At 33.2% G+C, this 62,088-nt stretch overlaps 2 protein-coding genes across 2 annotated transcripts; one reads left to right on the top strand and one right to left on the bottom strand.

Annotated features, from left to right (window-relative positions):
* Positions 1-47,407: 47,407 nt before the first annotated feature.
* On the top strand, positions 47,408-48,982 carry LOC110625968 (NAC domain-containing protein 83). Its single transcript, XM_021771680.2, has 3 exons — positions 47,408-47,950; positions 48,161-48,423; positions 48,549-48,982. Exons 1-3 carry the CDS (start codon positions 47,770-47,772, stop codon positions 48,819-48,821), a joined length of 717 nt encoding a protein of 238 aa, XP_021627372.1. The 5' UTR covers positions 47,408-47,769; the 3' UTR covers positions 48,822-48,982.
* A 3,967-nt stretch (positions 48,983-52,949) lies between these two features.
* LOC110626035 lies at positions 52,950-55,772 on the bottom strand. The gene is made up of 2 exons (XM_021771765.2): positions 55,497-55,772; positions 52,950-53,475 (listed from the first exon to the last, which is right to left on the bottom strand). The coding sequence occupies exons 1-2, from the start codon at positions 55,632-55,634 to the stop codon at positions 53,371-53,373; spliced, it is 243 nt and encodes an 80-aa protein (XP_021627457.1). The 5' UTR covers positions 55,635-55,772; the 3' UTR covers positions 52,950-53,370.
* Between the last annotated feature and the right edge of the window lie 6,316 nt (positions 55,773-62,088).

Raw genomic sequence — 62,088 nt, 5'->3', positions numbered from 1 at the left:
TCAATTTTGCTATAGGAGCAGAACATATCCTATAAAATATAAAAATAAAGACAGTGATTGTGCATGAAAACTTTGAGTATAAAAAATAAAAGGAGAACGATATATGGAAAATACCAAATATAATGGACCACACACCTGGACAAATCCTCAGTTATTCAAAAACCATAGCTAATTGGATGAAAATTTCAAATGTGAGCAACAACATGATTTAAAAATTACGACCCTATAAGAAAAAATGAGAGATAAATTTGAATACGAGCCGTCTTATAAAAAAACATAGCAAGCAAAGTAGAAGAAAATTGCAAAGTTTTATGGGGGATGAAATGAATCACATAGTCGGTTCCATAGATTTATGATAGCTCTTCATCATTTCAATTTTAAAACTGTAACGACCCGAAAATCGGACCGCTACCGGCGCTAGGATCCAGATCGGCTTAAGGCCGTCGGGACCCGTAGCAAGCCTGACATATAACCTGTAAACCTGTATAATCCCATACATGATCAACAACATGTATAAAAATTTAAAACTTTTCTTTTTAAACATCCAACTCAACCTGAACATACATGTACATAGTCCTGGTCATAATCATGATCCCTCTGTGGGATCTCATCAATGCCCCAACGGGCGATACAACATGAGATGAGTTGGCTTCCATGAACATTATAAAACATTTCTATAAATCATGTATCAAAAGGGATAACAATACTCATAGGGTCAAGCACATCTATAACCTCAATATTCCTCATTACATAACATACTGAAATCTCTTACATTACATCATAGTACAATTGTCATGTCCACAATCTAACTATTACAAAAAAACATGCTTCAAAACTCTGGCTAACCTCCTGGTCTACCCTGTACCTGCACATCTGGGGTTAGGGGAGAGGGGTGAGCTATAAAGCCCAGTGAGCAGAATAGTAAAACATTTAAAACGTATGATAACATGAAATGCATCACATCACAGCTAATCACATCAAGGATGGATTTGTCACCAATAGTCCCCTACATGGACCAACTGTGCCAGGGGCGTAGAATGGGCCTCACTGGTCTTTCTCTTACATAACATAACATAACATGGTCCAACTGTGCCAGGGGCGTAGAATGGGCCTCACTGGTCTTTCTCTCACATAGTGCCAGGGGCGTAGAATGGGCCTCACTGGTCTTCCGTATCATATCATCATCATCATAGCATAGGGGGACTAATGGATCATTCAACATTCATCCACATCATCTAACATAATATGCAATGCACATATTCGTGAGTCTAATGCAACACCCTATTATCTCATGGCATTTATGATGCGTGAATCATGCTAAACTGATTTATTTATTTAAAAGCATAATAGTTATTCCACTCACCTCTGGCTGAAGCTCTACAGACTCTGAAGCAGCTATCTCACTGCTGAGGTCCTCGGTTCCTCGGGTCCGAACCTACACAGGTGGACTCCAATGAGGGACCAATCATACATAAACATAACTCTAATAAACTCCCCAAAAACCCCCTAAAAACATCAAGAAACAACTTCATAAAAACATGCAAGAAATGGCTGGACAGGGCACTTTTGGCGGCAGCTTCGGCGGCCGAAAGTCCCTCCAGAGCCGAAAGTCAGGCAGGTTCGGCGGCACCTTCGGCGGCCGAAACTCCCAGACAGAGGCAAAACTCATGCATATTCGGCGGCACCTTCGGCGGCCGAAAGTCCCAGACAGAGACGAAAGTCTCTTTTCGGGGGCAACTTCAGCAGCCGAAAGGCCTGCCTCACCAGCCATGTTCGGCGGCCGAAAGTGCCTTCGGCTGCCGAACCTGGTTTCTGCCAAAGGGCAGAAACATGGCTCCTTTGTGCATTTTCGCCTCCAAACTCACCAATCATGCATATACCTCAGTTAAATCATGCATACAAGTTCCTAGGGGCCTCAAACAAACAAATGCCCCAACTACAATACTTCAAGCATACTCAAACATGCCACATTGTTCAAGAATCACATAAAACCTAACATTTGCTTAAAAACTCATACAACCCTATACATGCCATTCTACCCCATAAAAACCCTTAAAACTTACTTAAAACACATGAGGAGCTTAAGATCGGCTCTTACCTCTTGAAGATCGAGAGGGAGACGACCTAAACTTGGAGATCCACGAAAATGAGCTCCTGAGTTCCCAAAGCTCCAAAACTTGTTTCAACAGTTCAAAACCTTCAATGCAAGCTTAAAACTCAAGAAAAATGGTGGGGATTTGGAGGAAAAACACTAGATTTGCAAAGGGAAGGTCGGAAGCTTGCTGTGGCCGAAAATGGGAGAAAGCTCGCCCATTTCGGCTAAGTGCCCCTTTTATAGGCGGCTGGCCAGGCCACGTTCGGGGGCCGAATGTGCCTCTGCATCCATGAAATGTTCGGCGGCCGAACTTGACTTTCGGCGGCCGAACCTGGACTGCCCTCACTCATGCTTTCGGGGGCCTAACGTGCCTCCAAAACGCATGCACGTTCGGCGGCCGAACTTGACTTTCGGCGGCCGAACCTGGGTTTTCCTCCAAAGACTTTTCATGCAAAAACTCATTTAATTTCATACTTAAAACTATTAAAACATGAAAACATTTTTATAAAACATGATTCTACCCTTCTAGAGATCTCCGACATCCGAGATTCCACCGGACGGTAGGAATTCCGATACCGGAGTCTAGCCGGGTATTACAAAAACAGTACACATGATTAAAAATAATTCACATTAGATAAGAAAGATTAAATCCGATATATCATGTATTTGACCGAATACTTTGGGCTTTTAAGCAATCGATTGAAGGATTTAAATATATCGACCTGCAATCTCAATCGATGGGACATTCCTCAACCTATCTCGTGTGAATTTATGTACAATCTACTTATCAGCATCATCTGAAAGTTAACTAAACTCCTCAGCTAGCCACTGCATCTTCAAATAGCATCCCCTAATCACGTTATTAGGTGGAACAACACCCGATAGCATCTCACAATCGACCTATAATGGCTGCATCATCAATCGGCAACTCAGTAACCCTATATCCTGAAGGGTAATAGTAATATCCTCTTTAGAAACATTAATGTATGGCTCTCTAGTCGCCACCGCTTAACAAGGGTAGTAATAGGTGCCAATCTAGAACAAAAAAATCTAGGCATGTAATATTATAAAAATATGTACACCGTAGATGAGGAATAATTAGCTCTAGAATTTCATCCATATACAGAATGGTTCCGTTCATCTACAACCTATTGCTCATGTTTCTATGATTTTTTGTCATATAATCTCAGATTAATGTTCTAATTGCACATATAGAAACGATAGGTCATTAGGACTAGAAAAATATAATCATGTCGATCACCACAATAGCGTCGTCCCACTATAGCTATTTATAAAAAATAATTAACTATACTAAATGACAATAAATAAAATTATTACTAACTGATCACAATAAATAAAAATTATAAGTATACTATATCAAAAAAATTAAATAAATACAGTAAATTACAATAGAAAGCTTACTACAGAACACTATAAGAAAAGTTTAAAATAACTACAAAACTTATTGATGGCGTCTATTATGTTGGTAAGTACTGACGAATTTCTGGTCATAATAGAAATTAAAAATTAAAAAAACTATACCAATGAGGTACCTACCATATAATTCACCAACATTTACATTTTCATCGCTAAATATAGCGCCATTTAATGGCATATTAAAATAAAGACCGAAATTAAGTGTAGATGCGAATTATCGACCACTTCTATAGTGGTAGGTAATTTAAAGTATAGAAAATAATAAGTAAGATACGGAAATATTGAAAGTATTACCTACAATCTAACTGCAAAAAGGTCATATGTAATATTGCTTTATAAAAGAATGTTAAAATAAGTACTTACGTGATTTTGGGGTGTAGCTAATATAATAGATAAAATTAAAAATATTAAAATCGTACTTACAACATAGTATCTGTAACGACCCGGAAACCGGACCGCTACCGGCGCTAGGATCCAGATCAACTTAAGGTCGTCGGAACCCGTAGCAAGCCTACTATACATCCTGTGTACCTGATAAAATCCCATACATGATCAAACATTTTCATAAAAAATTTAAACTTTTCTTTTACCAAGCTTAACCTGTGCGTACATCATATCTGTAAACATAAAAACCCCGTATTAGAGCCCTCATCAAATGCTCTAATAGAGTCAACATTTCATACATCAAGCTTGGTTCACCATATCTCATCATTAAAACATTAACATAAAGATCATGTATAAAAAGGGATTATAATCTATCAATAGGGCCAAGCACAATACTAATCCTCATTACAATATATTACATTACATTACATTTCATTTCATGTCCACTACTAATCTAATACATAAACATAGCCATTACCCTTTCTGACTTCCTGAGTTATCTCTGGCCCTGCAACCTGGGGGTTAGGGGAAAGGGGTGAGCTACAAAAGCCCAGTGAGCAGAATAGTACAAACAGTTTAATTAAACATATGCTTTCATGAAATGCGTCACAACACAAACAATTCACATCACGGATGGACTGACCCAAAAATCCCTCTACTCTGTGCCCGGCCCTCGGTGGAGCTCCTCAGGACTTCTATTACATAACATAAGCTGTGTGCCAGGGGCGTAGTGCAGGCCATACCTGGTCTTTCCTGTACTCTGTGCCCGACCCTCGGTGGAGCTCCTCAGGACTTCTATTACATAACATAACATCTAGAGGGCTAATGGGTCGTCCTGTTGTCCATCCACACCCACAATAAATAATGCAATGCGTCATATTCGTGAGGTCTAGTGCAACCAACCTATTACATATACATGATGCATGAACATGCTTAAAACGTTTGATTTCTCGCAATAAAGATTAGTTTAGTTCTACTCACATCTGACTGACTCTGAACTAACTCTGAAGCAGCTATCTCACTGCTGATCACCTCGGTTCCTCAGGTCCGATCCTACACTGGTGGACTCAAATGAGGGACCAAACATAATCTAACATGACTCTAAACAACTCCCCAAAAACCCCCTAAAACATCATAAAACATGCATAGAAAAAAGGCAAAGGAAGGCTGGGCAGGGGACTTTCGACGATAGGTTCGGCGGCCGAAGGTCCCTCCCAGATTCGAAAGTCAGGCACTTTCGAGGGCAAGGTTCGGCGGCCGAAACTTCCTCCAGATCCGAAAGTCCAAACCTTCGGGGGTAGGTTCTGCGGCTGAAACTCCCCTCTAGAGCCGAAAGTCTAAACTTTCGGGGGCGAGCTTAGGTGGCCAAAACTGCCTCCTCTGGCAGGTTCGGCGGCCGAACCTAGATCCTTCTGGGTAGCAGAACCCGATTCTGCCATCCCACATCCAGCCATCTAAACTTCCAGCACACATTCAACTATTCTAAAACATGCATAAACACATTTTCAAGCACATAGGGGCATAAAACTAGCCTAAACCCCAACAAACATCACATTTAACATACATTTATCATTAAACTAACATAAACCCTAACATTTTAGATCTAACCAAAACATTCGTTATATACCCTTAACCCCTTTTAAAACTTACTTAAAACATGTAAAAGGGTATGGATCTACACTTACCTCTTGAAGATCAAAGGTAGGCGTGACCCAACTTGGAGATGAGGAGAAAACGAGCTCCGAAAGTCTCCAAGCTCCAAAACTTTTATCTAAGCTCAAAAATCTTCAAAACATGGTAAAAACTCATAAAAATCTTGAAGGATTTGAGGAGAAAACACAAGATCATCAAGGGGGTGGCAGAGACTCACCTTGCCCGGAAATGGAGAGAGAAAACTCACACTTTTCGGACAGAGGACCTTTTATAGGTGGTTGGCCAGACCACCTCCGGGGGCCAAAAGTGCCTCCGCAACTCCACCATGTTTGGCGGCCGAACATGAGGTTCGGCAGCCGAACCTGGGTTTCTCCTCCAAAGCATTTTCTTTCAAAACTCAATTTTCTTTCTTCGTTAAAACCATAAAACATATAAAAATATTTTAGAAAACCTTTATTTTACCCTTCTAGAAGGCTCCGATATCCGAGAATTTCGGATTCCAACGGAAATTCCGCCGGAAGGTAGGAATTCCGATGCCGGGGTCTAGCCGGATATTACAGTATCATAGCAACTTACCCACTACCTATGTATTGTAGGTACATTTATTTGGCAAAAAGATATTAAAAATATTACCTATTACATGATTCAATAGCAAATTGTCCATGACAGAGGAGTGCTAGACACGTTTTCTTTGTAAAAGGAAATTGAAATAATTACCTACGCAATTACCGATGGTAGGTATATAATAAGTAAGATATGGAAATATTGAAAATATCATCTACAATATTGTGTGGCAGCAAAGTAGCAACAACAAAGAGGTCGTGGGTAATATTTTTTTATAAAAAATGTTGAAATAGGTACCTATATACGTTTGGGGTGTAGCTAATATAATAGATAAAATTAAAAATATTAAAAATCTTACCTACGATATAGTATCATAGCAACTTGCCCACTACCTATGTGTTGTAGGTACATTTATTTAGTAGAAATATATTTAAAATATTACATGCGATATGATTCGGTAGCAAATTATCAACAACAAAGGGGTAGCAGGCACGTTTTCTTTATAAAAGGAAATTGAAATAATTATCCATGCAATTATCGGTGGTAGGTAATATAATAAATACGATATAAAAATATTAAAAATATCACCTATAATATTGTGTGGTGGCAAAGTACCAACTGCAAAGAGGTCGTAGGTAATATTGCTTTGTAAACATATATTGAAATAAGTACCTACGTATGTACGTTTAGGGTGTAGCTAATATAATAGATGAAATTAAAAATATTAAAAATCTTACCTACGACACAGTATCGTAGCAATTTACCCACTACCTATGTATTGTAGGTACATTTATTTAGCCGAAAGATATTAAAAATATTACATACGATATGGTTCAGTAGCAAATTGTTAACTACAAAGGGGTGATAGACACATTTTCTTTGTAAAAGAAAATTAAAATAATTACTCATGCAATTACTGGTGGAAGGTAATATAATAAGTAAGATATGAAGATATAGAAAATATCACCTACAATATTGTATGGTAGCAAAGTACTAACTGCAAAGAGGTCGTAAGTAATATTGCTTTGTAAAAAATATTAAAATAAGTACCTACGTAAGTTTGGGGTGCAACTAATATAATAGATTAAATTAAAAATATTAAAAATTTTGCCTATGACATAGTATCATAGCAACTTACCCACTATCTATGTATTATAGGTACATTTATTTAGTAAAAAGATATTAAAAATATTACCTACAATATGGTTCGATAGTAAATTACCAACTACAGAGGGGTGGTAGGCACATTTTGTTTGTGAAAGGAAATTGAAATAATTATTCATGCAATTACCGATGATAGGTAATATAATAAGTAAGATATGAAAATATTGAAAATATCACCTATAATATTATGTGGTAGCAAAGTATCAACTGTAAAGAGGTTGCAGGTACTATTGCTTTGTAAAAAATGTTGAAATAAGTACCTACGTACGTTTGGGACGTAACTAATATAATAGATGAAATTAAAAATATTAAAAATTTTGCATACAATATAGTATCATAGCAACTTACCCACTACCTATGTGTTGTAAGTATATTTATTTAGTAAAAAGGTATTAAAAATATTACCTACGACTTGGTTCCGTAGCAAATTGTTGACAAACATGAAATTTGCAATAATTATTTATGCAATTACCGGTGATAGGTAATATAATAAATAAGATTTGTATTTGTTTCGAATTAGTTTGCCCTCATATTAATTAGCGGTACTTTTTTATATTATTTATATGTCTAATTTTGGATTTAATTTAATTTATCTTAAATTCTATTTTTAGAGTTATGAAAATGAAAGCTAGAGTCTTGACTTCTTTAAAATTTCTAAGAATGAGATTAAATTTTCTCCCTAACAATCAAATAAAAAAAAAAAAGACATTATTCTTGATTCTTCCTATTGATTTGGATAAGTGAAAAGTATGGAAGGTAGATGGGTTTATAATCAACCTACTAAATTTTAGTAGGGAAAGGTCTCAATCCAATAATGTTCATGTATATAGTATTGCTAAAAGACTTGTTCGAGAAACACTAAAAACTATAAAATAAACCTCGCCTTATCTTTATTTTTTATAATTACTATATTTATCCCATCAATATTTATTCACTCTTTTATATAAAACTGAAATTTGATATATTGAATAAAAGTTTCAAATTTAAAAAAGAGTTGATTTAAAATTATATTTTTTCAAAATTATATATTTCAGTAGTTTAAATAATGATATTAAATTGATCCGGTCTATTTATTTACTTTTGAGCAAATTTTATTCTGAAGAAAATATTAAATAAATTTATATAAAAATACATTAGATGCTACAAGATTAACAGAGAGAAGATGAAGATAATGGAGAGGAAATGAAAAAAAGTGGGGAAAGGGCTTTTAAAGCCATAGTTGATTAGTAGGTTTTAAGGGAGGGGGATAAGGTGCATGCAGAACTCGTTTTACTGTCAAATACAACACACTCTTGGATCTATTCATCGACACATCAATTAGCGATATAAAGATTCTCTGTACCTCTATCCTGTTGATTGACGAGTATTAACTTGTAATAATGTTTGACACCTAAAATATCAAATAATACCATATCAGCTTTCGTATGCGAATGTAGTATGGAAGCTATTTGTTAGACACTCTGAGTATATAGAACAATTAAAACCGAACCAACCGAATGCGCACCTCTAATTTGTTCAACTTTCAAAGTACCTAAAGTACTTGTTTCACAATCATACCATCAAACAAACTTTAGACCACCTTGAATTTGAAATTTTTTTTCAAAGTTTGTATGATTTTTAATTTTTTTAAATTTTACATGATTTAAAAAAAAAAAAACTCTAAAATTAACCTCTCTCTTCTATAGATATGGTGAAAATTGGAATCTAGGTTTTCTTAGCTATAACTCACATAAGCTTATTTTGAGAGGCAAGTTATTAATTACCTTAAATTCTTTTTTCCATTTGAAATTAAAAATTTTACAAAAATTTAATTTAATTAATTTTTTTAATTTTTCATATTTAAAACAAAATAATTTATTTTTTTTAATTTAAAAAAATAATTTAAATTATATATGATTTTATAAAAATATAGCTAAATTCTTTATTTTTTTTCAACACCTTACCGACAAACGGTTTATATTTAATAAGCAGAGACATTGACAATAGCATCTCCTACTCCTCCATCAACTTCGTGGCATTACAATGCTATACAACCAAGCAAAGAAGATGGATAAATTCCAAGAGGACCACCATTTTTATTTTGTTTTTGAAAAGTAAAAGAAAATATTATTGCATGAGAATTACCTATTTTTTAGTAGTGGCTACTCCCTCATTTTCTTAATATGTGTCCTTTTTGATAATTTCACTAGAATTAAGGTAATAATTAGAATAAACTAATAGGCATCAATTTACTAAAATACCCTTTTATATACGTGTGTGTTGTCTAATGTCTATTATATTCAATTTTAAAAATTAAAATTTGTTTGATAATACTCTTACTATATCTTAAAAATATATTCATTTTTATATTATATGATTTAAAAAATAGCTAATAGGGGTAAAATAATAAATTTTTGTTTACTATACATTACTTTTGCTAATATTATTCAATTAAAAATTAACTAATTTATATTAGTAAAATTATTTTTCAAATTAATGAACTTCTAATTATAGGAAAAGTGATGTAACCAAAAAGCTATTTAAAAAGTTATGTAACCAAAAAATAGAGTTGTGCTGTGATTTGTTGATCTTGCAAGACAGAGAAAGTGAGGTGGTGGGAATTCATGGCAGCCACTCCGACGCTCAAATAAGTAAACTGGAGAATAGGATGAATGAAGAACTTGAGAATATTTTTGCAAGAGGATTGTGTATCTTTACCTTTGTGAACGTACCCCTTTTCTATTGTAAAAGAGTATGGATAAATATGACATTTTCTAATAATCCGATAAGGATGTGGCCGGCTGATTGGTAAGAGATTTTTACCGACTAATTGGTCGAAAATCACGTAATTTCAGGCATAAAAGGGATTTGTATTATAGTTGTTAATGGTAACTTCTTTATGGAGCCTCGACCTGAAGTTGAGAGAGCGAGTTTGTCCAACCTGAGGTCGACTTGAAGCGTTCGAATATTTTTTTCTCTTGGTTCCGGATACCATGGTCGTCCGGACTTTCTTTCTATGGGTGGAACCCCGTATTAGTTTATTAGATCCTTACCACGTGATCCTATCTTTTAGAAATAACTCATTGCCTATTTTGGGCAATTGTTGTGTAATATCAGAGGTCCTTCCATTGGTCTTCGATTCTTTAGATTTGAAAGTGACAGTTGTCTTCATGACCTGGGGCATGTTTCTTGTTTGTCCTGGTTAAGCGCACGATGTCCTTGCTTTCTTCTTACTTGCCCTACTGACCCATCAGGTCTAAGGTATGGTAAAAATTGATTCGAGTGATATAGTAATGCCTTGATGAGTTTTTGGGCTTTTTCTAGCACCAACTAGCCTTGGAGATCATTCGAGCATCTTTTATCCTTGCGAGCTCCTTAGCCTTTTTCAGCCTTACCGAGCTTTCAGACATTTTTCAGCCCTAGCGTACTTCCATGCATTTTCTTGCTCCGACCAACCTTGACAAGCTTTGGTCATTTTCCTCCTTGTGGACTTTACTCGAGCTTTTGAGCATTTTCTAGCCCTATTGACCTTTCAGGCATGCTTTGGCTTTAATGAGCTTTCGAGTATTTTTCAGCCCTATCGAGCTTTCGAGCATTCTCTAACCCTGATGAGCTTACGATCATTCTCTAGCCCTGACGAGCTTTCAGGAATTCTCTAGCCCGTGCGAACTCCTTGGCATTTTCCAACCCTGATAAGCTTTCAGGCATTCTCTATCCCGTGTTAACTCTTTAACCTTTTCTAGCCCTCATGAGTTTCTCGGTATTTTCTACCTTGCGGACTTCACTCGCTCGTTTAGTAGTCCGTCTCGTCGATTGTCAAAAAGTCTTGCCCGAGTACAATGGGCCTTCTTCTTCCAAAAAAATTTTGCTTTCCGAAAGTGATTGTAAGAGCAGTGTTAAATGCCTTGGAGACTTTTTAGGACTAACATCTGGTTGGTCAACATGGTGTATTCCCGTGCCTTGTGACCGGCATAAAATGCTTTGTTGTGTAGGACCCATGCCCGAATGACCTTGTAGCCTTGTTATGCGGGACCTGTGCCCGAATGACCTTGTAGCCTTTTTATGCGAGACTGACGCCTAGATGCCCTTGTGGCCTTGTTATGCGGGACCCATGCTTGGATGGCATGTTGTCCTTGTAGTGAATGCTCCTTAATCTTTTCTGAAGAAGGTAATCTCAGCATTCCTTGTCACTAAAGAGCACAAACATATGAAAAAAAAAAATATCGTTAACTGTTATTAATAGAATTTTTTTTAGATTGGAAATATTCCATGAGTAGGGAATGACTCGGTCATCTAGCTTAGCTGGTTTATAAGACCATGGACAAATAACTTTCGGTATTTTAAATGATCCTTTTTAGTCTTCGCCCAACTTACCAAACTTGGCATCTGTTATATCTTGTTTTTTTAAGGACTAAGTCTCCATTGCTGGGTCCTTTTGTAGTTACATGAATAACCCCTACAGGTTCTCTGTCAAGGATGGTTTTCTTGGGTTCAGGTCTCCTATTTTTTCTATTCTTTCTGATGAACTTTCATATTATGTCATCTCTTATTAACCTCTCGATCTAGTTTTTCAATTGTCGGCACTCATCCTGTCTCGCCTTCCGGCTTTTTTAGAGCTATGAGAATGAAATCTAGAGTCTTGACTTCTTTAAAATTTCTAAAAATAAAATTAAAATTTCTCTCTAATATTCAAATAAAAAAAAGATATCATTCTTCCTATTTATTTGGATAAGTAAAAAGTATAGGAGGTAGATGAGTTTATAATTAGCCTGCTAAAATTTTAGTAGGAAAAGGCCTTAATTCAATAATGTTCATGTATATAGTGTTGCCGAAAGATCAACACTAAAAACTAAAAAATAAACCTTATCTTTATTTTCCGTAATTACTATATTTGTCCCATCAATATTTATTCACTTTTTTCATATAAAACTGAAATTTGATACTATGTATAAAAGTTTCAAATTTAAAAGAGACTTGATTTAAATTTTTTTTTTTTTTTGAAATTATATGTTTCAGTGGTTTAAATAATGATATCAAATTGATCCATTCTATTTATATACTTTTGAGCAAATTTTATTTTGAAGGAAATATTAAATACGTTTGTATAAAAATATATTAACGGAGAGAGTAGATGAAGATAATGGGGAGGAAACGAAAAGAAGTGAGGAAAGGGCTTGTAAAGCTATAGTTGATCAAGTAGGTTATAAGGGAGGGGTAGTGTGCATGCGGAGCTCTACATGCACCCATTGCATGCAGGTTCTTATGTGGCACCTACCATGCTGTATTTTATAATTTTACTATTGAATTGCGTGTGATAATGTTCGACATTTAAAGTGTCAAATAATACTATATTAGCTTTAGTACACGAATGTATTATGGAATCTGCTTATTAGACACTTCAAATATCGAATAATTAGTTTGTTCAACATTCAAAGTATCTAAAATATTTGTTCGACAATTATACATTAAACAAACTTTAGACCATTTTGAATTTGAAAAATTTTTTCAAGTTTGTATGATTTTTAATTCTTTTTTAATTTTACATAATTTAAAAAAAAAAACTCTAAAATTAACTTTTCTCTTCTATGGATATGGTGAAAATTGGAATCTAAGTTTTCTCAGCTATAAGCCGCATAAACTTATTTTGAGGGGCAAGTTATTAATTACCTTAAATTCTTTTTTTCATTTGAAATTAAAAATTTTATAAAAATTTAATTAAATTAATTTTTTAATTTTTTATATTTAAAATAAGATAATTTATTTTTTAAAATTTTAAAAATAATTTAAATTATATATGATTTTACAAAAATATAGCTAAATTCTTTATTTTTTCAACACCAATCTCCTACTCCTCCATCAACTTCATGGCATTACAATGCAATACAGCCAAGCAAAGAAGATGGATAAATTCCAAGAGGACCACCATTTTTATTTTCTTTTTGAAAAGTAAAAGAAAATATTATTGCATGAGAATTACCTATTTTTTAGCAGTGGCTACTCCCTCAATTTCTTAATATGTGTCCTTTTTGATAATTTCACTAGAATTAAGGCAATAATCAGAATAAACTAATAGGCTGATATTTACTAAAATACCCTTTCATAAAATGTTAAAAAGCATGACTAATATTAATAAGGATATATTTGAAAACTATAGTCATAAATGGACAATTAAATTAGAAAAAATAAGAAGTAATTCAACAAGCAACAAGAAGGCTCATGGATTAAAAAAGCACCAATTACTTAGAAGCCTCATAAGAGCCCAAACCCAAAACTAGCGGCAACCCCAACTAATTAGCGGCGAGCAGTATTCGGTTCAAATCGAAAAAATTGATCGAATTAAATTAATTTGAAAATTCGGTTTGATTTTTTATTTATTTCGATTCGATTTGATTTTTAATTTTAAAAATTTCGGTTATTTCAGTTCGGTTCGATTTTGATTAGAAAAAATAAAAATAAAAATGAATCAAACCGATTAGTGATAATAATATATTATTTTCAATACTATAGAGAGATTAGATCAAATCAAGTTAAAAATATTCTAATTAAATTTTAAAATACTAAAAATAAAATATAAAAAATAAAAAATTATTAAAAATTTAAATCGATTAAATCAAACCGAATCGAATCAGACTGGTTTAATTTGCAAAAACTTGGGAAATGAGATGCACTTTCCAGTACCAATAGTAATGAATATTTTCTTAATTTCCTCCCCAGAAAGGTTTAAGGAAAACATCCTTATGGACTAATAGCAATTAACAACTACTAATATAAAATATTAAAATTGGTATACAAAACTAGTAACTAATGTTGAATACTCCTATGTAATATATATTAAAATTGAAATGGGTAGCTACCCATCTTCTAAATTTATAATTAATAATGGGTGGTCCTTCATTACAACGAATCTCATGGTCTGAATTTGTCCAACTTCAGGGAACACCTACCCTTGCCTAATGAATAATCTCTCTCTCTATATATAAAGTTGATGTTCTTTGAGATATGAACCAAAAATTTAATGTGTTCCAACACACATCTTTTAAAAATCGATGTTGTGTTTTTCAAAAGTTGCACACTTCAAAATGGAGAAAATTTTGATTTTTGTAAAGAAGGGAAATAAATAATTAATGGGTCACAGATTTATTCAGCTTACTTAATTCCAAAATTAAAAATTTCAACCTACATAACAAGTTTTAATTTGTTGCCATTCTAATCAAACCCGAGTTTGATCATTTAAATTTAGAATAGATCTAACTCACATTAAAAATTAATTTAAAATTACTTTTTATTTCAAACTGATGTGAGATTCAACACACATTTTTCACGCTCCGATACCCAAATTGATGTGGAATTCAACACACATTCTTTACGCCCAAAACTATATTAGAGCATAAAACATTTACGGGAGACCCAATATCGATGAAAAGACTCTGATATCATATTAAATTTAAATCAAATCTAAATTAAAGAGGAGTACCTAAAACTCTTATAAGGGACATATTATCCATGTACCAAATGAATGTGAAATTCAACTTCTCCACATTATTAAAGTAAATCGGTATTCATATTTATTTTTTTACCATATCCGATCTAAATTGAATGGCATTCTGTATACGTGTGTGGTCTAATGTCTATTATATTCGATTTTAAAAATTAAAATTTGATTGATAATACTCTTATTGTATCTTAAAAATATATTTATTTTTGTATTTATATGATTTAAAAATTAGCTAATAGGGGTAAAATAATAAATTTTTGTTTACTATACATTACTTTTGCTAATATTATTCAATCAAAAATTAACTAATTTATATTACTAAAATTAGTCTTCAAATTAATGAACTTTTAATTATAAGAAAAGTGATGTAACCAAAAAGCTAATTAAAAAGTTATGTAACTAAAAAACAGAGTTGTGCTGTGATTGGTTGATCCTGCAAGATAGAGAAAGTGAGGTGGTGGGTGCTCACAACAGCCACTCCAATGCTCAATCCAGTAAACTGGAGAATAGAATGAATAAAGAACTGAGAGTATTTGTGCAAGAGAATTGTGTACCTTTACCTTTGTGATCGTGCCCCTTTTATACTGTAAGAGAGTGTATAAATATAGCATTTTCTGATAATTCGACAAGAATGTGGCCGACTCATTGGTAATAAATTTTCACTGGCTAATTGATCGAGAATCCCGTAATTACAAGCATAAAAGAGATCTGTTGGATTGTAGTTGTTAATGATAACTTTCTTATGGAGTCTCATTCTAAAGTTGAGAGACCGGGTCTATCCGGCCTGAGGCCGATCTGAAGTGCTCGAGTCTTTTTTTCTCTTGGTTCCGAACACCATAGTCATTCGGGCCTTTCTTTCTATGGGTGGGACCCCGTATTGCTTTCTTCTTACTTGCCCTACTGACCAGTCAAGTCCAAACGAAATTGATTCGAGTGATATAGTAATGCCTTGATGAGTTTTCACCAACCAGTCTTAGGGATCATTCGAGTATCTTCTACCCTTGTGAGCTCCTTTGCCTTTTTTAGCCTTACTGAGGTTCTGAGTATTTTTCAGCCCTGGCGTACTTCCAAGCATTTTCTTACCCCAACCAGCCTTGATAAGCTTCTGGCCATTTTCCTCCTTGCGGACTTTACTCGAGCTTCTGAGCATTTTCCAGCCCCATTGACCTTTCGGGCATTCTTTGGCTTTAACGAGCTTCCAAGTATTTTTCAGCCCCATCGAGTTTACGGGCATTCTCCAACCCTGTTGAGTTTTTGAGCATTCTCTAACCCTGACGAGTTTATGGTCATTCTCTAGCCCTGATGAGCTTTCGAGAATTCTTTAGCCCGTGCGAACTGCTTGGCCTTTTCCAATCCTGACGAGCTTTCAGGCATTCTCTATCCCATGTTAACTCCTTGACCTTTTCTAGCTCTGATGAGTTTCTGGGTATTTTCTACCTTTCAAACTTCACTTGCTCGTTTAGCAGTCTGCCTCGCTGATTTTCAAAAAGTCTTACCAGTCTACAATGGGTCTTTTTCTTCCAAAAAGTTTTCGCTTTCCGAAAGTGATTGTAAGAGTAGTGTCAAATGCCTTGGAGACTTTTTAGGACTAACATCTGGTTGGTTATCATGGTGTATTCGTGCGCCTTGTGGCCTAGCATCAAATGCCTTGTTGTACAGGACTCATGCCTGGGTGGCCTTGTGGCCTTGTTATGCATATCGATGCCTGGATGGCCTTGTGGCCTTGTTATGCGGGACCTATGCCCGGATGACCTTGTAGCCTTTTTATGCAGGACCGACGTATGGATGTACTTGTGGTCTTGTTATGCGGGACCTATGTTCGGATGGCATTGTGGTCTTATTATAGGGGACCCATGTTCGGATGGTCTTATGGCCTTGTTTTGCGAGAACCATGCTTGGATGGCATGGTGCCCTTTTAGTGAATGCTCCTTAATCTTTTCTGAATAAGGAAATCTCAACTTTCCTTATCACTAAAGAGCACAAACATATGAAAAAATACATCGTTAATTGTTTTTAATAAAATTTTCTTAGATTGCAAATATTCAAGGAGTAGGGAATGACTCGGCCATCTTACTTGGCCAGCTTATAAGACCATGGAAGAATAACCTTCGGTACCTTAAAATGGTCCTTTTCAGTTTTTGCCCAACTTACCAAACTTGACATATGTATATCTTGTTCTTTTAAGGACTAAGTCTCCATTGCTGGGTCCTTTTTAGTTACATAAATAACCTTTACAGGTTCTCTGTCAAGGATGGTTTTCTTAGATTCAAGACTCCTATCTTTTCTATTTTTTCTGATGAATTTTCAAAGTGTGTCATCTCTTATTAACCTCTCAATCTAGTCTTTCAGTTGTCGGTACTCCTCCGTTGTATGTTTGTGGTCTTTATGAAAATGGTAGTACCAGATCCTGTCTTGCCTTCCGGCTTTTTTAGTGTTGAGTTTAGGAGGCCATCTAACTTCCTTATCATTTTTCCTAATCTACACTAAAATATATACCCGTAAGTCATTCAGTAGAGTATAACTCTTATACTTACCTCGGTCATTCCTTCCTCGGGAGACTAGGTAACTTTTGTGTTCTCCCTTATATCTTTGCTTCTTCAGCTTTTGGTCTTGTTTATTACTCATCCTTTTGTCCTCTTTCAGTTTTTTCCGGTATCTTTGAGCAGCCCATACCAGCTTCCAGTTGACGTCCTTTAGAGTGTCGTCTGATGGCTCTCCTTTCTCTTTGGACAGTGACTGTGTGGTTGTCGAGACCGGTCAAAAATAACCTTTTTGGTTATCCACAATTTTACAACTGTAGATAGTGATAAAAGGATCGAATCCACAGTGAATTGATATTTACCTATTTTTCTATCAATAACCAAGTAAAGAAATTGAAAATAAAAATAAAAAGGGGGTTTTGAGGTTTGATGAACTAGACTAGAATTAAAAGCAATAAAATAAAGCAGATAATAAAGTAAAGGAAATTCAATAATGGAGAGATTCTAGTTGAAGTATTGGATTCATTTCAGTTGTTGGGATTGATCATTGACACTTAGGTTCTTTTATTTGACTCAATAAATTAGTTATGGGGTGGAAGACGCTTCTCACTACCATATCCTTCCTTAAGTATAGATTAACTAGAAAACGTTCGCTAATTAATCACTAATCAACAAGTTGCCAAGGAATGCCTTTGGGGCTTTAGATTCATACAACTGTTAATTGCATTAAGAAATATAGAGACCTAATTCTAACTAACCAAACGTATGGTGATCTTGAGCTAGATTATGCAATCTCCTTAGTTTTTACACCAAGAGTTACTTGTGTTTGAATAATTCAAGCAATTACGGACTTAAACCACACAAACTAACAAATTATCATTTTGCAATCAAGAATCAATAGGCCCTATTAATCTAAACAACAAGGTAACAATAGAATTAAGCATGAAATTTCATAAATATTGATAAATAAAAGATGAACATGATAGGTTCAGATCTCCCAATCCATTAACAAACTAAAATTTTACCTAATCTTCAATTAGAAAATAAGGTTTCAGCCACTTATGGCTGAAACTATCATAAAAAATAAAGAAAGAAAGCAAGAAGAAGCAAATCGGCCGACTAGGCGGCTGCTGGTGGTGTGGCGAACTGCTGAGGGTGATGATCTCCCCAAAAGTCAGTCTTCCTTGGCTGCTGGAAGGCTGTCTATTTATAGCTGAATGTGGAGCCCTAGGTTATACCTTGACTAATTGGAATTCTTTTCCAATTTGGATTTAATTCCTTTTGTAATTGAGTTTCCTTGTGATTTGGACTCTTTGGTGGGGCAAAATTCTGTTGCTGAGGTGTCTGGAGTGCTGCTGAGGTGTCTTGAAGTGTTTGGGATAGGATAGACTTTTGAAAATTTGAAATTCTAGATTTCCTGCGTTTTTGCTATTTTCTTGCTGTAAAAATCTATTTGGGCGACTATTTGGGCAAACAGTCGGTCAAACAGTCAGTTCTATACTGTCTATTTTTCTGTCTTTGCTCTGTGGGAATTGTTTGGGCAACTGTTTGGGCAAACAGCTGGCCAAACAACAAGTCTGCACTACTCTTTATCCTTCTCCGTTTTTTGTTATAACTTGGTTTGGGCTGTTATTTAGGTAAATTGATATTGGCACACCAAACTTGATCTCTTGGATTTCTCTTCCATTCTCTTTGGGCAGCTTCCTTTAGCCATTTCTTGAGGGTCGTTTGGTCAAACAATTTTGGCCAAACCATCTTTTTAGTGTTTATAGGCCATTTTTCACCATTTTACCATTTTACACTATTTTCTGCAAAATAAGATCAAAACTATAAAATTAGATAGAAAATGTGTAATTTAACCTCAATAATAACATGAAAAATGGGCCTAATTTTGGTTTGATCATATACATCTACACCCAGCCTTTTGCTTGTCCTCAAGCAAATAAACTTAGTCAAACAAGCTTTCTTCACTACTTGATCCTTATTTCCACTTAAGTTCTTACCCTAGATCTCTAATTTGAAACATTGCAATGAAGTGTGTATGCATCAAGGTTACTTCCTTCTCTCCTCATTTCCTTTTACCTACCATGGTTGAGAGTTGCTTTTTTCAAGAGAGAGATTTACTTATACATGCATATATTCTGTTTATTTAGACTTTTCTAGCCCTTGGAGTGACTTGATCTTTTGATACTTTTTCTTTTCTTTTCAGCTTTTTGCACTTTTATCCTTGTCTGAAAAAGTCACCAACCTTTTGACGCGAAGGTGCATATTTGTGATACCCACCCCGGGTTACTCAGTTAGTCACCTATTCAAGTGGCTACTAGCTCTGTTCATAGTCTTTGACCATTGGAACAGGTTTTTAATTTGTATTTTTGTGCTCTTTGCTAAATTTTTTCTTGCTCTTTGCTGAATTTTTTCTTTTTCTTTTTCATAATGATTTGGGCAAATCAAATACCAATTGCTAAAATAAGTCATATTTCCTTTATTCACACATTTTTCATTTTTCATTGTTCTCTCTAATGAGTAATGACATACATCTTTCACCATAACAAGCTCAAAGATTCAATTCAAAAAGAAATTTCTAAAAATGAATACAACTTACTGCAATTGATTCAACTTAGGTTTAAAGAGTTATCACATCAATGGGATCATGGAAAGAAAGCTCATTCAACACAGCCTATAGTGTTTAAGTAAAGCATACAAAAAAGTAAAAACTGTGGCTTTATGAACATGTGTGTGTGTGTGTGAATTGAAAGAAAAAATGAAAAAATTTTGACCTATGTATGCTAATTTAAAAATTAAAGTTAAATGGAAATAAAAGAAATAAAAAAGAACACATGAAGCATTAAAATTTAGAGATATGCATCTCACACCTAATTCATGCATTGTCCTCAATGCAATGTAATTATAAAAGCAAAAGAGAAAAGTGAATCCCTTGGTGTGGCTGTTTGACCAGCTGTTTGGGCAAACAGTTGGCCAAACTAAGTGCCTCTGTGTTTAGCTGGCAGCAGGTGCTGCACCTACAACTGCAGCATGCCTTCCATTGGGAAGATTGCCTCCGCTGGGTTGCCTCCCAGTAGCGCCCTAGTTTTAAGTCGCAGGCTAGACCTTCTCGACTCGATCAAGGCTCAAGTAATTGGGAGAGGGAAAAAGGTCCCAACTAAATTAAGTAAGAAGTGCAGCACGCCTTTTATTTTTGTCATAACCCATCCTATTTTTTTCATGTACTCATGAAGTAACATGATTAGTTTCTCCTCTTTCAAGTGAGGTGTGCCTCTAACTCTTATGTTTGCATTTTTGAGGTGATTGGGCAGCACTTCGAACTCCAATTTATATTTCTCCATAGGTGGCTGCAATCTGGTATTGATTTTGGGCAAATCAAATTCTGCCTTGTTCTGCAGTTTGGGCAAACTACATTCTGTATGGACTGCCTGCTGAACTAGTTTGGGCAGACTACTATCTGGCTGTTTTTTCTCTGCTGTCTTTTTGGGCAAACACTTTTCTGCTTGTGTTACCTGCATAACCTATTTGGGCAAACAACATTCTGTCTTCTGAACTAAATCTGTCTGTCCAGTCTGTTTGGGCAAACCGACTTCTACCTTATTTGTCTATTTGGGCAAACAGTTTCTGCCCTGCTATGCAGTCTACCTGTCTATTTGGCCTGTTGTTTGGGCAAATAGATTTTCTGGATCACTTTCTGGCAGATTTTCTTCAGCAACCTGTTTTTGCAATTGTGCAGCCCTATCATCAGCCTATCATTCTGAAGCTCTCTCCCACTTCTCAACGTGATGGCACTAACATTTTGCTTTAGATTAACCTCTGTTTGGGAAGGTGATTTCCCTTGAGATTCTAGCTTACTCATGGAAGTAGCCATTTGACTCATTTGCTCTTGAAGGTTTTGTACCGTATTTGCTAAAGATTTTACGATCTCTTCAAGGGGCACACTAGATTCCTGAGGTGCTGCTTGGGCTAGATTTTGATATTGATTTGCCCTAGCATAACTGAAGTTCGGGTGCTCCCTCTAACCTAGATTGTAGGTGCTAGAGTAGGGATCGTATCTCTGCTGTCCATTAAATCCTCCATTACCATTGACTTGCTGTTCTTGATGAATTTATTGAACCTGACCTGCAACCAAACTACGAACAATAGAAGTTAAATTAGAAATTTGTGAGGCTAAGGAAGATGTACTTACCTCATTAAATCTCCTTGGCAATTCTCTTTGATCTCCATATTGTTTTGAGGTTGCTGCCATGGTGGAGATTATGTCTCTTATGGCCGCCTGAGGTGTCTTGTTCTCAATTGATCCTCCACACGCTACATCAATCAATCTCCTTTCTAAAGGTAACAAGCCTTCATAGAAATATTCAACAAGGGATTTATCATAGATGTTATGTTGATGGCAGCTTGTGCACAATCGATTGAATATTTTCTAATATTCATATAGCTCTTATAATCTTATTGCTTGATGCAACTGATCTCTCTTCTGATGCCTATAACTTTTGAGGTTGGGAAGTATTTGCTCAAGAAGGCTCTCACCATACCAGCCCATGAAGTGATGGATCCGGGTGGTAAATAGAACAACCAACCTTTGGTATGCACTTAATTCTCTTCATCTTATTTCTATTTTTTGTCAATTTCTGATTTCGAGGAACACCACCTCTATTGTTGTTTTCTTGAAAATTTAAAAGGTCTATTGAATCTCTTGGGAAAATAATTTATCGCTAACTAATTTGATTAAATCCGTAATTGTTTAATTGGGTTAATAACAAATAGTAATTAACATATTAGTTTATGTTAAGAAATTGACAGATTTGATTTAAATAAAACGCGTGTTTTTATTTATCAAGTTTGGGTTCTTCTCTCTTAATGCAGCTGACTAATTAAATCTACACGCGTGTTGGGATTGTTAGTTAACTAGGAATTAATTTAAGCGCAAAGTGGATTAATTTATTCATAAGGAAGAATTGGTGGGATTCACGTGTTTGACCACTATAACCAAACAATATATAATAATATGAAAATATTTTTTCTAACCAATGATCAACTGCAAAATATCTCAATTTGATTACTTTCAGCTGAAAGTTTTAATTAATTATTTATTTCTCAATTTTCAATTACATTTTTTTTCTTTTAAGTTTATTTTTATTGGCTTGCCCAAGGCAAAACCCCTCTCATCAAAAAATTCTCTTCTTCTCACTTTTTGTATTAAACTACTCTTCTATTTCAAATTGGTCATTTAAATTAAAATGGATTAAGGTCTCTGTGGGATCGATACTCAGTTACCCTAACTACAAGTTCTTATCAATTAAGAAAAGGGAAGTAAATTTTAAATTGACGGATTCGACACTCGTCAAATTTTTTATATTTTTTTTTTAAGTAGAAAATAAGATGAAGTAGAATAGAATCTACCTTCCTTTGGAAGCAATTTTAAAAATAATAACTTACCTCCACAAAGGTTCCCTAAAGTCCTGAATTGCCTAGAAGATCCAATATGCTCCAAAAATAACAAATAAATTAATTTAAAATTAAAAATTAAAAGAAAACTTACTTGTGACTCTACAGGCTTGGGTAAGCCTGTAATCTTGGGTTGCCTCCCAAGCAGCGCCCTTGTTTATTGTCCTAGGCTGGACTTTCCTTCCTTCAAGTTGCAATCTGTGGTACTCCCAGAACCATAATTTCTTCATATTTGGGCTTGAATCCCTCATAAAAGGGTTTGAGTCTATGGCCATTCACTTTAAAAATTTTACTAGTTTCAAGACTTTGAATTTGCACGACTCCATGGTTAAAAGTCTTAATTACAACAAACGGACCAATCCATCGTGTCCTCAATTTTCCTGAAAAAAATTTTAACCGAGAATGAAAAAGTAAAACTTTTTGGCCCACCTGAAAATTTTTCCGAGAAATTGATTCATCATGAAAAGTTTTGGTTTTCTCTTTGTAAATTCTAGCACTCTTGTAGGCTTCATTCCTTATTTCCTCCAGTTCCTGCAATTGCAACTTTTGGTTAGAACTTGCCTCTATTAAGTTGTTGTTCCATTGCTTTATTGCCTAAAAGGCTTTATGCTCGAGCTCAACTGGCAAATGGCAAGACTTGCCATAAACTAGCCGGAATGGTGACATGCCTATTGGGGTCTTATAGGCTGTCCTATAACCCCATAGCGCATCATCAAGGCAATTGCTCCAGTCTTTCCTATTAATATTGACAGTTTTCTCTAGGATAAATTTAATTTCCCTGTTAGAAACCTCTGCTTGACTGTTTGTCTGTGGATGGTATGCTGTAGAAGTACGATGAGTTATTCCATATTTTCTCAACAATGATTCGATCACCTTATTGCAAAAGTGGGTTCCTCGATCACTCACTAGTAGTCGTGGAACTCCAAACCTGATAAATATATGAGTTTTCAAAAAAATAGAAATAACTTTTGAATCATTAGTCCTGGTGGCCTTAGCCTCCACCCACTTTGAGACATAATCAACAGCAAGCAAAATGTATTGATTTCAAAATGAAGAGGGAAATGGACCCATGAAATCTATGCCCATACATCGAAAATTTCAATTACCAGTATAGGTGCAAGAGGCATCTAGTCTCGATATCCTAGGTTACCTGTTCTTTGACAATTGGAGTATGCCTTACAAAACATATAAGAGTCTTTGAATATATTGGGCCAGTAGAGTCCACATTCTAACACTTTCCTTGCTGTCCTCTTTGGTCCAAAGTGCCCTCCACAGGCTCCTGAGTGGCAGAAATGAAGAATAGACTCTATTTCATTTTCTGGGATACATCTCCTTACTATTTGGTCAGCACAAAATTTCCATAAGTACGGCTCATCCCAAACGTACTGTCGCGCATCATGTTTTATTTTCTCTTTCCGGCTTCTTGAAATTCCTGCAAGAAAACTTTTGGTCACCATATAGTTTACCAAATCAGCGTACCAAGGGCTTGTCACCTGCGCAAAAAATAATTGTTCGTCAGGAAATTCATCTTTTAAAGGGAATTCATCTTGGGATTGAAATAAACGACTGAGGTGATCGGCAACCAAGTTTTCTGATCCCTTTTTATCCTTAATTTCAAGGTCAAATTCTTGCAATAATAAAATCCAATGAATTAGTCGTGGTTTCGCTTCTTTCTTCTTTAAAAGGTATCTCAAAGCTGCATGGTCAGAAAACACAATTACTTTAATATCCAACAAATATAATCTAAATCTTTCTAAGGCAAAGACAATTGCTAAAAGTTCTTTTTCAGTATTAGTATAATTGCTTTGGGCCTTATCTAAAGTTCTGGATGCATAACATATTACATGGGGTTTTTTATCAATTCGTTGACCAAGAACATCTCCTAAAGCATAATTACTTGCGTCACACATTATTTCAAATGGATATTGCCAATTTGGTGCTTGCATAATGGGGGCAGCAACTAGCTTTTGTTTAAGAGTATCGAAAGCTTCTCTACACTCATTATCAAAATTAAATGGTACATTCTTTTGCAAAAGTTTGCACTGACAATTGCTAAAAGTTCTTTTTCAGTATTAGTATAATTGCTTTGGGCCTTATCTAAAGTTCTGGATGCATAACATATTACATGGGGTTTTTTATCAATTTGTTGACCAAGAACATCTCCTAAAGCATAATTACTTGCGTCACACATTATTTCAAATGGATATTGCCAATTTGGTGCTTGCATAATGGGGGCAGCAACTAGCTTTTGTTTAAGAGTATCGAAAGCTTCTCTACACTCATTATCAAAATTAAATGGTACATTCTTTTGCAAAAGTTTGCACAATAGTTGAGCAATCCTTGAGAAGTCTTTGATAAATCTCCTGTAAAATCCTACATGACCAAGAAAAGATCTAATATCTCGTATATACGTAGGATATGGTAAATCCTTAATTACATCAACCTTGGCCTTATCAACCTCAATTCCTCGTTTAAAGACTATATGTCCTAAAATTAAGCCTTGATCCACCATGAATTGGCATTTTTCATAATTTAAGACTAAAAGACTCTAAACATCGTTTTAAGATGTGTGTGAAGTTAATTAAACATTCATCAAATGAATTACCATAAACTGTAAAGTCGTCCATGAATACCTCGATTATCTTCTCAACAAATTCCAAAAATATACTGATCATACATCTTTGGAAATTTGTTGGTGCGATGCAAAGCCCAAAAGGCATCCTTCTGTAGGCAAGAGTGCCAAACGGACATGTGAAAGTCGTTTTCTCTTGGTCTTCTGGGGCCACTGGTATCTGGTAAAAACCTGAAAAGCCATCCAAACAACAAAAATGAGATTTTCCTGCCAATCTTTCTAACATTTGATCGATAAAAGGTAAAGGAAAATGATCCTTCCTAATTACTGAATTCAACTTGTGATAGTCTATACAAACCCTCCACCCGTTTTGAACACGAGTGGGAACTGATTCTCCTTCTGAGTTGGTTTTTACTGTTATTCTTGTTTTCTTTGGCACGACTTGGATTGGACTTACCCATCTACTCTCTGAAATTGGATATATTATTCCAGCATCGAGCAATTTTAGTATATCCTTTTTTACAACTTTCATCATAAGTGGGTTCAATCTTCTTTGTGCTTCCCTTTTTGGCTTACTATTTTCTTCAAGTAGGATCTTGTGCATGCACGTAGAAGGGCTTAACCCCTTAAGATCTGCGATTGTCCACCCAACTGCTTCCTTATACTTCTTCAGTACCTGAACAAGCTTATCTTCCTCACCTTTACTCAGTTTATTAGAGACTATGACCGAAAGGGTGTTTTCTTTCCCTAGGAAGACATAATTCAAGTGCGTGAGAAGAGCCTTTAGCTCAATCTCCGATGCCTGAAGAATTGAAGGGAGAAGTTTGTGGTGAGACTTGGGTATTGAAAGTAAATTAGAGGTACTTATCTTCTGCTCTGGTGTATCCAATGAGTGGATGGTCTCTATGATCTTTTCATCGAACTAGGTTGTGCACTCGTCAAGGTAATCTAATGTCAAGTTTGCTGTTAGAACTACCTCCAACTTGTCTTCCTTGCTTAGTTCAAATGCTTCTTGAGCGAGAGGTTCAATTACATCTATGCTGCAAACAGAAAAGTTTTCATTAGGATACTTCATTGCATCATAGACATTAAACTTTACCTCTTCTCCATCAAACTCCATTGTGAGCGTGTCTTCATGCACATCAATCTTCGTTCTAGATGTGCTAAGGAATGGTCTTCCTAGCAACAAATTTGTAGAGTTGGATGAATTATTGTCCTCCATGTCTAGGACTAAGAAGTTGGCTGGGAAGATTAATTTTCCCACTTGGACCAAAACATCTTCCAATACGCCCTTAGGATAGACTATTGATCTATCGGCGAGTTGGAGTGTGATTCCTGTTTGTTTCAACTGGCCTGCATCCAAAGACAAATAAACTGATAGAGGCATAACATTTATGGAAGCTCCTAAGTCACACATTGCCTTTTTGACTTCAAGGTTTCCTACTTTACATGATATAGCAAACATACCTTTGTCTTTACATTTTTGTGCAATTTTTCTTTGGGGTACAGCTGACACATTCTCCCCTACTTTAATCTTTTCGTGACCATACAATTTTCTTTTATTAGTGCAAAGGTCTTTTATAAATTTCGCGTACCTGGGTATTTGCTTTATGGTCTCAATAAGGGGTATGTTTACCTGGACTTTATGAAAGATCTCTAAGATATCTTTCTCTTCCTTTTCCCTCTTTGTTTGTTCAAGTCTTTCGAGAAAAGGTGGACGAATTACCTGCATTGAGGTTTGTTCTTCCTCAGATTCCTGGGGTTGTTTCTCTTCTGGAATCTTTATTTCTGCTTCTACCTTCTGGTCTACCGTACTACCTTGGGCAGGCCTTTTCGAGCTGGCAGACTCTAACTCCTTCCCACTTCGCAACATAATTGCACTTGCATTCTATTTTGGATTTAGCACGGTTTGGGAGGGCAGTTTTCTTTGTGATTCTAGCTTGCTTACTGATGTAGCAAGTTGGCTCATTTGATTCTCCAAATTCTAGATGCTTGACTTTATTTCCTGTTGAAAAGCAAGAGTGCTATTAGCAAGGGATTGAACAATGTCTTCTAGAGACATACCTGATTTTGCAGCTTGATAGTTGGTTCTTGGTTGGTAGTTTTGTTGTCTATTCCCATAGCTAAGGTTTGGATGATCTCTCCACCCTGGATTGTAAGTGCTTGAAAATGGGTCATACTTCCTTTGTTGTCCATTGAATTGTTATCCATTGAACCCTCCAATGGCGTTTACCTGTTGCTCTCCTTCTTGAAGGATATGACACAAATATGTGGGATGGTCAGATTGTTTGCAAATACCACAAGTTCATGCATTATTCTCTGCAGCCAATTGTTGAATTGTAGCTGTTAGTTGTGAGATTTTAGAATCTAAAGATGCAACACTTACTTCATTGGCATTTCTTGGAATGTCCTCTTCTTGGCCATATTGTCTAGAATTGGCGGCCATTTTAGAGATTAAGGTTTTATCTTCTTCAGGTTCCATTTCTGAAATGGCACCTCCACTAGCAGCATCAATCATCCTTCGTTCTAATGGCAAAAGTCCTTTGTAGAAGTGAAGGTTAAGCTGTTTTGGAGTGATTTCATGTTTTGGACAACTTGCAATTAATTTCTTATACCTTTCCCAATATTCATGTAAAGTTTCATTTTTTCTTTGTTTAATTCCACTTATTTCCTTTCTTATTGATGATGCTTTAGTCGCTGAAAAAAAAATTTCTAAGAATAAGTCTCTAATTTGCACCCAAGTGGTGATTGAACCTGGGGGCAAATAGTAGAGCCAATCCTTAGCGGATTCAATTAAAGTGAAAGGGAAAGCTACCAACCTTATTTGTTCGTCAGTTATACCTTGTGTTTTCATACTTGAACAAACCACATAAAACCCCTTTAGATGACGATGAGGGTCTTCATTCTCCAAGCCTTGGAATTTTGGTAACATATGAATCATACCTGTTCGTAATTCCAAGGGTGCATTCAGTATTGGGTATGTGATGCAAAGGGGTTGTTCTTCAGCGACAGCAGCTGCGGCCATATTGTCTCTTTGATTTGTGTCAATTGAAGACTCAGTTGGTGTTGAAGATGAGGTCTCTTCGGTGCGCAAAGGGGATCAGGCAGATGGTTGAGAGGCTCCCGAATTGGCCTGTTTTTGCAACTTGGTTGCTTTTTTCAACCTTTTTGCAGTCTTCTCGATTTCTAGATCAAACTGAATTCTATTATTCTCAGATCTGGTCATAAAAACAAAAATAAATTGTTAGAGGTCCCCGGTAACGGCGCCAAAATTTGACGGGTGTCGAATCCGTCAATTTAAAATTTACTTCCATTTTCTTGATTGATAAAAACTTGTAGATAGGGTAAGTGAGTATTGATCCCACAGGGACCTTAATCCTGTTTAATTTAAATGACCAATTTGAAATAGAAGAGTAGTTTAATACAAAAAGTGAGAAGAAGAGAATTGTTTGATGAGAGGGGTTTTGTCTTGGGCAAGCCAATAAAAATAAACTTAAAAGAAAAAAAATAATGTAATTGAAAATTGAGAAACAAATAATTAATTAAAACTTTCAGCTGAAGGTAATCAAATTGAGATATTTTGCGATTGATAGGTTAGAAAAAAATATTTCATATTATTATATATTGTTTGGTTATAGTGGTCAAACACGCGAATCCCACCAATTCTTCCTTATGAATAAATTAATCCGTTTCGCGCTTAAATTAATTCCTAGTTAACTAATAATCCCAACACGCGTCTAAATTTCATTAGTCAACTGCATTAAGAGAGAAGAATCCAAACTTGATCAATAAAAAGATGCGTTTTATTTAAATCAAATCTGTCAATTTCTTAACATAAACTAATATGTTAATTACTACTTGTTATTAATCCAATTAAAAAATTATGAATTTAATCAGATTAATTAGCGATAAGTTATTTTTCCAATAGATTCAATAGGCCTCTTGAATTCTCAAGAAAACAACAATGGAGGTGGTGTTCTTCGAAATCAAAAATTGACAAAAAATAGAAATAAGATGAAGAGAATTAAGTGCATAACCTCACAACTTAAACAAACCTCAATTTAAATTCACCTTCAACTGAAAATAGATTGTTTAGCCACTCATGGCCATAATAAAATTATAAAAATTAAGCAAAAGGAGAAAAAGAAGAAAAGAAGATGGAGAAGAAGGTGGAGGCAGTAAGAGAGGAAATGAGAGTGAGAGATAGAATATGATTCTCCATGTTGAATGCTAGGAGTCTTTATATAGGCACAAAAAGATAAAATTGAAAATAAAATCTATTATTCCTATCTTATCTCTATCCTAATATGATCTTCATCCTCATCTGATTGAGTTTGATTCAATTTGACTCCACTTGAAACTGATCTTATCCTTGCTTAGGTGGCAAAATCTATCTTATGTCCCCATCACCTCGGATTACAGGTTTGGTCAAGGTTGTAGCCTCCTGGTATAAAAAATCCTTTAATTCAGCCTTTTTTTTCTTCCTTTTCTCAACCTCTGCTCACAAACCTGTCCAAAATTAAATTCAAATTAAAATTAAATATTTATATCAAAATTACAGTAAAATCAAGGAATTAAATGAGAAATAAATTGTGAGTTTTGCAACTCATCATAGGTGCAGCAAGTCTTCGGATAGGTGCAGCAGGTTGCAAGTTTAATTCTATTGCGGCAGCAATTTCAGCAGCTGTTGCAATTGGTTCAGCAACTGTTTTGATAGTTTCAGCAATGTTGGTCTCTATTTCAGCAGTGTGCTGTTCAGTTAATGTAGAAGGTGTTGCTGGTTCAGCTGATTCAGCAAATTCTGGTTCAGCAGTAGGGTATGCAGGCTGCTCTATTTCTACAGTGGCTGTTTTGACAGCCGGTGCTGTTTTCTTGGACAAGAGCTGTTTCAGTAGTCTTGACAGTAGGTGCAGAAGGTGATTCCGCAGTAAAATTTATCTGAATGTGTTGTGCAGCAGATTGAATTGCAGCTTCCAGGTTGGTGGCTGCTGTTAATGAAGACTGTTTTGAGGCTTGGTTCCTCGGATTGGCTTGTCTTAATGTGCGCTTAATTTCTAGATGGTAGAGTAGATTTTCTTTACATCCAACCCTAGTCATGAAAGAAAAATAAGTTAGTTAAATCAATTTCTCGGCAACGACGCCAATTTTTGACTGTGCGGTTGTCTAAGCCGGTCAAAAATAACCTTTTTAGTTATCCACAATTTTATAACTGTAGATAGTGGTAAAATGATCGAATCCACATACTTACCTATTTTTCTATCAATGACCAAGTAAAGAAATTGAAAATAAAAATAAAAAGGGGGTTTTTGAGGTTTGATGAACTAGACTAGAATTAAAAGCAATAAAATAAAGCAGATAATAAAGTAAATGAAATTTAATAATGGAGAGATTCTAGTTGAAGTATTGGATCCATTTTAGTTGTTGGGATTGATCATTGACACTTAGGTTCTTTTATTTGACTCAATAAATCAGTTATGGGAGTGGAAGACGCTTCTCACCATCATATCTCTCCTTAAGCATAGATTAACTAGAAAACGTTCGCTAATTAATCACTAGTCAATAAGTTGCCAAGGAATGCCTTTGGGGCTTTAGATTCATACAACTGTTAATTGCATTAAGAAATAGAGAGACCTAATTCTAGTTAACCAATCGTATGGTGATCTTGAGCAAGATTATGCAATCTCCTTAGTTTTTACACCAAGAGTTACTTGTGTTTGAATAATTCAAGCAATTACGGACTTAGACTACCCAAACTAACAAATTATCACTTTGCAATCAAGAATCAATGGGCCCTATTGATCTAAACAGCAAGGTAACAATAGAATTAAGCATGAAATTGCATAAATATTGATAAATAAAAGATGAACATGATAGGTTCAGATCTCCCAATCCATTAACAAACTGAAATTTCACCTAATCTTCAACTAGAAAATAAAGTTTCAGCCACTCATGGTTGAAACTATCATCAAAAATAAAGAAAAAAGCAAGAAGAAGCAAATCGGCCAACTAGGCGGCTGCTGGTGGTGTGGCGAACTGCTAAGGGTGATGATATCCCCAAAAGTCAGTCTTCCATGGTTGCTGGAAGGCTGTCTATTTGTAGCTGAATGTGGAGCCCTAGGTTATCCCTTGATTAATTGGAATTCTTTTCCAATTCGGATTTTAATTCCTTTTACAATTTAGTTTCCTTATGATTTGGACTCCTTGGTGGGGTGAAATTCTGTTTCTGAGGTGCCTGGAGTGCTGTTGAGGTGTGCTGAAGTGTTTGGGATAGGATAGACTTCTGAAAATTTGAAATTCTGGGTTTTCAACGTTTCTGCTGTTTTCTTGCTGCAAAAATCTGTTTGGACGACTGTTTGGGCAAATAGCCGGTCAAACAGTCAATTCTGTGCTGTCTGTTTTTCTGTCTCTGCTCTATAGAAATTGTTTGGGCAACTGTTTGGGCAAACAACTAGCCAAACAACAAGTCTGCACTACTCTTTATCCTTCTCTGATTTCTGCTGTAACTTGGTTTGGACTGTTGTTTGGGCAAACTGATCTTGGGACACCAAACTTGATCTTTTGGATTTCTCTTCCATTCTCTTTGGGCAGCTTCCTTTAGCCATTTCTTGAGGGTCATTTGGCCAAACAACTTCAGCCAAACCATCTTTTGAGTGTTTTTAGGCCATTTTTCACCATTTTACCATTTTATACCATTTTCTGCAAAATAAGATCAAAACCACAAAATTAGATAGAAAATGTGTAATTTAACCTCAATAATAACATGAAAAATGGGCCTAATTTTGGTTTGATTAGACCACGTCTGGATTGCCCTTGTCAAAGTCCTTGAGGTATCATAAATGACACAGCCTCTGAGTTTTGCATTGCTCGAAAGTAACCTGCAACCTTCTGATGTTTTGGAGTATTTTCTCAATGCTAATATTATTAAGATCTGCTGCATTGACTATAGAGGAGGTATTTTGTCCACTGTCAGGAGTAGAAGAAATGATAGCATCCTCATTGGTAGCAACCTTAGCAGTAGCTCGTGAATTATTGGCCATTTCGCGAAAAAGAAGAGAGCTTTTTTTTCTAAGAGAAAAGGAGTAAGAGACCGGTTTTAAATTTAAATGAATAGAAAGGATTCAATGGATAGCTCTTGATAGCGAAACAAAATGATGTAACTGGAAAATAGAGCTGTGATATGATATGTTGATCCTGCAAGATAGAGAACGTGAGATGGGCACCCATTCTGATGCTCAAGTCAATAAACTAGAGAATAGGATGAATGAAGAAATTGAGAGTATTTGTGTAAGAGAATTGCATACCTTTGCTACTGTGATTGTTCCCCTTTTATACTGTAAGAGGGTGATAATAAATATAACATTTTCTGATAATCCAACAATGATGTGTCCGGCTCGTTGGTAAGGGATTTTCACCAGCTAATTGGTCGGGAATTCCGTAATTGCAGACATAAAGGGGACTTGCTGGATTGTAGCTGTTAATAGTAACTTCCTTATAGAGTTTCACTCTGAAGTTTAGAGAGCGAGTCTGTCCAACCTGTCCTGAGATCGACCTGAAGCGTACGGTTCTTTTTTTCTCTTAGTTCCCAACACCATAATTGTCCGGCTTACCTTTCTATTGGTGACACCACATATTAGTTTATCAAATCATTGTCATGTAATCATGTGTTATAGTAACAATTTACTGCCTACTTTGGACTATTGTCGTATAACATCAAAAAGTTCTTATTTTAAAAATTAGATTTGTAGTTATTTTTATATGAATTAATAAGATATAATTAATATAGTTAAAACAATGAATTTTTCATATTGTTTTTAATATATTTTATACTTAGATTGATCTACTACTAAATTATTTTTAAACAAATAAATTTTATTTTCTAATACATATTAAATAGTAACATATTATGTCCAAAAAAAGTATATTATGAAATTAATAAATAAATTATTATCTCAAAAAATAAAATGGTCTACGATTTGAGAAAAACAAAAAGGAAATAATAAATTAATTTTTTATTTTAAGTTATACCAAACTCCTTTTTTTCAAAAAAATCAATATCTTAATTAACTCTGTTAAATTAATTGTTCATCCATTTGATTTTCTTTCAATTTTTAGTTGTTAATTATATGAGAAAAATTATCAAAACACTTACTATTTTTTTGTAGTTTCATTATGTGAAATTTAAAGCTTATTTTCTTTAATATTTTGAAAATAAATAGTTCATTCTTTCTATTTTAATTTTATAAAACTAAAAAAATATATAATTTTAAATATGTACAAGAGACGTTTAGTTCAACGGAATTAAAATATATAGACACAATTAAGGAATTATTTTTTAAAAAATAGACATGTAAATTTATTTTTAATAGATTAAAAATGAAAAAAAAATTATTTAAAAGGGAAAAAAAACTTATTTATTTTTTATAGCAAACGGATAAACTTGATTTTGTATGCGGAGACTACTATAAAAATTTTATTATGAATTAATTAAATTAAAACTAAACACAATTCATGTGGTATGTGATAAAGGGTAATGTGAGAAGAGAAGACAGAAGAGAAGAGAGAAGGGAGAAGAGGAGGAAATAGAGTGTGCATGGGTCATCGAGGGCTTTCAATATTCGGTGTTGGTATCGATTTGAGGAGTTTTTGGCGATCGTGTTTTGATTTTTTCTTTGTTTTATTTTTTAAAAATTTGGCCTGATTTTGTTTTTTTTTTTATGACTTTCTGGAGATGTCTCCCTCACCATGGCTAGTTTTGCCTTTTTTCTCGGATTGGTTTTGTTTGCTTTTACTTTTTTTTTTTATTTTCTTTCAGATTGGACTTGCATGTGTGAGGGCTCCTATCAATATGTTGTTTGTGTGGTTCTGATAAAGACGATAGTTGGTGGAGATGTAGTTATCATTCGGTGATGGTTTGCTTCAAGAATATCAACACCATGCTTTTAGGTGATTTAACTGCCCTCAAGCTATAGGATATTGAGATACCGATAAGGTCTCCAGTGCTGTTGATCTTCTTCTTCATCTGAGTATGACTGCATGCATGAAAGTTTTAGCTCTACTTACGTTTTTTATTTATCTCTTTCGTTGAAGGCTTTGAACATTTTGCTTTTAATTTTTTAATCTAGAATCGTGGTGGTGGAAGCGGTGGTGCATCATCAATGGAGTGATAATATTTGGGCTACTGTTTCTAGAAGTTTCTAGAAGATTTTAAAAGATTGTAGAAGTGTCTGGTCTTTCAGTTGATTTCTGGATTTTGGTTAGTTTGATTTCATTTGATTTGATTAAGTGGTTTTGAATTAGAATCTTCTTGTATATGGTTGGACCGCACCGTAAATTAATCTTCACGTTGCGGAGTTAAATATTTTTCTAATGAAAAAAAAAATAATTTTAAAAAATTACCTGTATATTTTTAAAAGAGAATTTCATTTTTTATGGTTTAGTATCATATCTATGAATTTATTAATTATTATATTTTTTAAATTAAAATTAAATAATGAAAAATAAGTTATATTGTTGAAGAGTATTTTCTAAAAAACAAATTATAAAAAATATTTTAAAAAACAAGTTATTTTTATAAATAGACAGAGATTATATATATATATATATATATATATATATATATATAATATTTATTTAATTAATTAATTATTTTTAAAAATCAATCAAATAAATTTTAATGTTTTCTTTAAAATATTTAAATATTAACTTATATTAAAGATGAGTATATATATATATATATAGTTAGTTAGTTCTCATTTTCCAGAGACAGAGTGTAACAGGAACATTCATCGACAGAAGGACTTCTCTGAGATGATTATTTCATTGCTATTAAGAACGAATTAAATCAAATGATTTTATTTCTCAATTTATTTTATTTCTCCTATAAAATTAAAAGGTCAAAAAAATTAAAAAAAATTGTATTGGTAAAATAATCAGTAAATCTTTTATTATAGATAAAATATAATTTTATATTATTTTAATAAAAATTAAAAAAAAATTATATTATAAAATAAAATTTATATATTTTACCGTTATAATCTTTAAATCAATGTACGATTATGTAAATTATCCTAACTATCAAGAATACTTATTTGATGTTGACTAAGGGGGTAGTGGTGATTTTAAGAAAGAAACCTGTGTTTGAAATGTAAGCATCAATGAGTCACGCAGCCAGCAATTACACAGTAAATCACATTGAAAAAATGTGCCAAATTGGTTAGTGCCTAGCAATTTCCAGCCATACTGAGATGACTAAATTCTTGTTCGTCAAGATTGATGATTGATTAAGTGATGATAATTACATTTAATTTAAGGATTTGAAAAGTCGTTAGAAATGCAATTTTATTTCAAAATGAAAAGCGTAAACCACAAGACAAGACACGACAGACACGACACGACACGACACGACGTACGTTTGATAATTCAAACATTGACGGTAGATTGTTCTTAAATCTTGTTGTATTGACTAAAACACCCCCCGAAGCATCATTACTCTACAAATGGCACACTCTTAACTCATTTCTTAAGACTCATAATTAATAATTAATTGATACAAGAAAATTACTTTAATTTCCCCAATAAAATATTATTAATTTAAATTTAGATATGAAAAATAAGTGAGATTTCAAATTTAAATATCTCTATTTATTTGAGATATTCATTTTTATAGCTATTTAATTTAAATTTAAATATGCAAAATAGGTGAGATTTTGAATTTAAATATCTCTATTTCTGAGATATTCATTTTTCTAGTTATTTAGCCTATTAATTCTATCCAATTTTACACCTCTTAATATTAAAAAAATTAAATATAAATACTATTATAATTTTGGCTAATGGTCATTCATTCCGCTAATAAAATATTATTAATTTAAATTTAAATATAAAACTATCTATATATATATATATATATAATTTAAATTTAAATATTTAAAATATAGAGAATGAATAAAATCTTTGAGTATGAGTTTTATCATTTATCTAAAATATTTAATGGTGAAAAAGGAAAAGGCTGTCTCTTATTATATAATCTTGGTCTTTATACTTTTTTAATATAAAAAAATTGAATATAAATATTATTATGATGTTGGCTATTATTCATTTATTTATTATACGGTGTATACACCTAAGTGTATATATAAATTTTTTTAATTTTTAAAAAATAATTTATTAATTTAAATTAATAAATTTTTTAATAAAAAATATATTAAAATTTATTACTTTTAATCATTTTAAATATATTTTTTTATTTATGTAAAAATAGAAGTAACAATTTTTTATGTAAAAATATTGCAGATTTTTTTATATAAGTAACATCATAAATATTATTTAGACATTTTTTCCTCAAACCCATAAATTTTCAATTTTCATGAATTGGTCGAACCCTTCCAACACTCAATTGCCCACTAACTAATTAATTATAAACTTTCTAAAGTTATATATGATAAACACGTGGGCAAGTATCATATAAATTAATATGCAATTCCAATTGTAAAAAAGAAAGGTTTAGAGGATCGTGGTACCTAACTCTTTATCACGTTTCGCCCATTTCTAACCAGGTCAAGTCTTCAATTTAAATTACCGTTAGCAGAGGTAATATAGGAGTTCCTCGTTACACGAATAATCATGTGATCTCCACCGGTGGGATCCCTCGTTAAATAATCAGTCACATTATTATCGAATTTTCAGAAAATACCATAATCAACTCTATTTTTTTATAATATAAAAATTAACGATTACAAAGATAAAAAATATGCAATTCTTACACAACTACACTTGAATTTTAAGCAATTCCTTACTTTCACCCTATTCTCTAGTTTACTGATTTAAGCGTCGGAATGGCTGCCGTAGGTACTCACTACTTCACGTTCTCTTTTTTACAGGATTGACCAATCACAGTACAGCTCTACTTTTGGCCGCATCATTTGGTTCCGTTGCTGAGAAGATCCATTGAATTTTATCTGTTCATAGGGATTAAAACCGGTCTCTTATTCTCTTTTCTCTTAAAAAGAAATCTTTCTTTTCTTTTTTGAAATGACCGACAATTCACGAGCTGCTGCTAAAGCTGCTGTCAATGGGGATGCTATTATTTCTTTCACTCTTGGCAATAGACAAAATACACCCTCTATGGTCAACAAAGCATATCCCAACAATATGAGCATTGAGCAAATACTCCACTACGTCAGAAGGTTGCAGGTTATTTTCGATCAATATAATGCTTAGGATGAGGCGTCACTCATAACTCGCAGGAGAAGGGAGGAAGCCTCCGTTGATACCTCTAAGACTCAAAAGTACCAGAAAGGACAGGAAGATACGAGGCAAAAGCAAGACTGATAGAGCATATTTTAGTCCACTTTATCATTATGTTCTTGATGTTTATTTGCATCCTTTCTGCCTAATTTTGTGGTTTTAATCATGTTTTGCATATAATAGGTGTAAAGAGACAATCTGGTGAAAATGCTCTTAAAACTGCCAAAAAGTGCTAAATATGGAAAGTTTTCAAATAAGGAAAGTTTTCAAATAAGGAAAGTTTTCAGAAAATGAAAGTTTTCAAATAAGGGAAGTGCAGAAGCAAAAGCAAATAAGGAAAGCTCAGTCAGAAGATTATTTGAAATTCAAATTGCAGATCTTTCTTTTCTTGTTCAAAGATGTGCACACACTGCAGCAGTCATATCTTCCTATTTAGGCAGCAAGATCTCAAAAAGTCGCACTTGCCTCTTCAGCATTCAGCATTCAAAATTCAAATGAAGGCTCCACCTAAAAAGGAAAGACTAGACAGATTCACTTTCCCTTCTGCATTCAATGACCACGCGCCCACTTGCCTTCTGAAAGCCAATCCGCACGCCACTTTCCCTCTGAAGAAGATGTGCACGCTTCTTTCCTTCCAAATAATTTTGCAATGCGAATCTTTCCTTTTCAGACACAACTTGGGCAGCAAGTACCTCTTGGGCAGCAAGGTCAGCATCTAAACTTAATTAGGAAGCACAATCTGCGCCTCCTTCCCTTTCTGAGATCAAGTCGCGCGCCTCTCCTTCTCTTGTGCAAGCTTCCGCACCCTTTCCTCTTCTGACACCACTTGGGCAGCACTTTGCGCAGCCTCTTCACTAATTAGGAAGCAAGGGAGACCTAGGGCAGTACTTTCAACTATAAAAGGACACATAAGGAGCCTCCACACAACTTTTACACTCTCACTTGGACACACCTACGGGATTGCAATTGATACCATCTCTTCTTCTTCCTTTCTTTATTTTTTGGTTTTTGATTCAGCCATGAGTGGCTGAAACCTTTTATTCTAGTTGAAGATTGGTTGAAACTAAGGTTGTTTAAAGGATTGTGAGATCTGAACACATATTGTTTGTCTTTTGGTTATTCAATATTCATACAGTAGTAATATTGTTGATAACCGGAAAAGTTATTTTTGACCGGCTTCGACAACCGCGAGTCAAAGACCAAAAGCCGAAGAAGTAAGGATATGAGAAAAACCACAAAATTTACCCATTCTCCCGAGGAAGGAATGACCAAGGTAAGTATGTGAATTATATCCCATTGAATAACTCACGAACACATATTCTAATTTGGATTAGGAAAAATAACAAAAAGATCAAGTGGCCTCCCAAGCTCAACCATAAGAAAGCCAAAAGAGACAAGACCAGGTACTGTCATTTCCATGAAGACCACAGACATATAATGGAGGAGTCGGTAATTGAAAGACGAGATCAAGAGGTTAATAGAGGATGATACGCTTCAAAAGTTTGCTAGAAAGAGTAGGAAAGAGAGGAGGGCTGAACTTGAGGTAACAACCCCTGAAACCACCCATGATAGAGAACATGTAGGATTATTCATGTAACTACAGAAGGATCCAACTATTATAAGGAAAAAATTAAAGGAGTCGTAGAAGATGTCCTAAATGTTTAACGGTAGAGACAAGTCACATGTCTTTAATATAGGAGACTCAGTCCTTAAAAGAGCAGAGGTAACAAATGCCAAGTCTGGTAAGTTGGGCGAAAATTGAAAAATACTATTCAAGGTCCCGAAGGTTATTCATTTAGGATCTTATAAGCTGGCCAAGTTAGATGGTCAAGTCATTCCCTACTCCTGGAATCTTTGCAATCTAAGAAAATTTTAATAATAATAGTTAATAATGTATTTTTCATGTATTGTGCTATTTAGTGACAAGGAATAATGGGGTTGACCTCCTCAAAAGGATGAAAGAGCATTTATTAAAGGCTATAAGGCAGGAATCCACCAAGCCATTTGAGTGTTAGTCCCACTAAAAAGTCACAAGGCAACTTCTGCCAGGCAATTCGGGCATTAGACCCACTAAACAAAGCCATAAGATAACTTATGCCAGGCCATCCAAGTGTCAGCCCCGCATCATAAGGCATCTCATGCCAGGCCATAAGGCAGGAATTCGTTAAGCCATCCGGACATCAGTCCCGCATAACAAGGCATCTTATGCTAGGCCACAAGATGAGAATCCGTTAGGCTAGCCGGGTATTAGTCCCACTAAAAGGCTACAAGGCCATCCGGATATCGATCCTGCATAACAAGGCATTTCATGTCAGGCCACAAGGCGGGAATTCGCTAGACCATGTGGGTGTTAATCTCACTAAAAGGCTACAACTCCATCCCGATGTCGGTCCTGCATAACAATGTATCTTATGCCAGACTACAAGGTGGGAACCCGCCAGGCTATCCTAGTGTTAGTCCCACTAAAAGGCCACAAGGCCATCCAGACATCATTTATACATAACAAGACATCTCATGCTAGGCCACAAGGCAGGAATTCGCTAGGTCATCCGGGTGTTAGTCCCACTAAAAGGCTGTAATACCCGGCTAGACTCCGGTATCGGAATTCCTACCGTCCGGTGGAATCTCGGATGTCGGAGACCTCTAGAAGGGTAGAATCATGTTTTATAAAATGTTTTCATGAATTTTAATGTTTTAAAGTATGAAACTAAATGAGTTTTTGCATGAAAATAGCATTGGAGGAAAACCCAGGTTCGGCCGCCGAAAGTCAAGTTCGGCCGCCGAACATGCATGCGTTTTGGAGGCACGTTAGGCCCCCGAAAGCATGAGTTAAGGAAGTTCAGGTTCGGCCGCCGAAAGTCAAGTTCGGCCGCCGAACATTTGCATGGATGCGGAGGCACATTCGGCCCCCGAACGTGGCCTGGCCAGCCACTATATAAGGGGCACTTAGCCGAAATGGGCGAGCTTTCTCCCATTTTCGGCCACAGCAAGCTTCCGACTTTCCCTTTGCAAACCTAGTGTTCTTCCTCCAAATCCCCACCATTTTTCTTGAGTTTTAAGCTCGCATTGAAGGTTTTGAACTTTTGAAACAAGTTTTGGAGCTTTGGGAACTCAAGAGCTCATTTTCGTGGATCTCCAAGTTTAGGTCGTCTCTCTCTCGATCTTCAAGAGGTAAGAGCCGATCTTAAGCTCAATGCATGTTTTAAGTAAGTTTTAAGTGATTTTATGGGGTAGAATGGCATGTATAGGGTTGTATGAGTTTTTAAGCAAATGTTAGGTTTTATGTGATTTTTGAACAATGTGGCATGTTTGAGTATGCTTGAAGTGTTGTAGTTGGGGTATATGCTTGTTGAGACCCCTAGGAACTTGTATGCATGTTTTGGTTGAGATTTATGCATGATTTGAGAGTTGGGAGGCAAATGTGCATTTAGGAGCCAAGTTTCTGCCCTTTGGCAGAAACCAGGTTCGGCAGCCGAAGGAGCTTTCGGCCGCCGAACATGGCTGGGGAGGCAGGCCTTTCGGCTGCCGAAGTTGCCCCCGAAAAGAGACTTTCGTCTCTGTCTGGGACTTTCGGCCGCCGAAGGTGCCGCCGAACATGCATGAGTTTCGCCTCTGTCTGGGAGTTTCGGCCGCCGAAGGTGCCGCCGAACCTGCCTGACTTTCGGCTCTGGAGGGACTTTCGGCCGCCGAACCTGCCGCCGAAAGTGCCCTGTCCAGCCATTTCTTGCATGTTTTTATGTAGTTGTTTCATGATGTTTTAGGGGGTTTTTGGGGAGTATATTAGAGTTATGTTTATGTATGTTTGGTCCCTCATTGGAGTCCACCTGTATAGGTTCGGACCCGAGGAACCGAGGACCCCAGCAGTGAGCCAGCTGCTACAGAGTTTGTCAGAGCTAGCCAGAGGTGAGTGGAATAAACCTTAAGTTTTAAATAAATGAAAGATGAATTTTGAGCATGATCCATGCATCATGAATGCCATGAGATATAATAGGTTGCTTGCATTAGTATTCACGAATATGTTGCATTGCATTTATGATGTCTATGTTGATGTGGATTGGTTATTGGATGATCCTTTAGTCCTCCTATGATATGATTGATGTTATGGCATGTTATGGTATGGAAGTCCAGGTTGTACCCATTCTACGTCCCTGGCACGATGTAAGAGAAAGTCCAGGTTGTACCCATTCTACGTCCCTGGCACAGTTGGTCCATATGATATGTTATGATAAGGGAAAGACCGGTTGACCCATTCTACGTCCCGGCACAGTTGGACCTATGTAGAGGACTATAGGTGACAATACCATCCGAGATGTGATTTGTTGTGATGTGTTGCATTCCATGAAAGCATGAAATTTTAATATATTGTTTTATACTATTCTGCTCACTGGGCTTTGTAGCTCACCCCTCTCCCCTAACCCCAGATGTGCAGGTACAGGGTAGATCAGAAGGTTAGCCAGAGTTTTGAAGTATGTCTTATGTATGTAATAGTTAGTATGTGGACATGACAATTGATGAAATGTAAAAATATTCAGAATGTTATGTAATGAGGTTATTGAGGATAGAGTTGTACTTGACCATAATGTATTGTTAATCCCTTTTGTCTATACATGATTTTATGTTATGATGTTTATGTAAACTAACTCAACACAGGCTGTTTGCCTTTAAGGCTTGATGAGATCCCACAGAGGGACTATGTTATGTATATGTTCAGGGTATGCACAGGTTGAGTTAGTTGATGACAGTATGTATGAGGAAAAGTTTTAATTTTTATGTATGATTGTTGACCATGTATGGGATTGAACAGGTTTACAGGTTACATGTCAGGCTTGCTACGGGTCCCGGCGGCCTTAAGTCGACCCGGATCCTAGCGCCGGTAGCGGTCCGATTTTCGGATCGTTACAAAGGCCATAAGGCTATTCGGGCGTTGGTCTCGCATACCAATGCATCTTATGCCAGACTGCAAAGCGGGAACCCACTAGGCCATCCGGGTGTTAGTCTCACTAAAAGGTCACAAAGCCATCTGAGCGTCGGTCCTGCATAACAAGGCATCTCATGCCAGGAAGGCAAGAATCTGTCAGGTCATTTGGGTGTTAGTCCCACTAGAAGGCCACAAGGCCATCCGAGTGTCGTCTCGCATAATAATGCATCTCATGCTAGGCCATAAGGCAGGAACTTGCTAGGCCATCCGGGTGTTATTCCCACTAAAAGGCCATAAGGCCATCCAGGCATCGGTCCTGCATAACAAAACATCTCATGCCAGGCCGTAAGGCAAAAATCTGTCAGGTCAACCGAGTGTTAGTTCCAAGAAGTTTTTAAGGCATTTGATGTCAGGCTACAATGCGAGTATACATCGGATTGACCAATCGGGTGTTAGTCTCAATAAGTTTTTAAGGCATTTGATGCCAAGCCACAAGGCAGGTATACGCCAGGCCGACTAATCGAGTGTTAGTCTCAATAAGCTTCTAAGGCGTTTGATGCGACCAACTGGGTGTTAGTCCCAAGAAGTTTCTAAGACATTTGATGTCAGGCCACAAGGAAGCTATACGCTAGGCCGACCAACTGGGTGTTAGTCCCAAGAAGTTTCTAAGGCATATACGCCAAGCCACAAGGCAAGTATATGCAAGGCCACAAGGCAAGTATACACCAAGCTGACCAATAGGGTGTTAGCCCCGTTTCACAAGAAGTCTCCTAGGCATTTGACACTACTCTTACAATTACTCCTGAAAATCCAAAACTTTTTGCGAAGAAATAAGGTCCATTATAGGCTGGCGAGACTTTTTGACAATTGACGAAGGCATGATAAGGTGCTAAGCGAGCGAGTGAAGGCTGCAAGGAGGAAAATGACCAAAAGCTCAATAGGGATGGAAAACAATCGGAAGCTCGTCAAGGCTAGTTGGGACATGAAAATACTCGGAAGCTCGTAAGGCCTGGAGAATTTCCGGAAACATGCCAGGGCTAGAGAATGCCCAGAAGCTCACCAGCGCTGAAAAATGCCCGGAAGCTCATCATGGCTGGTTGGGGCAAAAAAGTGCTCGGGAACTCATTAGGGTAGGTCGGGGCAAAAAAATGTCCGAAAACTCGCCAAAGCTGGAAAATGCCTAGAAGATCGTCAAGGCTGGTTGGGGTAAGAGAAAACCCAGAAATTCGTCAAGATATTACTGTATCACTCGGATCAATTTTTGGCCAAACAAGATCTTGGACTGGACTAGTCAGTAGAGCAAGTAAGAAGAAAGTAAGGACATTATGCGCTCAGCCCAGATAGAGACTAACTTAGTTCGACAGATTGAACTAAGACCGCAAGGTTCCACTCGAGACAGTTGGTATGATTTACACTCTAGGACTGTGACACATTTCATGATTAGGCTACTAGAAAGGGTATCTGTCAGGCTAATGACTGGATGTTAGTCTCGATTAATAAAATTTTCAAGTCGTTATCATGACTAAATATTAAATTTGGCTTATTATTTTTAATTTAGCCACAAGGTAATTGTCATTTATGAGCAGGAGCAGGTAAAGTGATGAACGCATGGAATGCCAGCCTAAACAAGCCACGTGCCTTATATCATGATAACAACTATTACCTACGAATCTAAAGAAATCAAAGACTACCAGGGGAACCTCTGATGTTACATACCAATCGCTGAAAGTATGTCATGAGTTATCACCATAAGATAGAGGCACGTGACAAGGATTTGATAACGCAGTCACACTCGTGGAAAGGAAGGCACAGACGACCGTGGAGCCTGACTCTTCATCAAGACTCGTTCACTCCTGAGCAAGTCGAGTCTTCACTTTAAATTACCATAAGTGGAGGTAATATAGTAGATCCCATTATACCTATAATCATGGGATCTCCGATCAATTAGCTGGTGAGATCTCTCATCAAATAGTCGGCCACATCATTGCTGGATCTTTAGGAAATATCATATTCATGCTATATCTTCTAATAATATAAAAGTTAATGATCATAAAGATAAAGGTACGCAATTTTTACACAACTACACTTAAATTTTAAACAATTTCTTACTTTGACTCTATTTTCCAGTTTACTGATTTGAGTGTCGGAGTAACTGCTGTGGACACCCACTACCTCACATTCTTTTTCTTGCAGGATTGACCAATTATAGCACAGTTCTACTTTCGGCTCCATCAATTTCTATCACGCTAGTTGACTTTCCTTTACTCTTTTGATTAAGGACTAATTTTCCTATATCTTAGTTGTGAGTTTTCTCTCCACTGCGAATCGATTATAGTGGGAAGTTACGGTGGCCAAGTCCCATGTAAATGCTGATGGTCCTTTACTTCTAACTTTTATAATTTTTACTGTGTCATATTTTAAATAGGAAAAATAGTTGTGCTTTGGACTATGTAGTTCTGATCCTATGCTACTATAGCATCGTATGAGTTTTGATTTTTGACAATTTCAGTAGAGTGATATTTTTATTAGTTCTTCTCTTTCTCAATTTCATTCATCCACTGTGTGTGCTTTGTGTCCCTCTTCTTCGAGATTTCATAAGCTTAATTGTATTTTGTTCGGCTATTGTGTAGTTGAGAATGAAATTTTAATGTTTAAATTTTTAATCACCAATTTAGAATATTTGGTAATTTTATTTTAAATATATATTTTTAATTTTTAACAATTTTAATTTAAAACTATAATATTAAAAAGGTTTTTACCATTTCTCTCAACTCATCGCAAATAACCAACTCATAATCAAATAATCTTCAAGTCCTCATTTGTAAAGCACAAAGCAATTTCTGGATTTGTTAGGAATTAGAGTGCAAACCCTTTTTATTTCTCTCATAATTTATTTTAGAATAATTTTAATCTTAAGTTTATTTTAAATTACAGCTATAAATTAACAATAACCTTTATTTTTGTATATTAAAAAAATACACGAATCTTATTTTATAATTTAATAAAATTAGGTATAATTTTAACTTATTTTAAGATATTTTTAATTTAATTTTTCATTTAAATAAAAAAATTGATAGAATTAGATCAAATTTTTATGAAATTTTTAATTTTAAACGGAGATTTAATATATTTATTATGAATAATAGTGTATAGATGTTATATGGCTATTTTGTTATATGTATTATGAATAATATTTTAAGTTATTTAATTATATTATATATGTAAAGTTATATTTATAATTTTTTATATTAAGATTATTAATTATAGATGTTATATGGCTATTTTGCTATTTTAAAAAATTAAAAGAAATCGTTAACATTTTATTATTTTTTTATTTAATATATATTACAAAATTAAATTTATTAGGTTGCAAGAATAAATAAATAACTGAATTATTTAATTTTTAATGTAACATATGAATGAAAGATATATTAAAGAAGATTAAATAAGATTTACTATTTTAATAATATTACGTAGATTTAGTAATATAATTGGCTTAGATTATAATTTAATTTTGTTTCTAGTATCATTACATTAAAACTTATTTATATATTTAATTATATATTTTGAATATTTGAAATAATCCTTAAATATTATTTGATGTATGTAATTTAATTTATATTAAAATAATATATATGATATCATATTATTAATAAATATTAATAATTTTTAATATTATAAAAATATTGATGGAAAAATATATTAAAAATTATTAATTTAATATAAAATAAATTATAAATTTTAAAGTGACTTCAAAAAAAAATTTTAAAGTAAAAATAAATAAAATTATATGGTATTTTTTATTAATAATTATATTTTATTTATTATATTAATATTTTTTAATAATATTTAAAAATTATTATTTTTAATAATATAATATTATAAAATATTATTTTTACATATTTTAAAATAAAAATATATATTACTTTTTATAATTCTCTTAAAAATATAATTTTAGTAACATAACATATGAAACGTAGGGGTGAGCAGTATTCGGTTTAAATTGAAAAAATCGATCGAACTGAATCAATTTAAAAATTTAGTTCGGTTTTTTATATATTTCGGTTCGATTCGATTTTTAATTTTAAAAATTTCATTTATTTCGGTTCGGTTTGATTTTGATCAGAAAAAACTGAAAAAATCGAATCGAACCGATTAGTGATAATAATATATTTTTTTAATAATATAGAGAAATTAAATTATATTAAAATTAAAATATTTTAATTAAATTTTAAAATATTAAAAATAAAGTGTAAAAAATAAAAAAAATTATTAAAAATTAAAATTGATCAAATCGAACCGAACCGAATCAGACCGGTTCGATTCAATTTGATTTCTAATTAAAATCGATTTGATTCGATTTTTATAAATACTAAAATTTTGATTTTCGATTTATTCAGTTCGATTCGATTTTAAACCGAACCGACCGAATGCTCACCCCTTTATTAAGACGTAGAAGAACAAGCAATTAATGGATCCAACGGCTGACACAGACCGTTGATTCTCCATTAGCGACGACAGCACAAACTCGTGGCACACGTGGGTCTCCAAGAGAGTAAAGAAGCGCCTGTTCTTTGACGGAAAGGACAAGCATTTTCCTCTCTCCTCTCACTTTCTTTTTTTTTTTTTAAAAAATTTAATTCATTTTACTACGTTAAAAATAAATTTAATAATAGTAAATCATTTTTATTATAATTAGCGTAAATTAATTTAAAATTAAAATTTTAGTGAGTATATCTTATTTAAATAATATAAAATCATTATCAAAATAATAAAATCTCAAACCCCATTAAAAAAAAAAAAAACTCATTGGTGTCGTTTCCTTTCTTGTCCTCTGTGTCTTAAAGAAAACTTAAATCCTTGTTCCTTCTCGGGTTTTTCACGATGTCTGAGTCTGAGCCTGAGCCTAATAATATTTACACGTTTGTAAATTCCGAGAGAAGAAATGACTCGTCAAATTAAAGGAATAGGGCTTTCCAAGTCAAGGAAGGCCCTCTCTCTCTCTCTCTCTCTCTCTGCTCTTCTCTACATTTTCTTTAATCCAGAAGTGGGAAATGGAATCAACTTTTGGAATTTCTTTCCTTCTCTACCTATATAAACATGTAAACAAACTTTGAGTTTCCTTGGCTTATCACCCTCTACCAAAGACAAAGTCTTCTCTTTTCCTTTGCTTTCTTTCTGGGTTCTCTTCATTTTCTTTCTTTCCATCATGGCTTGTTAGCTTTCTTCTCAATTCATTAATAGAGATCCCCTATATATTTGCTTCTCTATCTCAACTGGGTTGATTACTTCAGAGCTGATATATTATTACTATTATTAATAAGGTATATGGAGAAATCAAATTTTGTTGCTCATGGTGGGATCAAATTGCCTGTTGGGTACAGGTTTCATCCAACAGATGAGGAGCTTCTTCTTCATTACTTGAGACGGAAGGTCTTTGGAGTTCCATTGCCTGCTTCTGTTATTCCTGAGCTTGATGTATTTCAAGCTGATCCATGGAGTTTGCCAGGTTAGTGAAAATTATTTCTTTTCTTTTCTTTCTTTCTTTCTTGGTAAACTTGTAATTAATGCCAGGAGATTTAGTTCTTAAAATTGTGAAAAACTCGGATATTATGACTATAAATATAGATTGTACGTGAAACCCTGGCCACATTGTACCAGCTTCAGTGTTTCGAAGCTTTTGTTTACAGTCTTTGTATCCATTTTCTTCTGGTTCTAGGTGATTTGAAGGAAAAGAGGTATTTCTTTAGCAGAAAATGGGGAAATGACAGTGAAAATAGATGCAAGAGAGCTGCTGGTTCTGGTTACTGGAAGCCTATTGGCAAAGGCAGGCAAATTGTAGCTTCTATTAGCAACCATTTAATTGGGATTAAGAAATCTCTCATTTTCTGCGAGGGGAAGAATTCTAATGACTCTACAACTCAGTGGATCATGCATGAATATCACCTTGTAGGTTCAGGAACAATCCCCAACATAACCCAGGTATAATATAAGATTAAACAGTTCAGACAAACAACAATCCTTAAAGTTCCTCTCATGTTCTGAATAATACCCATTTTATTTTTAGGTCTAATGAATGGATTTGCCCTTGAAAATTTTATGTTCAGGTAGCTAAGATGAAATTAGGAGATTGGGTTGTCTACCGAGTATTTCAGAGGAAAAGGAGACCGAGAAAACAAGGGAACCTTTCCAAGTCCCCAAACACCAAGAACATTCAAAATACTCATGAGATGATCAGATCAAGTTTCATGGGAATTAGAACGGAACCTTCTTCACCATGTTGCAGTGGAGTCACTGAGGTCTCTTCTAATGGGGTGTATGAGGAAGAAATCAGCTCTTCCATTAGCTTTTCTTGTCATTCATGTATGAAGAAGACTTGAAACATGAGTCTCTTAAGGAAATTTAATTGTATCTGAGAATTATGCAACAAGTTAAATTTAGAACGGGAAAAAAAAAAAGAAAAAAATTTAATTCTCTTTCAAGGGCAATTAAGCAAATTCATGGCAATTAAAGAATTAATAATATAGTGCCGTCTCCTCTATATACTTGCTTTTTGAAAATAATGTAATATATTCTGAATCAATCATGCAGATAGTGGGAGAGAAATAGTTGGCACCCATCTTTGCCTACTAGTAATTTAATCTTTTTTCAATTATTATTATTATTATTCCTTATTATGATCAAAAGGCAAGTGATTTTTGGGGCAACCTGCAGATTGTGAAAGTAGAATATATCAAAGAGAGAGGCATCCAAGGAAAGCAGAAAAGATGTTCGAAATTATCTAACCACTACTTTGCAGGAAAAGCAGATCCCTTGGGCGGGCACAATCATATAAACATGAAAAGAATAAATAAATAAATAAATAAAATTTATGGTGGGGAAATTAAGGGCATCTGCATATGGGGTTTGTGACCTTCTTACAAGAACTTAATACTATACCCTAATTTTTAAAAACAGAATTCTGTTAGTGGAATCTTTATGACTTTAGTTTCTCTTTAACACCGCTAGTTAGCTAGACTTCAATAATTTATTTAAAAAAATAAGGAAATAAAAAAAAAACAAAAAGATTCTCTCACTGTTTCATGTCTTCAAATTGCGTTGAAAATGATTCCAAATATATTAATATTAATCGTTAAAAAATGGCATTTGTTTTTGTTTGAGAAAGAGAACAACTGAACAAGACACAAAGGAGTTTTCTATATGCTTCCAAGCTTTGATATCTCAACCTCTCATGGGGTTGATCAGAATAAGATTCCTTCTGTCAACCAATGAGCCACAGGAAAGAGACCCATAGAGAGAAAGAAGCTGTGAAATTCCATGCCTCTTCTTTAGGTCACGCCCGTGTAGCAAAGCTAAGGTAGATAGAGAGAAAAAATAATAATAATAATAACTCACTAGAGGAGCACAACCCGTGTAAGAGTAGAGAGAATAAGGATCAACAAAGTTATAACAAGCGTGTGATCTACAAAAGGAGGAATCAATTTTTCTTTCTGTTACAAAAAGAGAGGAAAATCTATACCAGCTCTCAAATATCCTGCAAGAGCCAACTCAATCAAGGGTATCTTGAAAAACATAGTTGGCTAAAGAAAGAGCAACTCAGAGATTATGCATTCAATCCAGGGTGAAAAAAAAAAAAAAGAAAAACTCATCTAAACTCGATTTTTCAAAAGCTTGCAAATCTGGGATTATGTCACCTTTGTTATTAATTAACATCAAGTTAAAGTTAGGTCAAAGACACTTCACATGCAATGTATACTCACAAGATTGCATTCAAGATTATTTTTAAAATTATATGACTAATTATAAGAGTTTTCAATTATTGGAGTAATGAAAATTATTGAGAAAGAATCCATCTTTTTCAAAACCATCAAGAAGATATGGCTAATTTTTTTAGAAGAATAGAAGTGAATTAAAAAAAATAAATATATATTGAAGCTGAAATTGAGAAAATTAGATGAGAAAAAAAAATATCAAACAATATCAACTTTGGTGGAAATGAAAATGAAGTGAAGATATGATTCTGCCTCAAAAGTTGGTCTCATTTTGTAAAGTAGAATTAATTGTGTTCTTATGATTTTGTCCTGAGTGTTTTTATATGTGAAAGGCAAAAGTCAATTTGGTGTGTGGTGGAATGAGAATTGGCGGAAGAAGGTAAGTAGGAAACTGCCGACCAAAGGTTACTTGCAGCACAGGTTTTAGAATCATCAACCCATTAAACCAATTTATATTCTGCACGTCACCCTTCAGTTTTACAACCAGACAAGTTTTTGAACTTGTTCTGGAGTGTAGATTTCTGACTTTTAGTGGCAAGTGTTTTGTTTATGCAAAAAGTCAATTTTACCCTTAAATTATAAAATATTAAATTTCATTTTCAATTTAAATTATTATTAAAAAATCATATAAAACTATTCGTGGGTGTGAGTTATATTTTTATGTTTATTTAAAATTATTATAATTTTTTTATATTTTTTAAATTTATTTAAATACACTTACCAGATCATTAAAAAAGTGTATCGGTAGCTATCTCTAATAAGATATAATTAATTCATAAAATTATTTATTTTTAGGCTTTCCTCATCAGCTCAATCATATCAATAGTTTCTAATATAGGTTCTGAGGATAAAGTGCTTCTTTAAATTTTTATAAAGAAAAAAAAAACTAATATCTTTTGCACTCCAAGCAATTTGCTGTTGGCGGAGAAAATTGTTGGTTTCACATCTGAAATCCATAGATGAGAGACTTATTTTATTTTGTCTTTGTCCATAATAGAGTGTAGATAATAATATTTTGTTTATCTAATTAATTATAATAATAATAATAATATTTTAGTATATCCCTTAAATGATAACATAATTAATTTAATATTTTACATGAAAAAACAATTGATAAAAATAAAATTGCACTCCTACAGATAATTGCAGGAAAGAATAATGAGCTTAAGTCTTAGCCAAAGAGGATAAATAAGAGAAATAAAAATTACAATTTAACTTTTATGATTTGAAAATTTATTATTTAATTTTGAAAATATATTAAAATATTTTCAAAATTTTAAAAAATTTACTAATTAATTTTTCATTAATTTTAAAAGTTAAATAATTTATTATTTATTCTTTATAATTTTAAAAAATTTATTAATGAATCCTTTAATTTTTAAAAAAAATATTATTTAGTCTCTCCATATTATAGATATTTTAAATATTTTTATAATATTTAACTATTAAAATTAATAAAAAAATTAATTAATAGACTTTTTAAAATATTAAAAATATTTTAATATATTTTTTAAAAATAAAAAATCAATTAATGCGTTGTCTAATATCTGAAAAATTTTGAGGTCATTGGTTTGAGAGTCCGTAGTTCTCCAAACTTAAAAATGGTTTAAGGACAAAGGCCAACATTTTCTGGTTAGGCCTAAAGGATTCTTACGGTCAGTGGTTTTGAGTGGGAAAATTTACTATTTCGCCTCGAAGCATTTTTTAATATACATTAAAAAAATTAAAAAAAAATACATTAAAACGTTATTAAAATTTTAAAAATCTATTAATTAGTCTATTAATTAATATTAATATTAAATATTATAAAAAAATCTAAAATATCCTTAATATATTAGAACTGATTAATACACGTTTTACAAAATTTAAAAATCAATTAATATTTTTTTTCAAGTTATATAGATTAAATAATAAAATATTTAATAATTAAAAATAATAAAATAATTAATTAATAAATTTTTTTTAAAATATTAAAAACATTTTAATATATTTTTTAAAATTAAAAAAATTAATTATCTAATAAATTTTAGTCCACCCGTACATTTTCTTTTCTTTTTCGTCTTGAAACAATAGCTTTCATCCCTCCTCTCCCTCTTCGTTCTCTTGACCTGTTGCCTTTGTATCCATGATGAAGTTAACGCAATGGAGAAATGGAGAGATGTAAATGGGTAAATAATGGAAAGAATTAACAATTAAGACATCATTTGTTTCATAGAAGAAAATATTTTTCATATTTTTGACATTGAAAATATTTATAAAATTTAGTTAATAAAAAATATTTTTTATCAAATAAAAAAATTATTTTCTATTTTAATGATTTTATTAAAATTTTTATAATAAATTTGTTAATATATTTTATTTTTAAAATTAAAATTAAATAATAAAAAATAAATTATTTTATTAAAAAATATTTTTCGCATAAAATATTTTATATGAAAAATTTTTCTAAACATAATTTAATTTTCACAAACAAACAAAACCTAAATAATTGTATTATAAAATTCCGGAAAATACAAACCAATAGTTCGAGCACAATGCTCGAACAATTGTTTAGATCTGGGAACTACATAAGAATATCCATTCTCTTAGAAAACTAACAATCTCAAGATTACACATATTGATCACTAGCAAATAATGCAACTGAACCATTAGTTAGTTAAACTGTAATACAAGTTATGACCATATTGATCATTACAACTTCATCTGTAAATCAAAGGGTAAAAGTGAATACAAGAATGCCACAAGGATGGTCTTGAGAAATGTCATCCAAGAGATAATCATCTCTCAAACATTTTTTACTAATGAGCCATTCAATGTTCCCAAAAAGTTTTTCATCAAGCTACATTCAGCAAATTTGAAAATTCAGTTCTCAAAAAAAGAAAAAGAAAAAATCTTTCAAATACACTAATTTTCATTTTCTCCACTAAAACCAATACCTACACAAGATGAGATCATAGTATGCCATGCTCCTGAAGAAAACATCTTTTGCTTGTATAGATAATTGAGAAGTAACCAAACCCAAGTTCTATCTACGTGAATAAAATCACAGACAAACACGCTAATAATCCCAGACAAACAGGCAACAAAAACTGTCTTCAACAAATTGGCAACTGCATGACATCCTTGCCAGTGACATGTATTCTTACTCATTCGCAAGTTAAGATACGCTGTTGGTGCTATCTTTCTCTGCAGCACCAACGGTATCAGCCATAGAAGTTTTTGAAGGTGGTGGCTCAGCACATGCCTTCAACACAGCTTCATTCTGTAAGAATGAAAAGAGGAACAATATATGAATAATACTTACAAAAATCATTAGAATACATTCATATTTAAACTAAACAAATAGTATAAATTTTCGCGGTGCTGTCAATTTTTTCATTTTTTGGGTCCAAAAGAACAAATAAGCATCACCGGTTAAAAGCTAAAGGAAAACAGCTTTGAGGAAAACTAAAAACATATTAACAAAACGTGTCACCCTTAAGCTTAAAACTTGAGACAGAAAATTCAAGAAGAGCTCAGATAAATCACAGATAAATGCAGCAAGTATGCTTTACAACATAGTTTTAACTTTTAGGAACACTAAATCAATAAATGCAATTTCTTTCCCTTTAACCATAAATGACAAATACAATTGTTCAATTTCACTTTGATCCACCACAGTTATAATAAACTCAATGCAGCTTCAAAACAGCTAAGGATGGCCATACGTTACGTGCATGCAATATTTGACTCCTTTAAAAATAAAACAAGATTCAAACAGATGTATAGAAATGATGTGCTTGAATGTGAAAGTATAACATCTGTAAAGACAAGAAACCAGTCCCTTTCAGACTCGAGGTCTTCCATGGATAATCTCTTTATTTCTTTTAAATAAAATTTCATTAAAAGGCACCACATGGGTTATGGGCACAACCAAAATGCAGGAGAACAGCTACAAATGCAAAATAAGGAGTCCAAATGATCCAAAATACCATGAGCTTCATAGTTCATAATCCCTTTTGCAACTCCAGGTCCTCCATACATAACCACTTCTTTTCCTTTTTTTTTTTTCAAATTAAGAAAATTAATTGAATGACACCAAGCAGCTACAACCACAAAACATGGAGTCCGGAAAATCTTAAAAAGAATAGACATTGGAAAAAAAATGTCTTATATAGACTTAGTACAAACGTAGTAATCCACCTACATATAAAAATACAGAGGCATTTTTAACCCCGCCCTTCTGTTTCTCTCCCTTCAAAAGCGAAAATATAGCAACAGATCAAAGCAAAATTTTCCTGTTATCTTTATGAGGATGCAGTCCGAAAACATTTATGAGCCCACAACTTATTCTCAGCTAAACCTGCAAAAGAGTATGCATTGCAGTCCCATAATATTCTAGTTCACTCACAATGCAAAAACACGGATTAGTGTTAATAGAAAACAATCTCTCTCACATGACCTCTCAATTGTTTTTGTTCCCCCTTCTCAAACAACTTTTTCCTTTTTTCTTTTATAAAAGAATAAAAACAAACGAGCCTACTAAGGAAACACAAAAGGTGTCCTCCTAATCCAACATGAAAACTAAACTTAGGAAAATAATTTTTCTTAAGCAAATTCACTACGTATAGCCCTCCAAGGATGAAGGATCACCATATTAGAATTAGATAATTAGATTCAACAAGGTTTATGTCACTTCAAACCAAACCCTTCTACTGGCAGACGGGTAATTCGTAACAACGTGCTCTTGGGAGGGGAACAACAGCTGAAAACAGGCTGCTAATACGCTGAGGAAAAACAGGAGGAATCAGCCTGAGGAGGGCTTCTAGACCAAAAGATTGAAAATACTCTCGACTCCCCATAAAAATGCACATTGCAACACACTAGTCCATCAGGAGAACCCATATAAGAGCTAACAATCTATCCCAGCCTTAAAATAACCATGAAACACATTTCCAAAGGGCTAACAATGAGAAAAATCTTTACCCAAACAAAGAGTCCAGCACTTCCACTTCCAACTTGAATATTACTAACAAAATAACAATATTTGAACAGATGCTTCAACAGGAGAATCTCTCCAGCAAAAAGAAATCACCCTTGATCAGAACTGTTGAAAGATTTGCCAACATATAATTGCATAAACGTTACGGCTACATTAAAAGAGCAATTCAATCAAATTTGTGAAATTTGAACATCAACCAGTTCATATTAAATCCTAGCATTAGACAAATAAAGATTCAAATTTAATGCATAAAATCTTAAAGAACCAAATATAATCTGATTGAGAGGCAGAGTAATAGGCACCTGCCAAACCCTGAGGAGTCGCTTCTTGGCGTTGGCTTTACGGGTAGTGGTGAGTTTTATTCTCTTCCAGACTAGACCTCCTGAATCATGCTTCTTTACTATCTCCATTATTCTTGTCCCCCAAAATGCCCCTACCATGATCCCTTCTGTGTGTGTGCTATGTTCCCTTCAGCTATGGAGTCTGCTGAAGTGATAGCGTCGGCTCTTGCCACAGGAAGAGAACTGAAGGCAGAACTAAGGGGAAGGATCTGCCTCTGCCCTCGTTAAAACGTTGCCGTTCCTTTGGTGAGGCTTAATTCAACTCAAGCTATGTCGTTTCAAGTTTGCTTGTACTTTCAATTTAGTTTTTCTTTCTTTTCAGAAAATTTTTATTATTTAATCCATAAACTCATTAATTAATTGTTTAATTTTAAAAAATATATTATAACATTCTTAAAATTTTAAAATATTTACTAATTAATTTTTTTTATAATTTTATTTATTAAATATTTTATTACTTAATTACTATAATATAAAAAATCATTATATTATGATAATTTTTAATTATTAAATATAAAAAATAGTTGCATGAAGAGCAAATTATATAAACTATGTTAATTTGAAATAAATAGTGTTATTGGAAAGAGAATAAGAAAAATAAAATATCAGTATATTCAAATAATAAATTATTTAAAATTAAATCAAATTAATTGTGTATAAATAAATTTTAAATTGATTTTCAATTTCAGTATATTCAAATTAACACATACATGAGGTGATAAAAAGTGATATAAGCACCTTTTCTTTTTCAAATTATAGTTAAATGTTATTATCAAACATATGTTCATAAAAATCCTAATTTTACCTTTTCTTGTTTAGTTTTTATATTTAATTTGAATATAATACTAATTAGATTTTTTTTCATCTCCATTATTATTAGAAATTTAATATCTCAATTTAATTACTTTAATTTCTTTTAAAAAACTTTTACTTTTAATTTTTTAAAAAATTAAAAAATTAGTCATATTTTTACACTTGCAATATATTTTGCAGATATATTATTTTACTTTCTGCAATTATTTCAGATGAAATAATTTTTTAATTTCTATAAAATTAAAATTAATCATATTTATGAAAAAAATTAAATTAATATGTATAAATTATTTTAATTTTTAATTCGTGTAAAATTTAAAAGTAGTCGGCATTCTAAAAAAGATTTAAAATAATATGCAAGATATATTTTATTTTTTAATTTCTACACATATTTTTGAAAATAATTAAAATAATATGCAAGAATTATTTTAATTTATTATTTATTTTTAAAATTTTTATTTTGAAATTAAGTTTTTTTAATTTATAAAATTTAAAAGTGTATAATTTATAAAATTAGTTAGATATTTTTTACTTTGTTATTATTTTAAATGTAATATTTAAATTTAATTTAATTATTTTCATTTAATTTTTTATTATATTTTCTAATTTATATTTTTCAGTCATGCTTTTATTATATTATTAAATTTGCAGTTAAGACCTGAATATTTTTCATTGTATTTGCTTGAAGTGTTTAACTGTTTTAGTCAGAGTAAAGAGAAATGTTAAATCTAGATCTAGAAATCAAATAAACATTAAAGATTATTAAAATAGTGGAGAAATGAAAAGACAACAGATTTAGCTACTATTGAAATAGAAAAATATAGTGATTTTATTGGGCGGTGAAGAAATGATGGAGTGTAGGGAATTTAGAGAGAGGAATAATGGTGAGAGTGAGGGTGATGGTGGGTTAGAAGAGGCTTCTTACAAGGTTGGAGATTGAATGATAAATAGGGAATATGTAAGAGAAGTGGTAGGTTTGGTTAAAATGATAAAAGGAGGATCAAAGTATCTAAAATTTGTTGAATGTGATTATGTGGATTGTAAATCATATTTTTTTAATATATCAAAATTAAACAACGTTAATAAAAAAAATTTTATTTCATATAATCATAATTTTTTTGAAAAATTGAATAAAAAAACTACTTGTTACATGATATGAATATAGAAGTATTTAAGTATTTAATTTTAAAAATAAAATTATCGATTTTTTAATTATATTATGTACCTCAGAAACTAAAATATAATTTACTCTAAAATTAATCGTCAAACTTGTAATCTAAAATGAGGTGGAATGAAAACTAGTACTATTTTATGTATATAATCTTGATAAATTTTTTTTTTAAATAGAAATTAAGAATTGAAAATTAGAATTTGAAACTTTTTAAATTTATTTAAATGCATTTACCGTCAAACTAATTCTGCTGATTTAATTCCTTCTATGATTGATAGTATCTTTAATCAATTCTCATTTCACTGTTTTAACTAAAATTTATCAAAATTAGTTTTAATCAATAATCATTTCACTATGATTATTAAATTTGTTCATTGAAGCTCATAATAGACTCACTCCATTCGAATAAGGAAATTAATATTCTACAGGCATTTAGTATATATATATCCGATTAATAAAATATTATTAGATGGAAAAGTTACAAGTTTTTCTCATTTATCATTTATGTATAAAATGGATATAGGTAGAGGCGAGCAGTATTCGGTTCAAATAAAAAAATTGATCGAATTGAATTAATTTAAAAATACAGTTTGATTTTTTATTCATTTTGATTTGGTTTGATTTTTAATTTTAAAAATTTTGATTATTTCAATTTGATTCGATTTTGATCAGAAAAAATTTTAAAAATTAAACTGAATCGATTAGTGAAAATAGTATATTATTTTCAATAATATAGAGATTAAATTATATAAAGGTTAAAATATTCCAATCAAAATTTAAAATATTAAAAATAAAATGTAAAAAATAAAAAATTTATTAAAAATTTAAATCATTCAAATCAAACAGAATCAAATTGAATTAAAACAATTCGATTTGATTTGATTTCTGACTAAAATTAATTCGGTTCAAATTTTATAAATATAAAAATTTTAATTTTCAGTTTATTTAATTTAATTTGATTTTAAACTCAACTTACACGTGTCGGGTGTAAGAATTTGCCATTCAAATATTTTGGTGCAAACAATAGGGATTTCTTGACCAATGAATAAAAAGAAAATTAAACACCCACAACCTGTCAATTGATAACGGTTTTAACTGTAATTCCAAGTCATACAGACTTTAAATGAATCAGAAAAAACAAACTCCGTAACCCTCGTTCAATCTCTTATCTATACAATGCCTATTCTTATCACCATTCCTCTGCGGTTAATCTCTCAACCCTTTTCATTTCCTTCCTTTTAGTCTCTTCTCCATGTGTGTTCTTCTTCTTCACCTCTGATTCTTCTCATTTCGATCCCCCCTTTCCGCGCCCTGCCTCCTTCATGGGCTGTGGCATTTCCAAGTTGGACCTTGATCCCTCAGGTCAAGGCTCTCAGATCACAACCCTTCATCGGAGAAATGATGACAAAGAGGATGAAACCGATTCTGGAAAGAGTGTTTCTTCCGCGGCCGGTGAAGGTGGCAGTGGATTTTTGAAAAGGGTCGTGGGTTCAAATGAGAAAGAAAGAGGCACTTGTTCCCCACGAAAGGATATTATCAGTATCCCTTGTTTCAAGCAGCCCCAAGTTGAAATAATGGTGAAAGACGCTCCAAAGGAGAAAAAGTCTCAGATTGATAACAATGTGGAAGAAAATCTCAGGCCAAGCAATGCAGAGGATTGTGGAGGAAGCATATTACGCTGTCCAGGATCTCCTAGTTTCAGAGTATATTGTGAAAATGACTTCACGGCTTCTTCCTACGAAGGTGACTTTCATTTTTTCGCATTGATTAATCTCTTAACAATTAGCAGGATTAATAAAGTTGTATTTTGCAGATAGTGAAGAAGAACGAGAAGAGAACAAATCAAACAGTGGGTCGTCAGACAAGGGAGAGATGCCGCAGGCGAGAAGAGGGAGGTTGGGGAGAGGGTTAAGGAGCGCCATGCAAATGGGATCAACACGTGGACTTAAGAATGTGTTGCAGAGAGGTGGATCTTTAAAAATGAAAAACATTCTCAATGGAACAGCTTGCATGACTCATGCTTCTTCACCTACTCATGAAAGCACTGCTAAATTGATTCCAAAAGCTGTATGATCATCATCATTTTCTAGGCAGGCAGCAATCTTTCATCCACTTACCTTTACTCCCTTTTTAATTTCTTTTTTGGTCAATCAAAAATGAAAATACATGTTTTTCCTTGGAGTTGTTCCTTGTTTGTTGGAGATTCTTAACCCTTTTATTTTTCATTAATAGCAGCTGCATCATCAATGTCTCCTTTCAAAATTGCTAACAATACAATAGATAAACGTACATAAGCTAAAACTAAACATCAAAATCCATAATACCCCCACCAAAAGATAAATTAAAATTTCTTAATTTTATTTTTTAATTAAATTATTGATGTGCTTTAATATTATTAATTAGATGTAGCATCCATCTATCAGTTTATTAATATGGTATCTTATGTTTATCTAATATTTTTTTCATATAAATTCTCTTCTTTAGATATATATATTGTTGTTGGAAAGTAATACGACCTCCATTTTCTTTAATTAACGGACTTATGACAACAATATGCCTAAAAAAATCAATCATAAAAAGAAGCAACAATACTAGTAATTAAATATAAGAGAATTTGGACAAACAAGTAATAATTCAATAGCATCTCAAATTATATATATAAGCCTGGAGGGTCAACACTTGAAAAGGGCGGCTTTGATGTTTGAAAATGGGATGGGTATCATTGAAACGTATCTGTCCCTTAGGCTTTCTTCAAGGAATGCCCTTTTTTTGACCCTATCGATAGCCCTTTCATTTTCCTTTTTCTTTGTGATTGTCTCCTATATATGTAAAGGACCATGCAATATATGACGCTGTTTTCTTTTCTTTTTTTTTTTTTTTGAAATTCATAGCACGGAAAATTGACTAAATAAAAAATAAAATTAAGAAATCTTATTAAAATTATTATGATTTTGACTTATATATTTTAATTCTGTGTATTCTAATTTTGATAAAAAAAAAATAAAGAATTAAAAAAATAGAGGAAGTCCTCAATGTTGGGAGAGAGTACTCATCATTCATCAACTCTTTTTTTACTTAACTTTCGTATAGGTCAAACATATATTTACATTTCTATACTATTTTATATTAATTTATTAAATATTTAAATTAAAATTTTTATTGAATACCTAAATTTATAAAAATTATAACAATTAAATACAAATTAACTATATCATTTGTCATTTATAAAAAGAAGTTACAAGTAGTTTGATTTATTGTTAACTTTATTAATTAAACTCTAAACTTTTATAAAATAATAAAATTATACTTATTTAATTTGTTAATTTATAAAAATTTTAAGGTATAGTTAACAAAATTTAAAATTGTATGATCGATTTTTACTTTTTTTAAAAAAATTATTGATGATATGACTAATTTATATTTAATTGTTAAAATTTTTGTAAATTTAAGTATTGAATAAATTAACTTTTAATTTAGATATTCAATAACTTAATTCTAATTAATATATATATGTATATACATATACGAATCCTTGTGTTTAATGATTGATTTTAAATAAAATTCAAATTTAAAATTTCATATACTAATTCTCCATAATATAAAGTGTAATTCTCCGTTCACTGTTGAATTCCAAATCAATTTCAATTGATTTAGAATGTTGAAGTACAAATTTGCCTTGCATTTCTTTTCTTGTAGCCCATTTGATTTTTTAGCTTTGGATGCAAGAATATCTTCCTTGCTCTTCTCCCTTTGCTAAAATGGTGTCGTTTCCTTCTCCTTTTCCTATTCTCTTCCTTTGCCTTCTTCAGTCTTTTCATCCTCCTTTATGCCTATAAAACCATTCCATTGTTGATAAGCTAATTGCTTGCTTTTTCTTCTCTCTATTCTTCTTTGGAGTCTTTTTATTTTCTTTTTCTTCTTTTTATCCTGTGAAAAATCTTTGTATATTATGCAAGAATGTCATTTGTTGCTTTTTCTTCCTCTCTAATTTATCACCGTTGTTCTTCTACTAAGGAATCTCTTTTTCTTTATTACCATTTTTTTCCTGCTAAGAAATAGTGTACTATGAAAAGGAGGAATACATTATAAAGTATTTTAAATTTATAAACAGGTCGTACCTATTTCTAGTGGACTTGATTCAAATTGGTCTATTTTGATATTTGTTCCCTTTTATAGGAATGATAGAGAGTGGCTAATTATACCTGAAATAAGTTAACAAATTGGCAAATTGATACATCCGTGCCCGGGAAAGACTGATGAAGAAAAGATTAGTTGATTTATATAGAGTTAATTCATTTTCTATAAGACAACCTTTGTCCATTGATAATGTGTGGAGTTTCTATATGTATTTCAGTATAAAAACAAATAAGCTCAACTTATAATGGTAAAAAATATTTAATCTATTGAGACGAAAAAGCAAAAAGCACTAAAGATGATTTAATAAAAAGGAATTTTAAAAGTGTAAAAAATGAATAGCAAATTGCAGGTGATATGCAAGAGTATCTAAAAAGTTAATTTGAATTAATTTATATTTTTTTAAAATTTTTCTTAAAATTATTTATAAAGTGA

The sequence above is a fragment of the Manihot esculenta genome, chromosome 11 (assembly GCF_001659605.2).
Source record: "Manihot esculenta cultivar AM560-2 chromosome 11, M.esculenta_v8, whole genome shotgun sequence".
Classification (NCBI taxonomy): Eukaryota; Viridiplantae; Streptophyta; class Magnoliopsida; order Malpighiales; family Euphorbiaceae; genus Manihot; species Manihot esculenta.
Note: the sequence above shows the minus strand (reverse complement) of the source record. Positions and strands in the feature narration are given on the sequence as shown.

Bases quoted from the DNA above. Each gene is read 5' to 3' on its own strand.
- LOC110625968 (XM_021771680.2), top strand. From the start codon at position 47,770: ATGGAGAAATCAAATTTTGTTGCTCATGGTGGGATCAAATTGCCTGTT. The intron at 47,951-48,160 runs GTTAGTGAAAAT...TTCTGGTTCTAG, and splicing joins TGATCCATGGAGTTTGCCAG to GTGATTTGAAGGAAAAGAGG. The intron at 48,424-48,548 runs GTATAATATAAG...TTTTATGTTCAG, and splicing joins CAATCCCCAACATAACCCAG to GTAGCTAAGATGAAATTAGG.
- LOC110626035 (XM_021771765.2), bottom strand. From the start codon at position 55,634: ATGGTAGGGGCATTTTGGGGGACAAGAATAATGGAGATAGTAAAGAAG. The intron at 53,476-55,496 runs GTGCCTATTACT...TCATTCTTACAG, and splicing joins GACTCCTCAGGGTTTGGCAG to AATGAAGCTGTGTTGAAGGC.